The following is a 72,089-nucleotide window of genomic DNA, read 5'->3' on the forward strand; positions in this document are numbered from 1 at the left end:
AGTCCGTAGCTTACGGATTTGATGGTCAAGAATGGCAACAGGTATTTCTTCATATGACAAGTTCTCGGAAACTTCAATATCCTCGATAGGGCTGATGCAAGAAGGATCACCTAAGAATTTCCGAAGCATGTAAATGTGAAATACCGGATGGATTGCTTCTAATTCTGGTGGCAGGTCAAGTTTGTAGGCTACTCGCCCAATTCTCTGAACAATCTGATATGGCCCAACATATCTAGGACTGAGTTTTCCTTTCTTACCAAATCTCATTACACCCTTCATAGGCGACACTTTCAAGAATACCCAGTCTCCCACAGCAAATTCCAAATCTCGACGTCGGTTATCTGAATATGATTTCTGTCGACTTTGAGCTGTACGCAACCTTTCCTGGATCAACTTTACCTTTTCTACAGCTTGTTGTACCAATTCAGGTCCTAGCAACTTTGTCTCGCCAACATCAAACCAGCCAATAGGAGATCTGCATTTCTTCCCATATAGTGCCTCATAAGGTGCCATCTGAATACCGGCATGATAACTGTTATTGTAGGCAAACTCAATAAGCGGTAAATGATCTTCCCAACTTCCCTTGAAGTCTAAGACACAAGCTCGCAACATATCTTCGAGTGTCTGAATAGTGCGTTCGGCTTGTCCGTCGGTCTGCGGATGAAATGTTGTACTAAGGTTAACAAGAGTACCCAAACCTTCTTGAAAAGACCTCCAGAAATTAGCTGTAAATTGGGCACCTCTGTCAGATATAATAGAAAACGGAACTCCATGTAGCCGAACTATTTCCTTGATATACAGGCTCGCATAGTCTTCAGCTGAATAGGTGGTCCTAACTGGGAGAAAGTGAGCTGATTTCGTCAGCCTATCCACAATGACCCAAATAGAATTGAACTTACGGCGAGAATTGGGCAATCCTGTAATGAAATCCATATTAATCGATTCCCATTTCCAAGCTGGAATCTCAATATTTTGAAGTAGCCCTCCAGGTTTCTGGTGTTCAGCTTTAACCTGCTAGCAGTTGGGACACTGAGCCACAAATGTGGCTATATCTTTCTTCATGCCGTTCCACCAGTATAGCTGACGAAGATCATGATACATTTTGGTTGAACCAGGATGAACTGAGTACCGAGACTGGTGCATCTCTGTCATAATTTGCTTACGAAGCTCCCCAACATTAGGTACACACCATCGGCCTTTATATTTTAGAATTCCATCATCAGATTGCTCGAACAACTGCTTCTTCTGAAAAGGGATACTCTCTTTAATTTTGACTAACTCCGGATCCTCAAATTGACGCATTTCTACCTCAGCTACCAGTGATGACCCCGCAATATTTTGGACTACTACACCCTGGTCACCTGTATCATGTAGCCGTACACTCAGGTTAGCCAATTGATATATCTCCTGAGTCATTTCTAATTTCCCAGCTTCTACATGCTTCAAGCTGCCCATGGATTTGCGACTCAATGCATCAGCTACCACATTCGCTTTGCCCGGATGGTACAAAATATCCACATCATAGTCCTTCAGCAATTCAAGCCATCTTCTTTGTCTCAAGTTCAAGTTTTTATGCTTAAATATATATTGTAAACTTTTGTGATCTGTATAGATATCCACATGAACACCATAAAGATAATGACGCCATATTTTCAAGGCAAATATAACGGCTGCTAACTCAATATCGTGAGTCGGATAATTGTATTCGTGCTTCCGCAACTGCCTCGAAGCATATGCAATAACTTTTCCATGCTGCATTAGAACACATCCTAATCCAACTCCGGATGCATCACAATATACCACATAACCTTCAGATCCTTCAGGAAGTGCTAGAACAGGTGCTGATGTTAAGCGTTTCTTCAACTCATGAAAGCTCCTTTCACATGCATCAGACCATTGGAACTTAACGGCTTTGTGTGTCAATTTTGTCATGGGAGAAGCAATAGAAGAGAAGTTCTCAACAAATCTCCGATAATAACCAGCTAAGCCCAAGAAACTACGAACTTCCGTAGGAGTTGTGGGTCTAGGTCAGTTTTGTACTGCTTCAATTTTCTGACCATCTACCTTAATACCTTCATCGGAAACGATATGCCGAAGGAAAACCACTGAATTCAACCAAAATTCACATTTGGAGAATTTAGCATATAATTTCTGATTTTTCAAAGTCTGCAACACCACACGCAAATGATCCTCATGTTCTGCTTTTGATCGAGAATATACCAGAATATCATCAATGAAAACAATTACAAATATATCTAGAAATGGCTTGAAACCCCGATTCATTAAATCCATAAAAGTTGTTGGCGCATTAGTAAGACCGAAAGACATCACAAGAATTTCATAATGGCCATATCTAGTCCGGAAAGCCGTTTTCGGAATATCTCTCTCCTTAACTCGCAATTGGTGATAGCCGGATCGAAGGTCAATCTTTGAGAAATATTTGGCACCTTGCAACTGATCAAACAAATCATCAATTCTGGGTAAAGGGTACTTGTTTTTGATAGTCACTTTGTTGAGCTGGCGATAGTCAATACACATTCTTAACGAACCATCCTTCTTACGAACAAACAACACTGGTGCACCCCAGGGAGATGTGCTGGGCCTGATAAAGCCCTTATTCAAAAGATCCTTCAACTGGGCTTTCAATTCTTTTAACTCAGCAGGAGCCATTCTGTATGGAGGAATAGATATTGGTTGAGTATCTAGAAGCATATCAATAGCAAAGTCGATTTCTCTTTCTGGAGGAAGACCAGGAAGTTCATCAGGAAATACATCAGGAAATTCATTCACGACGGGAACCGATTGAAGGGTTGGAGATTTCACCTCCATATCATGCACTCGTACCAAATGATAGATGTACCCTTTCAAAATCATCCTTCGAGCTTTAAGGTAAGAAATAAACTTTCCCTTAGGCGCTGCAGCATCACCTTTCCATTCAATAATAGGCTCACTTGGAAAATTAAAACGAACAATCTTTGTCCAGCAATCTACATTGGCATAACAAGAAGCCAACCAATCCATACCCATAATGATATCAAAATCAACCATTTCTAGCTCATGCAAATCAGCTAACGTATGGCGGTCATGAATCTTCACGTCACAACTTCGATATACCCGTCTAACTACAACAGACTCAACCATTGGCGTAGATACCTCAAAGGACTTTTGCAACAATTCAGACTCTCTATCCCATTTACTAGAAACGAAGGGGGAAATATACGACAATGTAGAACCAGGATCTATCAAGGCATACATATCGATAGAAAATACGGATAGTATACCTGTAACCACGTTCGGAGATGACTCTAAATCCTGACGACTCGATAAAGCATATATGCTATTCTGCTGACCTCCTGAACCAGAAGCTCCAAATCTTCCCCTACCCCTGCCAGCTGATGTCTGCATACTCTGTCTAGGAGGACGTACCGAAGAAGAAGAAGCCCCTGCAGATGCCGTCGGCTGAGCCATACCCCCTCCACCTGTCATCGGACAATGTCTCATAATATGACCTGGCTGTCCACATGTATAACATGCATTAGAACCCTGGCGACATGGTCCAAAATGATTTCGGCCACATCGATCACATCTAGGAAACTGAGGCCTCATCTGACTGAACTCGCCTCTAAACTATGGACCTGGGGTCCGTGAACTCTGACCTGGACCAGAATAAGTGGTCCGATCCTGGCGCTATCCCTGAAACTGTGGCGGTGCACTGGCTGCCGGATAACACTGACGTCGGAGAAACTGTGGCCTAAATCCACCTCGAAACTCTCCTATGTTACCTGCGAACCGCGCTCTCTTCTGTTGCCCTCTATCATGCTCTCGATTGGCTCGTTGTTGACTCTTGCGATCCTCTAGACCCTGTACATATGCTTGAATACGGGCAATATTCATTCCTTGGTTTAGAGAAGCTGTAGTGCACTCATTTATCAAGTGTGCCCCCAAACCACTAACAAACTGGTGTACTCGATCACTCATATCAGCAACAATCGTAAGAGCATACCTAGCCAAAGAGTTGAACTGCATGCTATATTCCCGAACGCTCATATTACCCTGTTCTAAGTGTAAGAACCTATCTCGTCGGGCTCTTCGAAGCTCGATTGGCAAATATTGCTGTAAAAATGCCTCAGAGAACTCCTTCCATGTCACTGGTGGCACATTAGGCCCCCGAGTCTGCTTCCAAGTCTCATACCATGTCACAGCAACATCACGTAGTCTATAAGAAGTAAACTCCACTGACTCAACATCCGTGGCATGTATAATTTGTAAGGTCCATTGCATAAGATCCAGAAAATCCTGTGGGTCAGCATTAGGATCAACCCCTGTAAATACTGGAGGATCCAAGTTGATAAAGTCTCGAACTCTCGCACTCACGGACCTATCAGCAATACCGAAGGTCTGGTGTTGGGCCTGGGAGGCCACTATTCGAGTCAGCAATTGTACAACACTCTGCATATCTAGGTCCTGATCAGGAACAACTGGGAGAGGGACTGGAGGTATGTTAGCTCCTCTACGCCCTTCCGGGGGTGGTAGGGGTACTGCCCCGGAAGCTTGAGAATCAGCCTCATTCTGTGGCTCATGTTGATCTACATTAGCAGGTGGCACCTGACTTGTGCCCTCTCCCGCCTCCTCATCCAACCTCTGAATAAATTTCATAGCCACTTGTCGTCTCCTAGTGTTAGGCATCACTGAGAAGGTAAACAAAAAGAGAATTAGGAATGAACACTTATGATTAGGCTCTATTGCACGATCTAGATCAAGAAGAAAGTAATAATCCTAAATGCCCAATAGCCTCATGTTTATAAGTGTGGTGCACAACACACCATAAACAAGACTCTACTAGACACGGCTTGTAGACTCCCTAGGACTGACCTGCTCTGATACCAAGTTTGTCACACCCCAACCTTGGGAGGTGTGGCTGGCACCCGATGCCCGAAGGCCCGAGCGAACCAACCATGAGATATGATCTGAAATATAATAACCTGCAGGCAGAAGAGCCCAACACGACATATATATATATATATATATATATATAAACTAGGCCAACAAGGCTGTAACAACAGTATAACAGCTATCCAGAAGGCCGATAGGGCGATACGAAAAATATATATATACAATGACCGCTAGTCTGCAAGCCTCTAAGAGTGTAAGACAATCTCAACAGGGTGGGACAAAGCCCCCGGCATGCCCCAAACCACACATATACATCTGTAATAGTACCTATGGACTCAAAGTCAGCAACTCCGAAGAAGTGGAGTGCGAAACCCAATGCTGATCCTGGGGGTCCTACTGAGGAGGCACGCCGCTCTGTCTACTCGAACCTATGGGCATGAACACAACGCATAAAAATGCGTCAGTACGAAATATGTACTGAATATGTAGGGCGACAAGTGTAACATGAAAAATGTAATTAACAAGAGAAGAGACATAGAGATAATTTAAATTCTGAAACTAGCCTCGGTAGGAAACTAAAATTCAACATGGATATAAATGTATGCTCGTGACACCGTCGTTCACTATCGCTACTTATAATATATCACATTATATAATAATAAATCCCTCTGTGGGGCTATAATATCCATAACATACCCGGCCATAATAAAGGCTCGGTAGAATCGTACCCGGCCACGTGGAGCTCGGTAATCCCAACTGATCAGTGGTTACACAATATGTGTCATACCCGGCCGTCTATAGTGCGGCTCGGTAATGAAAGTAAATACATACATGTACTAAATCATGAATTATATAGGTGCAATGCGAAACCAACCTTAAAAGACGTATTCTAAGAAGAGTCGAAGTGGCCTATCATCATTATTCCTCAACTATCATGGTTGTTGCTAAAATATATAATTTTTCAACTACGAGCCAACAAGTTCTAAGAACATGAGAGTTATGTATTATGAATACCTTTGAAGTAAGTGTTCCTTATTCATGATTTATATGAATGTCGAAATGAGAACGAGTAAAAAGGCTCTAGTTCTTTTTAAGCAAGGAACAAGGAAATCCGAGAATTCATAGATATCCTCTAGAGTAAGCAATCTATGAGAAAAGATTAGGTCTAAGCATCTTTATAAGCTGAAGGTGAAATAACTCGAATCCGACGAGACAACTCGATAAACGTTTATTCGAATTCTAGTCATGCCGAAAAGTATAGCGAAAGCCCTACATACCTTGTCGATGGAGTTATATACTGTTTCCAAGACCTCAAAAGCCTTAGGAATGATTTCCTACATAATACAAACCATTCAAAATCAAATTCAAGCTCATAGCTTAAATAATTCTTCATTTAGACATTTACGCGAACAACTTGTGGCCATGAATTTGTAGACTCTTTTGTAGATTAATTTCCCCCCAACACACCACCAAATTTTACTTTACTACATCTCCTCATCAACAGAATTTCATCCATGTCTTCACAGATCAAAACAACACAATAAAACCATATAGAACAGCCCCAACAATCAAGCCATATTAAGAGAGGTTTCTTAAAAAAATCAAGAATATTTCTATAGAGGTTTCAACTATTTCTTAAGAATTCTTATGGTAGAAGTTTACAAAGATCAAAGAGAAGTTAAATCATACCTTATGTGACCAGAATTACTCAAAATTCGAAATTACTTCAAGGCGGAGTCTTGCTATGAAAAGTGAAACACCGAAGAATTCACGATTCCGAAGCTACTATGGTGTTCTCCATCTTGAGGATGACTAAATTGTTGTTATGCTTGGATAGATGGATGGGAGAAGTTTGAGAGGAAATCCCTAGGTTTTTGGTTCTGTTTTGGAGAGGATAAAACGCAGGGGTTCTATTTTAAAAATTGACTTAAATAAAGAAATTTTGACTAAACCCGACTAGGCACACTGTTCCCGTAACAGTGTGCACCCATGTGCGAAAATGTTAATATCTCTCTACTCCGAAGTCGTATTAACAAACGGTTTGTTGCGTTGGAAACTAGACTCATAGAACTTCGATTCGGTAGGTAGAACACACCATAACTCCCAGTATATTGAGAGAAACGCTCATCAACATTTTATCCAAATTCCAGTAAAATTTAAACTCGTAACTTGCGCGCGATCTTTGTCGAATTTTTAATCACAACTCAAATGACTTCCAATCTTAATGTATAACTATCGCATCATTTAAATATCTCATAGAAATTATCTTCCTATCGAATTAGCCCATTTACAGCATGATAACGCCGAATACACAAGGTGTAACAGATTATGTAGGGATTTAAACATGAAATTTTGTAGAAATTATGGGATTTTAGAAGAAAAACCTAGAATTTGATATTTGGATTTTGACCACGAAATTGGACATGCAATTAGGAACAAATTTTATATATTTGAGTTTATGGTGTTATAGGTAATGTTTATCTTCAAAAAATATCGGAATTCGTGCACGTGAGCCCGAGGATTGACTTTATTGACTTTTCGAGCGGAGTTGAGAATTTTTATAAATTGATTAATTAAGAGTATTCGAGTATATTTTTATTGGTTTGAATGTTGATTGACTAGTTTCGGATTGATGTGCATCGGTTTGCGGTGTTAGAGAGGCGTTGAAGCCGGTTATAGAATTTCAGAGCGAGGTAAGTCTCCTATCTAACCTTGTGAGGGGGAAACTATCCTGTATCCGTATGCATTAGATTGGTATGTGCTACTAATTGTGGGTGATACATACGCACAAGATGACAAGAGTCCGTACATAGCTAAAAGCATGTTTATGTCCGGGTAGGCTTAGAACTTTATCATATAATATTTGAATTATTTAAACTCAATTTGCTAGCTTAATTAATTTAATTTATAATTAAAATTTATTTGGAAATATATTAGGCCGAGCTTTATCATCTTGAGTTGTTTGAAAAGATATTTGATAAACGGTAAAAGTCATATTAACTTTATGCTCCTGTACTTGTGTTGTAAGCACGTGACTCGTAATTCGGTAAGTTTCTTCCTTTCCTGTGGAGCGGACGAATGCCTCGACAGTATATTGAGATGCATCTCTGGTTCACATTGGTTGACCCCCGATATTGTACACACCACTCTGAATCGTACCGTACGACCTCAGCATAATCGTGCATGATACCGCTAGGAGTCCAATTCGTGGGATTTCCCTTTGATTCAGACCCACATCTATATGGTATTCCTTATATGTTCGAGATTGCACTTAATATTTCTTATTCTTAGAGATAGCCTATGAGATTCGAGAGATTTATATTTTCAAAAGAAATGTTGGATAATTATGTGAGTTACAGTTTTTACCTCATGGTTGCTGTTGTTTTTTTATATCTGTTTATAATTTATTATATTATTTTATTGGACCACTAGTAAGTATCGATATCGACCCCTCATCTGTACTTCTCCGAGGTTAGGCTAGATACTTACTGGGTGCGCGATGATTTACGTACTCACGCTATACTTCTGCATTAAACGTGCAGGATTTGACAGGTTCATTGGGTGGTCATCCTGGCGTGTAGGCGCAACTGCTGAGGGGACTTTATAGTTAGTTGCTTTCTATGCTAGGCATTGTAGCCCTCAGAGTCTCCATCTTATTTATTTACTTTATCTTGTCTATTTTATATCTCAGACATATATTGTATTATTATTGTACTCGTTAGAAGACGCTCATGCACTTGTGACACCGAATTTTGAAAGATTCTAGAATTTTTTGTGGTTTTGCTTAGCATTGACACATTTTTATTAGTTATTCTATTTAAATTGTAGGTTCCCATAATGTTAATGTGTTAATTTCTTTATCTAATAAAATTTACGATTTCGAAAATAATAAAATAAATAATTAAGTTAGTAGTTCATCGTTGGCTTGCCTAACGGCGATGTTGGGCGCCATCACGACCTATAGTAAAAATTATATCGTGATACTTTAGTTGCTATTTTTCATTTTGAGCTTTAACTAATCCATTGTAAATAACCACATAATTTATCTCTCGTGCAGCTCATTAATCCCCTTGATCCGTCTTATTCTCCATTTTGAAGGGAATTTGATGACCTGATGCAATGTGAAAGTTTCCGCGTCCATGTCGTATATCCATTGTCTTCCCAAAACTATATTGTATGATATGTCTGTTATTACCACTTGGAATATCGTAGCTCTAACCACCCCTTCTGCAAATGTGGGTAGTGTAACTTTTTTTCGTCTAATAATATTATAATTATAAAAACTAGATAGAAACCAAGCCTTTGGAATGATCTATCTCGTGACTTGCATTTCTTCAACCACCCGTAACGAGATGATATTTGTTGAACTGCTTGGATCATCAAAACTCTTTTAACATCGATATCTAAAACACATAAAGTTATTAGTAAGGCATCATTATGGGAATGTTAATCCATCTACATCTTCATTATTGAATTCTCTTCATCTAGGGTTTGTCGGGTTCATTATTTGTGTGCCATAGAGACTTTGGTAAACCTTTTCACTATTGTGAATGTTATCCCATTAATTTCTTCTCCTCGGGTGATAACATTTACCGTCCGTTTTGGCAAAGAAGATGTAAGTGGCTCTTCATTCTTTCTATTCTTCAAGTACGTCTGTTTACCTTTTTCACTGAATAACTCAGTAAGATAACCCCTTTTCAAGAGATAATCAACCTCATTTTGCAAAAGACGACAATATGTTGTTCTATAAATATGATCATTATGGAACTTGCACCGAAATCCTGACTCAATTTGTTGGATCTGATCTCATTTCCTTGGGCCATCTTATCTTATCCTCCAAATCTCTTAACATCGCTACCAGTAATTCTAATTTAAATTATAATTACTGGGTGTACCTGAATCATCCGTTCTGAAAGTATTTGACAACTCCCTAATTTCGGAATTTCTGAGTCTCGAATAAGGGTTTCCATGACCAGATTAGCTCTTGGTTGCGGAGTTAGAGTTCTGATTGCTGCATTGTCAGTTAAAGCTCTCAACACTTCCTCAATTTGATTATTTCACTGCTTTTGCCGAGTGATGAAACTTCAGTTCATCCTCTAACCCTGGTTGTTCCTCATCCTTGCTAGTAGATCTCATTGGTGATTTCTCTTGTAAGTGACGAGGAGAGTTCATTGATGTAAGATCTTGCACAACATGTGGTGTTTCTCATGTCGTCGCACCTTGGCTTACCTGCTGATTAGTAGCATTAACTTGATCTATCTGTTGGTTAGTAGGGTTAACTCAAGACATAAATTTTTTGATAATTAAATTCAACAAATGTAAATCACAGATAATTTATTGGAATTGAAGCGAAATTGACAAAGATTTTTTAAGAGAAAATAAACGATTGTTAGGGCCACACGGAGGCCACCAGACTGTTTAACCTAAAATTAGCTAGTCTAATAGGTCAAATTAAATAAATTTATATTTTAAGGCACCAACAATCTATTTAACACACTTTCCTAACTATGATCAACACGAAATAATGGAAACGAATAAGGTAATAAAATAATAAAGTAAAAGAGAGAGAATTCTTATTGACCAAAATAACTCCTCCTTCCTTATCTTTTTAAGCTTCACTTGCTGGAGCTACAATGCTATGATTAGAGCGATTCTGGTACTAATTGTCACGGTATCAAATTTACCAGCACTGATTAACCTTCGACTTCAACTGATATCGGACTTTAACTTCTCTATAATCCTACAATATTCTTGACACATGTCAAGATCCAATTAGTCCAAGTGAAAAGTTTGTTTTTTACCAATACATCTCCCCCGATTCCACATTTTGGCACATTTATTATTTGAAGAGTCAAAGCCTCAAAGAAGTTCTTCTTTTACCATATTTCTCTTAAATATTTTTGTAATATTTTGAATCATTAACTATTTTGAGTTATATATATATATATATATATATATATATATATATATATATATATATATATATATATATATATATATATGTATAAAATTTGATTTCTATAAGTTTGTAAAGTATGTGTTCGAATTCACATAGAAAATTACTAAGTATTTTGATGATTCATATTTGGAGTCATGCCAAACAAAGTGAAATGGAGGGATTATGAAAATTTCCTTTAATTAGGAACCCTGACTTTTCTTAAGTCTCTTCTGGTAGAACCCCGAGGAATAACCTTTTGCTGACGAACTAAGCTGGAATTTGAACTTGTCTTTCTTGCAATGTGAACAAAGCCCTATGTATGTCCACTATTTCCCAATTTAGAGTATCGAAGTATTATTCAACAACTCCTTTTAACTATTCTACGCTCTCTTGCGCTCACCAACTCGGAGTTTTGGTAATATTTGAATGTTGAACCCTCAGCTGAATGACGAATATTGATGGCTACCTCATAAATATTCTGATGAACGCTACCTTTTGACTTTGTCTCTTGCAAAGTTCAATGGCCATCTCTAATATTTCCATCAATGTTATATCTTCTGACTTTTTGTTATATTATGTTAATTTTGTCACGACTCAAAACCTACTATAGCCCGTAATAGCGTCCAACAACGCCATTATCAAGTCATCGGTGAACTATCAAGTTAATTATTCATTTTGTTACTTCCGAAATCATGAATTTTACTAAGTAAGGAAATTTACGTCTTTAAAATTACGGGTAGATACATAACTAGTAATGCATAAAAAAGGAAGGTGATAATAATATGCCAATCCGTAAGCATCAACTGAAATATCCCAAGACTCGATGTCACAAGTGCATGAGCAAATACTAAGGAGTACAATAATAATACAACATCTATTTGGAATGTAAATAAGACAGGATAAAGTAATTAGTACGATGGAAACTCTGTGGCTACGATCCGTAGCCTGGAATACAGCTCACCATAAAGTCTCATCAGCAGCTGCGCCTACGCGCCAAGACGACCACCAAATGAACCTGTCAGATCCTGAACATTTAGTGCAGAAGTGCAGCATGAGTACGTAAATCAATGCGTACCCAGTAAGTATCGAGCCTAACCCCTGAGAAGTAGTGACTAGGGGTCGACATCGATACTTACTAAAGGTCCAATAAAGTACTATGATAAATCATAAATAGATATAAAGCACAACGGTAGCAGTGAAGTAAAAACTATAACTAACATAATCTTTCAAAATTTCTTTTAACAATATAAATTTCTCAATCTCGTATCCTATCTAAACAGCTCAGAAAATATTAAGTGCCAATATCAAATGGATAAGGAATACCATATAAAATACCAAGCATTAGTGGAAGGATAATCTCGTGAATATTCGGACTACTAGCGATATAACACACAATTATGCCGAGGTCGTATGGCCTGATCCAGAGTGGTGGTTACACTGCCAAGGGTCGACCGGCACGAACCAGAGATGCATCTCAATATACTACCTAGGCTTTCGACCCGCTCCACAAGAAAGGAAGAAACTTATCAAATTACGAGACATGTGCTTACAACCAAGATACGGGTGCATAATTGTAAATATAACCTTTACCGTTTATCAAATATCTTGGCGACAATTCAAGGTGATAAAGCTCGGCCTTATATATATATATATATATATATATATATATATATATATATTAGGCCGAGCTTTTGTGTGTGTGTGTGTGTATTTTTAAATCAGTTTCAATTATAAATTCAATTAATTAAGCTAGCAAATGGAATTCAAATATTACATGATAGAATCCTGAATCTACTCGGACATAAACATGCTTTAGCTACGTACGGACTCTCGTCACCTCGTGCGTACGTAGCACCCACAACTAGTAGCGCATAATATCACATCACCTAAGGGGTAGTTTCCCCCTCACAAGGTTAGACAGGAGACCTACCTCGCTCCGAAGTTTCATAACCGGCTCCAATGCCTCTCTAACTCTTTAATTCAAAGCCAAAGGATCCGAATCTAGTCAACCAAAGTGTGCAAATCAATCAAAACAAACTCCAAAATGCGTATAATTTATATAATAATCCCCAACTTCGTTCGAAAAGTCAACAAAGTCAACCCTCAGGTCCACGTGCCTGAATTCCGATAATTTTTGAAGATAATCATCACCAATAATACCACGAACTCAAATATATAATTTATTCCTAATTTCATATCTAATTTCGTTGTAAAAATCCAAAGATACCAAATTCTAGGTTTTCTTCAAAATCTCACAATTTCTATAAATTTCATGTTTAAATTCTTGTAGAATCCATGTAATTAACTAACATCATGATTAAATCGCCCACCCAAGTGAAAATGAGAGAGAAATGAATCAAATCCCGTATAAAAATTAAGTCTGCCCAGGGCCGCTCTCGTTCGCATTCGCGACCACCTAATCGCATTCACGATGCCCAGCTGCTCCTGCCCTTTGCGTCCGTGCTTCGCCCCTTGCGTTCGCGAAGGCCTTCTGCCTAATAGCCACCTAGCCTTCTTCATGTTCGCGAACTCCATGTCGTGTTCGCGTAGGTTGCCTCATCTCTTCTCCGCGTTCGCAATGAGAAAATCCCGGCGGCCCAAAAAAATTCTTCTTCGCGAATGCGCGAGACCCTTCGCGTTCGCGAAGAAAGAAACTTGACACCAACACCAGCAAAACAAGGAGAAATGGTCTGAAACCACTCCGAATCACACCCGAGGCCCTCGGGACCCCATCCAATCATACCAACCAGTTCTAAAATATAACACGAACCTGCTCGAGGCCTCAAATCATACCAAACAATATCAAAGCTATGAATCGACGATCGAAACCTACCTCTCAACTTTCAAAAATTCAAACTTCGACGGACGCGTCTGATTCTTACTTAAATATTTCGGAATGACACCAAACTTTACGCACAAGTCTTAAATCACAATACGAACTGATTTCAAGGCTCGGAATCCCAAACATAGATCAATAAAATCAAAATCCACTTCAAACCAAACTTATAAAATTCTAAAACTTTTAAAATGCCGACTTTCCAAAATAAGCGCTGAAATGCTCCCCGGATTGCCCGATACTTACCTCAGACATATGCCAAAGTCCGAAATCATCATACGATCCTATTGGAACCTTCAAATCCTGATTCCAATTTTGTTTACTCAAAAGCAAACCTTAGTCAACTCTTCCACCTTAAAGCTTCTTAATTGAGAATTTCCTTTCCAAATTAATTCCAAACTTCCCGAAATTCAATTCCGACCACACGTAGAAGTCATAAAACATGAAGTGAAGCTACTCACGGCCTCAAACCGCCGAACGATGCGCTAGAGTTCAAAATGACCAATCAGGTCGTTACAAATTTGTCTTCGATTCTTCGTTATTTAATTCAGCTTTTCTATTTAATTTCAGAATGGATAAGTTACTTCACTAATATTTGTTTTCTGAAGGATTAACAACTCATTGATGTGCACAACAATTAATAATAAATAGTACTACATATATATAGAGAGAGAGACGGATCTAGAATTTTCATTACATGGGTACACTTCTAAAAAACGAAGGAAAAAATATATTAACTGGGACTTAATCCCTATTCCTCTTAGTAAATAACTCAACCTTTAATCAAATGAATCATTCAACCTTTTTGGGACATAAATGTCAACAATTAGTATTATACAAATTTTAGAAAATAAATATAAAATATCTAATTTCGAGGAAAGATGATGGTTCACTTGTCCCATAATCTCCCCCATGATTATATATACTACTTAGTTCATTTATTGCTGTCGTACTCAACTTAGTCACAGTTTCAGAAGCGATGATATTGGAGCATGATGCAAACAATAGAAATTATTTTTCGTAACATGTGCTTTACGTTATTATCTCTCACATTTCTTAGTGTTTGGTGTCTTATTATTGGTAAATACCTTAATGCAAATACTATAATGCTGAGATGGATGCGTGGAGGTAGCATTTCGACGATCATTTTGAGTATTAAAGAAATTCTTAGATATTGATTAAAATTAAACAAGTAAAATCGAAAAAAGAGTCGGGATAATATTGGGAAAAAGTAACTTATTTTCATCAAGTTAATTTCTCCCATTTTGTATTGCTTTAATTATCCATTTAGGAAAATGTTTCTATCAAATATTTGACATATCTTATCAGAGAAATATTTAACAAAACCATTTTCCATTAAAAACCCGCACTCTTTTAGTAAATTTCTTGCTCAAATTATTACCTAATAAAATGATTTGAGAGATCATTATATACTCCTAATTAGCAGTTGGGAGAAACTTAATGTAATCGATCATAAGAATGTGAGAAGGTTCGGGTTAATGTGCTACTTCAATCGAAGTCTTACTTCGTCAGTTTAGGCCAATTGCCAAGTCGCCAAGCAGGAGTTGTAATTTCCATTATATTATTGAACACACTTGTATTTAGCGTGCCATTCTACTATCTAATAAGAGGGAGTTAGCATACAGCTGGACGACATGTCTACTTAGGATTCAAAGGACAATTTGGTCATTTCAGGATAAATGAGATAACATGATTGGCCAAAAAAATTATAGCGCTACAAATTTTGAACTGCCTTGACTAAATTGCCCAATTGATGTACTATTTTGAAAACGTATGGGTCCATTGAATACAGCTGTCTCTTAGTGTTGGAGCTTGTGGCCCCGTGGTTAATTTGACAGGTTTAACGTATCATGTATGGGACTCTTAAAGTACTCTTATATTTTTTTTTCACAGAGAATAATGTAAAAATTGCACGGGGCGCCCTATTTGGTCGCCTCCATTTAATCTATACCTATTTTTTAAAAAACTTTTAACTTGTACCCATTTTTTAAACAACTTCAGTCCCCTTTCTCCTTCTCTTTCTCCCAGTGATCTCCATATCTCTTCGGAACATAACACTGATGTAACAATACATAGACCGTTTATCAAACTGATCTGAGCTATATATGTGACATTATGTATAAGAAATGGAGTGAAACAAACGTCGTACCTTTGCAATAAATGACTTGCCCCACAATGATTGACATTTGTTTTCTTGATTTCCCATACTGATCACTGAAATATGAAAACTTTACGTTGAGTAGAAGTTTGGTTGTTTTCTGAATACCAAGTTGGATTTTCTTGAGGTGTGCTTAGTAGATACTAACATTTATGAAGATAAAATGATAAATCTGGGTTTTTTCCTTCTTTTGTGTGCGTATGTAGCAATTTTAAGTCCATAAAGTATGGTGTTGACGAGCTTACGAGGAGATGTACACGTACAAAAGCACATTGATCGAAGGTGTTGCCTTGTTAACAAACTTGAGCAAACAAATAAGACGTGAAATTTGAGAAGGTGCTCCTGAATCCTGAAGTAAGTGTCTTTTGAACTTTCAAACAGTAAAGCTTCAGCTTCTTTTCCTGTGGCATCAGGTAGTTCCACTTCCCCTTTCCCCAAAAATAGAAACTTCACCGGTACATACTTAAGGGTTTTAAAAACTTCAGCTGAAGTTCGCTAGTTATAAAATAAAAACTTCAGCTCTAGAGTTGAACTTCAGGCCCGGCTACTGGAATACTGAAGTTTTGCGTGATCGTCTTTGCTACTTCAGCCCGTATGATGAAGTTATGCGAAAAAGCAGGTACGCTTGCAATTTTTTTTGCAAAGCGGGCACAAGTTAAAACGTCACACAAAAAGCGGGTATAAATGCAAATGCCCCTATATTTAACTTTTAAAATTATATAAATTTCATATTTCATTAGTTATTGTTATTTTTGTTATAATTTTTATTTAAGTAAAACAAAATAAAACAGTTTATGTTACTAATATCTAATAGATTATTTAAACTGAATCAAAATCTAAATGCACAATTCGCTTAGCATGTAGTTCGAGATTTTACACAAACTTCTATTTTCATTTTTATTTGAGCAAAAAACTATGTTATACTACAGTAAAACTTATTTATAGCAACTTCGGTTGATCCTATATATTTTGACGGCTATAGTTAAGTGTTGTTATATAAAATATATGTTATAACATAATATGAAAAATTGAATCCCAATAAAACTTAACCATTATAGTAAATTATTGTTATAGAAAGGTCTGACTGTATTACAATACTTCAGTAACGAATGTACATAAATATTCATTAAACAAAATGTTTGTTAACATGGTATGAACTATTTTCATGTAAAATATATTTTCTATTGAGATGTTATAATGATAGAGTGCACACGAGAAGTGAGAATGGTCTCCACTAATGATATTGAGTATCAAAGAGAATAAAGTTTTTCAAATTTTATGAGAGATATAAGATTTTTCATTAAATAATTTTCGGATCTTAGACATGAGTATAGGAGTGTTATTAAGAATCAACATTCACTTTTATTCTTTCTTGTTGTGGTGTGCAATTCGATCCCAATCATATAGTACTATTGTGGCGTGCAACCCGATCCAAATCATATAGTGATGTTGCGGCGTGCAACCCGATCCAAATCATATAATATTGTTACGGCGTGCAACCCGATCCATATAATATTGTTGCGGCGTGCAACCCGATCCATATATATAAATCAACGCCAATCACGAAAGAATCCCGGCAAGGGAATAATAAGGAAATAACAATATCCCGGCAAGGGAGTCAACAACAAAAATAAATACGTCCCGATAAGGGAACCAACAGTAAGAATTAAATATGTTCCGGTAAGGGAATCAACTATAACCAAACTTGTACCAACAATTAATTTCACAACGAAACCTCAACTACACAACAAGACATAATAAGCACGTGATAACTACACCGGCAACCACAACAAGTGGACATGTAATCTATTTGCACGAAGTCATAGAGGAACTCACAATCAAGAAGTATCCAAATCATATAGTGATGTTGCGGCGTGCAACCCGATCCAAATCATATAATATTGTTACGGCGTGCAACCCGATCCATATAATATTGTTGCGGCGTGCAACCCGATCCATATATTATTGTTGCGGCATGCAACCCGATCCATATATATAAATCAACGCCAATCACGAAAGAATCCCGGCAAGGGAATAATAAGGAAATAACAATATCCCGGCAAGGGAGTCAACAACAAAAATAAATACGTCCCGATAAGGGAACCAACAGTAAGAATTAAATATGTTCCGATAAGGGAATCAACTATAACCAAACTTGTACCAACAATTAATTTCACAATGAAACCTCAACTACACAACAAGACATAATAAGCACGTGATAACTACACCGGCAACCACAACAAGTGGACATGTAATCTATTTGCACGAAGTCATAGAGGAACTCACAATCAAGAAGTATCAAAACAATAAGGAAGGAAATCACTTCAATTAAGGGTCAATGTAACGCGTACGAATTAGAGAAATGCTAACAACATCATATGGAGCATATAGAGGCAATTTAAGCAACTAGGAAACCCAATCATAACAGGATACTTTCCACATAAGGACCTAAGAACCCTAGAGTCAAATTTTCCACAAATAAGTCCGAGCACACACTCGTCACCTCGCATGTCTGGACTACAATTAACATAGAAGACTCAATTCCTAAGGGGAAGTCCCCAACACAAGGTTAGGCAAGATACTTACCTCAAAGACGGCAACTCGGTACTCTTAAATGGACTTCTCAGGCGAAAAGACCTTCGGACAGTTCAAATCCAACTATAACAACTCCAAAACACACATAAATCGAATAAGGAACTATTTCGAATAATAAAGTTTCAATCTTTACAAAAATATAAAAATCGACCCAAAAGTCGACCCCCGGGCTCGCACCTCGAAACCCGTCAAATTTTACAAAATCCGATCACCCATTCCAAAATGAGTTCAACCATACAAAATTTATCCAATTCCGATACCATTTGGTCCCTCAAATCATGATTTTTCATTTTAAAATTTTTCTTCAAAAACCAACTTTTTTCCCAACCCAAAACATAATTTAAATGATAAAAATAAAGACAAATTCATGGAATATATTTAATTCTAGTTGAAGAACACTTACCCAATCGAATTTCGTGAAAAACCTACCAAAATTCGCCAAGAACCGAGCTCTAGAAGTCAAAATATGATGAAAATGGTGTAACCCTCGATTTTGGAATATATTCTGTCTGCCCAGGTATTTGTTCATCGCGATCGCGGGAGAAGTGATGCGATCGCGTAGAAGAAAAATAGCTACTGGCCCAAAATGTTCTATGCGATAGCGTAAGGACTAATGCGATCGCATAGAAGGAAAATATTCACTGACCAAAAAATGTTCTATGCGATAGCGTAAGGAAGGATGCGATCACGAAGAGTAAAATTGATGGACACTATGCTATCGCGAACAAATCAATGCAATCGCATAGAAGGAAAATGATGTTGTCCAAATTTGTGTTATGCTATCGCGAACAAATCAATGCAATCGAATAAAAGGAAAATGTTGTTGTCCAAATTTGTGCTATGCTATCGCGGACAAATAAATGCAATCGTATAGAAGGAAAATATGGCAGATTAACATTGTACTACGTAATCGCGGCTACGCCTATGCGATCGCATGGAAGGAAATACCAGATAACAGAACATCAGTTCAAACATAGGAAAAAATGACTCGTAGCCCATCCGAAACACACCCGAGGCTCCCGGGACCCCGTCTAATCACACAAACAAGTCATATAACCTAACACGGACTCGCTCGAGGTTTCAAATCACATAAAACAACACCAAAACAATGAATCAAACAAAAAATCAAACTTACGAATTTTCAAATCTTCAAATATCAAATCTCATGCCAAAACATATCAATTCAACTCGAAATAACGCCAAATTTTGCAGACAAGTCCAAAATGACATAACGGAGCTGCTCCTACTCTCGGAATCACATTCCAACCCCGATATCACAAAAGTCAACTATGGGTCAAACTTCTCTGTTTCCCAAACTTCAACTTTTCCAACTTTCGCCGAAATGCCTCAATTTACCCTACAGACATTCAAATCTGAATCCGGATACGTGCCTAAGTCCAAAATTACCATACGAAGTTGTTGAGATAATCCACAACCCATTCCGGAGCCGTTTACCCAAAAGTCCAATTCCAGTCAAATTCTTACCGTTTAAACTTCCAAAACTAGTTTCCTTCTTCGAATTCAACTCCGATTCATTCGGAAAACTGAATCCAACCATGCACACAAGTCGATATACATAATGTGAAGCTGCTCGAGACCTCAAACTACCAAATCGGGCGCAATTGCTCAAAACGACCAGTCGGGTCGTTACATTAACAGATAGTAAGATAGTCAGAGATATAATATATACCTATTTTACTTATAAAAAAGGAGGATCCGTAGAGTAATTCTATAGGTGGAAAAAGTTTAATTGTAAACAACAAAAAAATACTCCTAATAAAAGGAGAAAAGTATGTAAAAATACCCAATATCTTCACCTAAAAATATAAAAATCATTTAACCAATTTTAGGTAGAATAAAATTTAAAATATTTTGTTTGACATGAATAAACTTGTCAAGTCAACAATTTAAACTTTCAAACGATTAGGATAAATAAGTTACAAACAATATTTAATATGAGTGATAAACCTTCAAGAAACAACTCCAAAGCAAAATTACATATAAAAGTGAGAACTTTAAATTCAGTATAAACTAGAATAATTTTATACAGGTGAAATTTTGTTTATAAATTGTTTGAACTTCCTATTATAAGAAGAGAGTCTACATTATATCTCATTACATTCACATTCTGAGATATAATACCGTAAAACGTTAAGTTTTTTTCCCTCTGGTTACACTAACCATTAATATTTTCAGAATTATGAAATTTATTTGATACAAATATCTTTTGCATGAGCTCAAATATTGGGCCTGTGCGTAGCACGGTCATCACCTCGCTAGTATTGACCCTAACAAAAGGCAACATTTCAAAGGCGCGTGGCACAGTTGCATGTAATATGACGACAACATAACATACGCATTGCCAAATAATTAAGCATTTCTAAGATGCAACTAAACCCTTATTCAAACATTTTAGCAACAGTTGTATTAGTTTAATATATATAACGGATTATATTGTTTGTTAATTCATTTTAGCAGTGGTGGACTGGTCTCTGTCTTTCCCTCTTTCATATTCCTACTAAATCCTTCTTTAATAATCTGTGGGAGAAGAAACAACTCAACAAGCTGAGATAAGGCAGAGATGAAGACGGCGGTGCCATGGACAATAAACGGAAGAGGATTTGGTTTAAGCTTCTACTCCTCCGCCGTCATCGTCATGTTTAGTCTACTCGTGGAGATAGCTGTAGCTCAAAGAAACACAACCAATGTTGCCACCACTAATCCTCCTGAAGGTTAGCTGCGGCTCCCACTCCCCTGTTTTTCTATATCAACTCTGCTTTGTCGTCCTTTGCAAATTTTCCTTTTTCTTTTTTATTTTGTTAATTCTCCCTCAAGTTCTTACAATCCACAGATTCAAAATCCACCGATAATCTTCTATTTGGTCCGGTAAGTTAGGATATAAAATCATCTCTTGACATATGCCAATTTGAATTTATGGTTAATCGTGTGTTGTAAGAGGTTGAAATTACAGAAAGTCTACTCCTAGCTCATCCACGTCAACCTAGCAAACGGAGGGAGAGCTATAATATAAGTATGGAAACAATCACTACTTAGATCCTGTTTTTGTATTAAAAACTTTGTTAAAAATATTACAAGTATTTATTTGTGAACCCATTTTCAGTTAAATTTTTGGACTTCAATTAGATTGAAGAATTCCCGGAAACAGCCTCTCTATCCCTGAAGGGATAAGGTCTGTGTATATTTTATCCTCCCCAAATTACACTAGTGGAATTCTACTGGATTGTTGTTGTAATTAGATTGAAGAAAATAAAGTCGATCGAGAACGTCATACGGTAGCTAGATCAAGCACCTAGTCGTCTTTAGACTTTTGAGAAGAGAACAACATATTGTATTGTGTGATATGCCAATTGGAGTTGGTCGTAGTAAGTAGTTTGTGTTTGGTGAAGCTTGGTAATCTAGACTGTTGTTGCAGTCGGTGCATGGGTGAAATGCCAAAATTTACCCCTCTTATATATAAAATTAAGTACAAATATATTGTTATATATTCATACGAAATTAAATCATTTATTTTTAAAAAGAAAGCTAATTAAAGTAACAGTGTAGATTAAAGTAATAAAGTTTTTAACATATGTCTTGTCGTGCATATATCACAAATATCAGCTGGAAGAAGTTTTGTTTCTCTTGATGCTGTGACCTGTTGGAAAGGGGGAGGACAGCGAAATTTAGCAGTATTTGTGAATTATTATTGTACGGGGTAATTAATACTCCCTCCGGTCCAAAATAAGTAATTTTTTGGTTGTTTTCACCTTTTAGTATTAATTAACAATGAAATTGACCATATTAACCTTTATTATCTTTTCATATACACACTTCTAATATATACTCCAATATTAATTACTCCAAGGGCAATATAGAAAAAAAATAATTAATTCATTCTTGAAATCTGAAAAAATTACTTATTTTGAACCACAAGAAAAAAGCAAAAAAATCAATTATTTTGGACAGGAGGAAGCAAGGGATGAGAGTGGATGGATAACGACAACTGTGTAGGTTGCCGGGTCAATGACTCCGTTTCCGTAAAGCTGGTCAACTTCTTAGAAAATCTAAAACTATATTTTTGTTATAATTTTTTTTTGTTATAATCATTTAGCTTGAATTCACTTGTAGCTTTTCTAGTAGAATTTTTGTTCATTCCCATACCCCCAACTCAAAACATCCCACCACAACCTTTTGGTTATTTTTGTTATACATGTTCCTTTGGATTATATCTTTGATTGTTCCTTAATTTTAATTCCAATATGTTTTTTTTAAATATTAACATTACTTCGCTAGTAATATTATTGTATTAATTTTCATAATTCTTTTAAAAAAATTAAATTCATTTAATCATTCACTTAATCTTAATTTCTCAAATCACTGCAGAGATTCACACGATTCACTTCCCATCATTTCTAAATCTTAAGTTTTAAATTTTGTTGCTTTAACAAACTAACTTTTTAAACTATATGTTGAATTTTTTCTTTTACTATAACCAATATATTTTTTAGTCAAATTAATAAGTATTTCTATACATTCTGTCTAGTCTACACACTGTCATATAAAATAGGATTAAGAGTAAATATTTTTGTTCAATGCTTTAAGCTAATACATACTAATACTTCTCCCTTTCAAATGGCAGGTTTTATTTGTTTTCAAATGGTAATTAAGAGTGAATGCTTAGTGTGTATTGTTGGGACCGAAAAAGTCAGGTGTCATGCGGAAGCTAGTAAAGCAAACCCTCAACGACGATGAATCAGATAACAAAAGAGAAATCTATCCAAAGAAACACAAACATTTAACGTGGTTCGGTCAACTGACCTACGTCCACGGCGGAGATGAGCAATCCACTATAATAAAAAAAGAGTACAAAATATCGAGAGAACAACCTCACGAAGAGGCAAACACAAGTGACACACTAACATTTGTCCCATAAAGTTCTCCCCCTAAACACTACTCTCAAGCCCCTATGGCTACATTGTGGATGCTCCTGAATGAGAAGGACGGATCTTCAATTTATAGAACTCCAAACCTTTTCCTCCAAGAAAAAGGACTAGCCAAGTATAGGAGAATTATAATTTCCTTCTACAAAAAAGGAAAACTCAATTAAGGTAATTATATTGCCCTTCCCTTCAACAAATAGGAAAACCAAATATGGTAAGAAAATTATGGCAAACACCTAACAATTCTCCCCCTTGGCCGGAATTTTCTGACAAAATAAACTTGATCCACCTTCTTCACATAGCCTTCAACAGGTTGCATCTCTAAATCTCTACCACAAAGTTTGCCTCAACGTGCGTAGCACACCGGTCAAATTTCTCAGACAAAAATCACGATTATCGTCAAATATGTTGCGGCTAGAACTGAACCCGCCAAGATGAACCTGTCTTGAACCTCGCTCTGATACCACTGTTATGACGAGGAAGAGGCAAACCCGAAAATAAAGAAGATAAAGAACACCAAATTTTAACGTGGTTTTTTACCTTCGATTTGAAGGGTTTTCCACGTTAAAATTTGGTGTTCTTTATCTTCTTTATTTTCGGGTTTGCCTCTTCCTCGTCATAACATGTATATTATATGCTCCCTCTATCAGTATACGGATAATTTTTTCATATATCTTTTAAATATTTTGAATTGTTAATTATTGTGAGTTATAGTACTTTTTACGTAGTTTCTAAATTTTTAAATTTTAATGCAAAAAGCTTAAATATTAATGTTCGAATTCATAGTCAACATTAAAAAGTTTAACTTTTGATTTCGAACTATGACCATACATTGGGACAAACGGAGTTACTTCTTTTTTGGTTTCCAACCTGGTGTCTATACTCACAATGCACCTCGACTAAATACAAATAAATGTGGGTCCATACCAGTGGTGTAGTCAGGAATTCCGTCAAGTGTGTTCAAACTTTAAACAAGTCAATAATATTTTTTTTAATAAATGGTATACCAAAGTTTTTAGATCAAACTATGCAACATTTAGCTAAACAATAAAAAAAATATCAATAAAACTATAATTTTATAAATCAAAATTAAAATAACAAAAAAGACAACAATAGAAATTTTACTAATAAAAGTAAGCATAAAACCAAAGGAACGAGAGAGTCGAGAGGATATGTAGTTTGTAGGGAGTTTTTGTTGAACAAATTTTATATAGCTTGACTTTTAAATTATAAAATTTATTTAAGAAATAACTTTTAGTTAAAATTTTACATTAGTTGTTTATTTTTACACAAATTTTAAGTTTAAAGAGTTATTTTATTAGAAAATTTTTTAGATTGAAAAAGAATCAAATATAGACCACGCATGGTGGGCTTCATTTAGTTTTGACAAAACTTTGAACCCATGAACAATACATCACTTTAAACACCCTGGAACCACTGGACTCCCTCACTCAACTATGTTAAAGGTGTTCAAAATATATTATATAACTATTTGAAATAGTATTTAACTTATATACGCGGTATAATTTTTAGGCGAAGAGTGTACGATTGACCACCCTTGGCATAGGGTGGCTACGCCACTGGTCCATACGTAGGATTCGAACTCAATACCTCTGGTAAAGAAGATGTGTTTATTATGTACATGCAGTGTCCACATGTGATATATTTTTGTATCATAATAATAAGAAAAAAGATGCATTTGAATCAGTGTCTCATCTGATTTTGCATTGTATACATATCATATGATGTGTATAGGAAGTTCCTCTTGAGACAATAGATACTATTTAAAGACTTTAAAGATGAGAACATTCAATTGAAATGGAAGTAGTAGTTCATATTGTATGAACTTTCTTATGTGGGATCTTTTCACCAATTTTAAATTTGTATTGGTACTGTAATTAAGCACCATAAGGAGCCTTTTCCCATTGTGACTACAAGATCACATTTGTGAATTGTTTTGTCTTGGCATTAATAGATTTCTCATAGTTGTGAGTACATGCTGATACTGCAGCCCGTGCTTTGAACTTCATCTTCCAAAAATGGGGAATTTCCGCGACAAATCGGTGGAACATTAGTGGTGAGTTATGCAGCGGAGCCGCCATTGATTCCACTGAAATCCAAGATTTTAATCCCGCCATCAAATGCGATTGTTCCGACAACAACCGCACTCTTTGTCATATCACTGGCTTGTAAGTCACTCGTCTTCCCTACTCAATCCTACTCCTAGTTTTAGCCTATGCCTTTTTGTCATTCCTTAGTTCTTTTTTGTCCGCATTATTCACTTTAATGACATTTGTCTAAGAGATGAATCTAAGATTCAAAGGTAATAAGTGCTTCTTTTAATATATGTAGCTTAGATGCCCAAGCAAATACTAGTTACATGTTGCATCCGTCTCTACGTTGTATTTGAATTTATTTTAATATTAACCTCAAATAATCTTAGTCTAAGATGCGGAATTTGAACTTAATGCTGGTGCGTCTTCTTCATATTCATCTGTAATTTACTACCAATGTGCATTCAGGAAATTACTGGAATCCGCAATAGGATGTAGTGTTTGGGATATTTACTTGCCATGTAACTCTCACAGCCTCTCTTTTCAATTATTCTGTACAGGAGAGTTTATGCAATGAACGTCGTCAGTGAAATTCCAGATGAATTATGGAGCCTTAACTTCCTCAATGATCTGTACTTGCTTCCTCTTAAGTGTAGTTTTATCCTATACTGTTCATGTTTTTTCTCCCAACTACTGATATTTTAGTTATAAATTGCAGGAATGTTGCCCAAAATTTCTTAACAGGCACACTGTCCCCATCCATTGCCAATCTGACTCGCATGCAATGGCTGTAAGTCTACTCTTTCAGTTATTTTTGCTTGATCATGATATTTTTGGAATAATTTTAAATGTTTGGTATCTCCAGAAGCATTGGCATTAATGCTTTGTCAGGGGAGCTCCCAAAGGAACTTGGGTTGTTGACTGAATTAAAATCATTGTATGTTCTCATTACGTTCTTTGGACCCTTGATTTTCATGATATATCATTGATGTATGAAGAGCATCTTCATCATTTCTTCTGCATTTATTCATCTAAAAGGATGTAGTTTCCCTGTGCTGCAGTGGTTTTGGCACAAACAATTTCTCTGGACCTCTGCCTTCAGAACTTGGAAACTTAACAAAAATGACACAAATGTAAGTTATGGTGCATTGTTTTGCATCTTAAAACTGCTATCATGTCAAATCTTAATTTTCAGAGTTTTGCATTTTACATGGGAAATATTTTATCTGTTTATGAACATCATAATGAATCTGGAGTGTATTGCATTGTTTTAATTTATACATCAAAGTCAAGGCCCTGAAATTGTATTAGTAGAAGCAGGAAGTTATCAACGATCTAATGCTATCTGTGTTGTGCTTGCTGTATTTTTCATGCAAGTGGAGGAGTATAGGAGTTAAATCTTTCTCCGATTTTCTGTATAAAGTAATCATTCCTTCTCTCAAGAGTATGATAAGCTATTTTAGGTTGTTAATATTTGTGGCATGTCGCATGAGTTACAAAAGATGCAGAATACAACACGGCCAAGACATATTACTCTCGTTCTATGTACCTTAGTATTCATCTTCCTTGCACCTCTTTCTTTTGCTTCTCATTACCATTCCATATGTTTGAAGCCTTAAAATTTTAATTTGAACTTGCAACATACAGAAACAAAAAGGAAAGATAGTATAACATGAAATATATAGCACAGAGTTGAGACATAGCAGATGCCAAACATAAAACATAACAAAGACATGAGAGTTTCCATCAAACATAGGATCAGTGGCGTGCTGGATTTGTCTCCAACAGGTCTCATGTCTCACAAAGTATCTAACATCGATATGATAACGACTTAGAAAAAGCATCATATGTAGACAATGAAAAGTAAAATTTTAGGTTTGAAGGTTATTTTCTCCTGAATAGGCCTTCTTTGATTGACGAGATCTCTGATGTTCATTGTTTTTTGAGAAGTATAAAACTACTTTTCCAATAACATGAATATGTTGCAGTTTTTGTAATTTTAGTTATTTGTTGTCCTTTCTGTAGCTTTATTTTTTTCCCTGAAAAGAATATTGTTTCCTTGCGTAGTTATTTCGATAGTGCTGGTGTTAGTGGTCCAATACCATTGACGTTTGCAAAACTGCAGAACTTGGATACAGTGTAAGATCTCTCTATCACATGCTCCTTCTCTAGCTTCCCAATATTTACTTGGACAAATTTGTCTTTTAAGAAATCCCACAGGAATATTAACTATTCCGGCTTTCAGGTGGGCTGCAGATAATAATCTTACAGGAAGGATTCCTGATTTCATTGGAAGTTGGTCAAAGCTTACTACACTGTGAGATCACAGTTACTTGCACTATGTCCAATTAGTGTATTACTTTTTCCGTTGCAGCATTGCTATAATGCTCATTACTGCATCTCCTCTCTAGCATAATATGTGATTGGTTTTTCTAATGCCACAGGAGGTTCCAAGGAAATTCTTTCGAGGGCCCAATACCTGCTTCCTTTTCCAACTTAACCTCTTTGACCGACCTGTGAGTCTTAACGACTGTCTTATATTCAGTTCATGGTTTAAAATCCATTTTTCTACATTTAGCATAATATGATATTTCCTTTTCTACATAACTAACAGGAGAATAAGTGATCTATCCAATGGGAGCTCTTCACTTGACTTCCTCAGGAATATGAAGTCTCTAAGCAAGCTGTAAGGAACATGACGTAGCACCAAATGCTACAAAGCTTGACATTGTATTTCTTTTCTTCTTCTCTTTGTGTTTTCAGAATCGACAGTCTGACAAACTAAATCTGGTATTTCCAGGGTTTTACGAAATAACAATATTTCAGGTTCCATCCCACCCAATATTGGAGAATATCAGAGCCTGTCACTACTGTAAGTTCTGAGCATGATAATGTTCTTATGAACATTTTAAGCCCTCGCTTGTGTGAATTGAACACTGATTATTTCACTTATATGGCCATGGCATGATATACTTCTAACAAGTGTCGTGCTACTATATTCAACTCGAATTTCAGTGGAAGACATTGAACTCTCATTGGTCATTTACTACTCCTTTGGACTAACTTTCATGTATCTTTTTCTCAGGGATTTGAGCTTCAACAATTTGAGTGGGCGTATTCCAGATGCACTTTTCAATCTAAGTTCGCTGACTCACTTGTAATAGATCATCTAATGTTTGCTTATTTTTTATACCACCTTAACGATGTTCTCATGTGGTAACTCCCTTTTAATCATCAGGTTTCTTGGTGATAACAAGCTAACAGGCGTCCTGCCAGCTCAGAAGAGCGGCCCCCTCCAGACTATGTGAGTAACTCTTGTTTTTATATGATTTCACTGTCAACTTTTCCCTTTTCTTTTGGAATGAATATGCTGAACTTTCAAACGTTCTTTCAATCTTATTAAGCAAAATGAAGGACTATTTCCCTTATTTTATTTCAGCATATTCCTTATTGAGACTTTGAAGCCTTATTGGGGGTGACATGGTCTGCGAGAAAAGCATACTAAAGTTTAATAATTATTTCTTGAATGAGATAAATGCTAGATATTTTCAATACTTTGCCTGCAGAAATATCTGATATGCTTAGTAGTTGTTGCCTAACATCTTCCATCTTTCACGTGTAGAGATTTATCATACAATGGGTTGTCTGGAAGCTTACCTTCTTGGATCAATGAGCAAACTCTGCAATTGTATGTATGAGAAAGCTGAAATTCATATAATGCTCACCTATTCGCTTTTCCTCCTATCTTTGGATATCATTATCCTAACGCCGAGACCTTTGTGGAACTCAACTTGCAGAAATTTAGTTGGCAACAACTTTACAATGGAACAATTAGACAGCAGGTAATGAGTACATTTCAGTTAGATTTGTATCATTGAGCCTGCGTGAACGCGGGATGCTTTGTGCACCGGGCTCCCAGGTCCCACTAATGGCTAACCAAGTTCATTCATTATTTGTATTAAGCTTTCCTTGTCTGAATTCTAAGATAAATCATGTTTGTATACATTGTTACCATTATAGTTGCATGTGTATTTGAAGAACTTAAATGGATGGATACCACTTTTTCTTTCAGTTCTCTGCCTTCCGGGTTAGATTGTCTTCAACGAAACTTCCCTTGCGATCGAGGATCTCCGAGATGTAAGTTCTTCATACAATTCGTTGACAAATATCCTAGTCCAGTTTTCTGGTTCTGCTAGCATGAATAAGTCTGAAAATCTTTGTCCTGCATTTTTTGTCTATAAACCACAATGTAAGAATTGTCAATGTCCATTTAGCTGAATTCGTCCATTTAAGGTAATATTTTTAAGGGTGGGGATAGTACTGTTGTCTCTAAAACATGATTATGCTTGCCCAAAATCTTCTCTGTTCTTATGAAACCTACTTCACCAAGAAACGAGAAAGGGGAAGGTGAAGTAGGACATGTGTTACTCTACTCTACTGCTAGTGTTCTGATATAAAGCTGTTTTTCTGGTTTCTTATCTTCTCATGGATGTGATTTTCATTATTCACAGGGTCCAGCTTTGCAATTAAATGTGGGGGACCTCCAATTACATCAAGCAATCAGATATCGTATGAGATGGAGAACCAGACTATGGGTCCAGCAACATATTTCATGACCAGGACAGGGAGGTGGGCTGTAAGTAATGTTGGTCTGCCTTCTGACAGTCCAGATCAGGACTTCACAAGCTTCTCCTCATCTCAGTTTACAAACACCTTGGACTCGGAGCTCTTCCAAACTGCACGAATTTCCGCAGGATCACTTAGATACTATGGCTTGGGCCTTGAGAATGGTAATTACACTGTAAACCTCCAATTTGCCGAGTCACAAATCTTAAATCCCCCAACTTGGCGTAGTCTTGGGAGGCGTGTATTTGACGTATATGTACAGGTATGCATTATTTTCTTTTATATTTATATCTATTTTTAGATAACCATCAGCTTGACCGGTTTACAATTGGGAGGGGAAAAGCAAATATCATCACTAAGATAATCATGAGTAGTTGCTTGGTGTTATCTTCTCAATCAGTAGGTTGCTTTCATTCTCTATTGTATTGAGCTATCAAAACTAAAGATTATGATGCTCCAATGCTAATCAGGTTTTGTTTCTGACTTGCGCTGCTAAAGACCTAAGGTTTCAGTTCTAACCATGTCCTTCTCCTCTATAGTTCTCAACTGTGTCATATTTTAAGGCTATAGAGAAACCTTTATTTGCCTTAAAGACATATTATTCATAAACTAAACAATATTGGAATTATTTGGGTCCGAAACGAGCAACACTTTGATTGTGAGGATTCATATGGCCGACCCCAACTTTGAGGAACAGTAGATTAATTGAATGATGTGGATATATTGTCATCTACGTTTACCATCCCTCCAAAAGAAAATCTCCACTTTATTTCACTGCTTTGAGCTATTTAATACTGCTCACAAAAAATGCAAGTTTAGTAGAAAGAACTTTTTCCCCCCTTCCTTTCATACCTTCAAATCATAATTGACTTTTTTTTTAAATAAAGCTTTCCCAGCATGAATCTGGGCTGTGATATATTGCTGCGTTACAAAATGAGGGGGGCTATGCCTTACCTCAGAGTACAACAAGATAGACTGCTATTGCACCATCGCAACAATATGTAGAGAAGGGATCGTATGGACATCTCCCTTCTCTTTCCAATACAACTTAACTAACAAAAAAATTAGCTTTGTCATACCTAATCCTAATACTAGGCATTTGCCACTTATCTAGTAGAAAAGGGCCTTTTGCAATAATTTTATGGTAATCTTTTTCCAGGGAATTCGGGAGTTGAAAGATTTTGACATACGGAAGGAGGCTGATGGAAGATCCCTTAGAGCTGTTCAAAAGCAATTTAAAGTTCAGGTTTCTGAAAATCATCTAGAGATACATCTCTTCTGGGCTGGAAAAGGGACTTGCTGTGTACCTAGACAAGGCACATATGGACCTTCTATATCAGCAATTAGTGCAACCCCAGGTATCCATAAATTACAGACATTCAGATTCTGAAAAGTAGGCACTCAAAAACTGTATTGAGACTCCTAAGCTTTTCTACAGATTTTATTCCCACTGTTAGCAACCAGCCTCCTACTACAAAAAAGAATCAGACTGGTCTTATTGTGGGCGTTGTTGTTGGTGTTGGAGTCATAAGCTTCATTTCTGTATTTGCTGTCTATTACCTAATTCAGAAAAGAAAACAGCAACAAGCTCTTGAGGATGAAGGTAAGAAACAAAAGCTGATCTAGAATGGTTCTTCTGTTTTATGACTTTTAAGTGATTCATCTTCGTTAGTTCTAACTGGAAGCTGTCTAAGACCGGATCCTACAGGAAAGTCGGTTTAGCAACACTTTCATTCAAGATTCTTTTTTGTAAAAGGTTTCTGGACATGTTTGTGGTTCATTTCTTGTTTTTCACACTTCGGTTTAGACAAAAGTTAAGAGTAATAAGCATGAATTGCGAGCAAGAGTTAATAAGAGGATTCAGCACAGGCATTCCTTCAGTTTATTCAGCTTATGAAATAGTGTATATGTCTAGTGAGTGAGCTCCACAAATTGATTCATTTGACTTATTTAATGACAAGTTTCCCTTCAAATCCGCAGAGTTCCTGGGGATAGATGCTAGACCCTATACTTTCAGCTATTCAGAACTTCGAGCCGCAACTGCTGACTTCAATCCTTCTAATAAGCTTGGAGAGGGAGGTTTTGGACCAGTTTACAAGGTAATCTATTCGTCCATATGAAGTCCTGAAGTAAATAGTGTTTCCTTTTTTGCTATGTTTGGTGCACCTGTAGCTCACAGGTTTCTCAAATAGGCCTTGTTCTTTTCAATGCCTTTCTCTTGACTGATTTCAGTACTTCCATTGTAGACATTGTGGCCTAACATAACTTATATTCCAAAAACACATGAAACATTGTATAAAACAGCAAATAAATAATCTGCATCTTTGCCGTCAAGAAATGTTTTGTGGCTAAATACTTGTGCATTCTTGTTTGCTTTACTTTTGTTATGAATTACGGAAAACACGAAATGATTATTGAAATTGTCTGAACGTTGAACCTACTTTTATGGTCCATAGGGTACACTTGAGGATGGGAGGGTTGTCGCCGTTAAACAACTGTCTGTGGCATCACATCAAGGGAAGAGTCAGTTTGTGGCAGAGATTGCCACTATATCAGCTGTACAGCACCGTAATCTTGTGAAACTCTATGGTTGCTGCATCGAGGGAGATAAACGGTCACTTGTTTATGAGTATCTTGAAAACAAGAGTCTTGATCAAGCACTATTTGGTACTAATCAATACAATATCTTAGAAATTCTGACTTTCCTCATATAAGAGAAGAAGAGGCACTTTTTTAACTTTACTAATATTGAAATTTTGGCTTCAATTGGGCAGAGAGTGGATCTTTATATCTTGACTGGCCAATACGCTTCCAGATATGCTTGGGAGTGGCAAAGGGTCTGGCGTATCTTCACGAGGAATCTCGGGTTCGTGTTGTCCATCGAGATGTCAAGGCCAGTAATATTCTGCTTGATTCAGACCTAAACCCAAAAATTTCAGATTTCGGGTTGGCAAAACTTTATGATGACAAAAAGACTCATATAAACACTCGTGTTGCAGGCACAATGTAAGATCCTCAAAATTGAGGATGTGTCATACTGTTTCACTCCTTTCCTATAGTTTTGTTTCATGAATCTAGTGAATATTTTCTTGTAGAGGGTATCTTGCACCAGAATATGCCATGCGCGGACATCTGACAGAAAAGGCTGATGTGTTTGGCTTCGGAGTTGTAGCTCTAGAGATTGTCAGCGGTAGACCTAACTCTGACTCGAGCTTGGAAGAAGAGAGGATCTACCTTCTTGAGTGGGTAAAGTCCCTTCCTTCTTTGCTTGTATTAAGGCATTAGAACAATGAAACATATGCATTTTATCCTTAGTTGCCGCTATAACTGGGGATGCAACTTCTAGCTTGTCAGCGATTTACTTCAATGGAAAGAAAGGAAGATTTACCACTTAGATTAACCAAACGGAAAAAATTTATCCTCTCCATTCATACTTCTTTTTCTCTATTATTTCTCAAAAGTTAGACTTATCGCATTGTCCTGAGATTCCTATACGCACCATTTCGTTCTAACCATATTCAACTGCTGTGCTTCTAGGCTTGGCAGCTTCATGAGAACAACTGCGAAACTGAACTGGTGGATGCAAATTTATCTGAATTTGATGAAAACGAAGTGAGAAAAGTAATAGGGATAGCTCTACTATGCACTCAAACATCCCCAGCACTACGACCCTCAATGTCCCGTGTAATAGCAATGCTTACAGGAGACGCTGAGGTTGCGACTGTAACTTCCAGACCTGGATACTTGACTGACTGGAAGTTTACTGATACAACGACCTTCATGAGTGATCATCATTCTTCTCAAATGCCCAATTCATCAGTGAGTACAAGTACAGCCGCTGATACAAATTATTCGCCATCAGGTGCTGACAGACCGATGCTCCATGACATCCTCGGAGAGGGTAGATGAAATTTTTTGTTTCTCTGTCAGAGATCCATGAATAATCTATTTTTGTCCCTTATATTTTCTTTGAAGATTTTACCTATCTGTATATTCTTTCTGCATGTATTTTACGTTAACTGTTTGTGTATAGATAGATTTTCATCGAAGTAAGGAATCCTAACCCTATCGTTTGAAAGGGGGACGATTCTTCAAGGACTCAAAAACTGCAATGACTAAAAGATACATACTGAAAATAGTTAACCACTCATATTATCCACTGAAAAATGGGTTAGATAATGAACTTTTTAAAAACGGGTCAAATATGGATAAGAACCATAATAATCAATGGGTAACCAATGGATAACCAATAGTTCTAACTTTTACATTTGTAAAGTCTCAAATTGCGGGTTCATCAAGTTAGGGAGACTAAGAATTTTCTCAAAAGTGATCATATGCAAGAAGTCGTGAATAATATGTAACCATATTATCCACCGGCTAACCTGTTTTTTATTCGTATTAAATATGAGTCGGGTCGGATAATTTATCAATTTTTTCATTATTCGTTTTCGACCCGAGTCATATCCGACCCGAGATCAAGGTGATGGTGGTGTTGAGAAATGCATATTGCCACCAAAAGTCAAAGGCTTGGCATCCGATGGATAAAAAAAGCACAGTAGCTTTTTTGCAAAAAAGCAAACCAATGAGGGTGAGCGGAGTTGCAGGGACATTCCTAAAAAAACTCCATTTGCAGTGTTCCATAACCCGGGACGACAAATTGGCAGAAATAATCAAGCACTCGAGGGAAGTAGAAAGTACTACTAATACACAGTTCTACATTTCTATCTATCCACTATTAACTGTTGTTCCTCTGTACTTGTAAATAATGATTCTGGAAATTAGAACGTTAGCTTATAAATATAAACAGAAATTAATTCGAGCCCACTGAATTCACAGTGTTTCCTTAAGGAATTTAATCCCCTCCTAGTACCCAAGGTTATAGATTATTTCCTCCCAGGATAGAACGAATTACACACTGGTGTAGCGGTACTTCAAACCCCAGTGTTTCAGCGAACACAAAGTTCGGCAACAAATCACACTTATGGATGCTTTGTTTGTAGTTAAAAACAATGCAGAATAAGGAGGACAACTCAGAAGTCGAATGGAAATTCTGAGAGGAAGGAATGCAAAGTATAGCCAATGTTGAATTCTTACTGAAGAGAATATCAAATTGCAATTCGTTTTTCCAGTGTATACGCAGTGTATACAGAGTGTATATCCAGTATATGCAGAGTGTATATCCAGTGTATACAGAGTGTATATTAAGTGTATACAGAGTGTTTCAAGTGTTTTTTCCGATGTGTTCTTCTTTCTCTCCAACTTATGCTCTATTTATAGCAGTTATTTGAGAGAAATCCGCCCCTTCCATGGTGCAACAAGCACTAGATCATGGAGAAAGCACTTACATGGTGGTATATACACTTGCTTGGTGGGAGGAACACTTGCACCATTGTGGGAGGTGCACTAGGCTGCATTGTTGCTTAGTGTTGCAACACAATACACGGATTGGAAAACATCCATTACAAACACAGATTATATCACGTTAATATTCACTATTAACAAATAAATTTGGTCCAAAAAATTAATCAATCGATCGATCATTTGACCAAATCCAAATCCAAATCCAAATCCAAATCCCATTTCCCATTCACTCTAATTTTAAGACTATTTCATCTTAAATAAAAACTCAACAATCCCCCACATGAATGGGGAATGGCTATATCACGGAAGTATGCATGAAAAACTTGTGTGATTTGCAAACAAGAATTAATTGCATCTGGATAAGTAGGTTTCCCTTTGAACTTTCCGTAGTGAACTTATGTCGGATATACTCGGTCAATCGGTAGATTTGATATCTTTGAACCGTCGAACTTTAGTGTATACCTAGACAACCATAAGTCACACAATCAATCCCTTAACCGTCTTTGGTTCTCATTGTTGTGTTCGTTTCAGCCATGAACACTGCCTGGTTTCATAAGTGCGTAGAGAATTGGCCTTGCAAAATTCTCCTTGAAGCGGCTAACACTTCACACTTACATAGGTGATTCCTAAACGTGTCATCCCGTAGATACACTATTTGATATACCATGTATCAAATTTAGAAATCATTAAAAAGCCTTAATGTTTTATCCTTGGTACTGAACATTGTCTCATCACGAGAATGGACTAAAACAAATTTTGTTGACAATGTTGAACCGTCATTAATGACTTTGTTTGATCTCCTTGAACCTAGATCTTGGGATCTCCAGTCTTCTAGGTAGAGTTACCGCCACAATGACTTGTTCTCGGCCATAGTCTCATTCCCCTCGATGATTTCTCAACTACCTCTCTAGTTAGGCCTTTTGTAAGTGGATCTGACACATTATCACTTGACTTTATATAGTCAATCGTGATAATTCCTCTAGAGAGAAGTTGCCTAACGGTTTTATGTCTTCGTCGTATATGACGAGATTTACCGTTATACATAACGCTCCCAGCCCTTCCAATTGCTGCTTGGCTATCACAGTGTATGCATATTGGTGCCAACGGTTTGGGCCAAAATGGAATATCTTCCAAGAAATTCCGGAGCCATTCAGCTTCTTCACCGGCTTTATCTAAGGCTATGAACTCAGCCTCCATTGTAGAGCGGGCAATACATGTTTGTTTGGACGACTTCCAAGATACCGCTCCTCCACCAATAGTGAATACATATCCACTTGTGGACTTCGAATCAGTTGAACCGGTGATCCAATTTGCATCACAATATCCTTCAATCACCGCAGGATATTTACTGTAGTGCAAATCAAAGTTTTGGGTATGTTCTAAGTATCCCAAAACTCGTTTCATTGCCATCCAGTGAGATTGGCCTGGATTGCTCGTGTATCGACTTAGTTTACTTATAGCACAAGCTATATCTGGTCGTGTACAATTCATGATGTACATTAAGCATCCCAACACACGAGCATAATCCAATTGTGATATGCTTTGGCCTTTGTTCTTTGCTAGTGCAAGATTCACGTCAATTGGAGTCTTTGCAACTTTAAAGCCCAAGTGCTTGAATTTTTCAAGTACTGTCTTAATATAATGAGATTGTGACAATGCCAGACTTTGAGGAGTCTTTTGGATCTTAATCCCCAGAATTAAATCCGCGATTCCCAAGTCCTTCATATCAAACTTGCTAGTTAGCATACGCTTAGTAGCATTTATGTTGGCAATGTTATTACTCATTATCAGCATATCATCCACATATATGCAAACAATGACTATGTGATTTGGAACATTTTTAATGTACACACATTTATCACATTCATTTATCTTAAAACCATTTGACAACATTGTTTGGTCAAATTTCGCATGCCATTGTTTGGGTGCTTGTTTTAGTCCGTAAAGGGACTTAACAAGTCTACATACCTTATTTTCTTTACCTGGAACCACAAACCCTTCAGGTTGTTCCATGTAAATTTCTTCCTCCAACTCTCCATTTAAGAAGGCCGTTTTAACATCCATTTGATGAATTTCAAGACCATACACTGCAGCTAATGCTACTAACATCCGTATGGACGTAATCCTTGTAACTGGGGAGTATGTATCAAAGTAGTCAAGACCTTCTCGTTGTCTATACCCTTTGACAACAAGTCTTGCCTTGAATTTATCAATAGTGCCATCATCTTTCATTTTTCTCTTAAAAATCCATTTAGAACCCAAAGGTTTATTTCCAGGAGGAAGATCAACCAATTCCCATGTATGGTTGTTCAATATGGATTCTATTTCACTATTGACTGCCTCTTTCCAGAACAATGATTCCGAAGAAGACATAGCTTCTTTAAATGTTCGAGGCTCATTTTCCAATAAGAAAGTCACAAAATCTGGTCCAAACGAAGTAGACGTTCTTTGACGTTTACTACGTCTTGGATCCCCCTGAATTAAATGTACTTTCTTTTGTTTCTTCCCGAGGTCGTTTAGATCCTTCACTAATCGACTCGCATTCCTTTTTATACGGATATATATTTTCAAAGAACTCAGCATTATCTGATTCTATAACCGTATTATTATGAATGTCGGGATTTTCTGATTTATGAACCAGAAATCGATATGCTTTACTATTAGTTGCATATCCTATGAAAACACAATCAACTGTTTTCGGTCCTATTTTTACCCTTTTGGGTTTAGGAACTTGCACCTTTGCCAAACACCCCCACACTTTAAAATAATTCAAGTTGGGCTTCCTTCTTTTCCATTTTTCATATGGAATGGATTGTGTTTTACTATGGGGTACTCGATTTAGTATTCGGCTGGCCGTAAGAACGGCTTCCCCCCACAAGTTCTGTGGCAAACCAGAACTTATCAATAATGCGTTCATCATCTCCTTTAATGAACGATTCTTTCTTTCCGCAATCCCATTGGATTGGGGCGTGTAAGGGGCTGTTGTTTGATGAATAATTCCATATTCTAAACATATTTGTTCAAAAGGAGATTCATATTCACCACCCCTATCACTTCTTATCATTTTGATTTTCTTGTTAAGTTGCGTTTCAACTTCATTTTTGTATTGCTTGAATGCGTCTATTGCTTCATCTTTACTATTAAGTAAGTAAACATAGCAATATCGAGTACTATCGTCAATAAAAGTTATGAAATACTTCTTTCCACCGCGAGATGGTATTGACTTCATGTCACAAATATCTGTGTGAATTAAGTCTAAAGGATTTGAATTCCTTTCAACCGACTTATAAGGATGTTTAACATACTTAGATTCCACACATATTTGACATTTTGATTTTTCGCATTCAAACTTAGGCAATACTTCCAAGTTTATCATTTTTCGCAAGGTTTTATAATTGACATGACCTAAACGTACATGCCATAAATCATTTGACTCAAGTAAGTAAGAAGAAGCTGAAGTTTTATTATTAGTTTCAACAACTATTACATTCAGCTTGAAAAGGCCCTCAGTAAGGTAACCTTTTCCTACAAACATTTCATTCTTACTAATCACTACCTTGTCAGATACAAAAACGCACTTGAAACCGTGCTTTACAAGAAGTCCAGTAGAGACTAAGTTCTTCCTAATCTCGGGAACATGAAGGACGTTGTTCAAAGTCATGACCTTGCCAGAAGTCATCTTGAGAAATATCTTACTGTATCCTTCAATTTTTGTTGTAGCAGCATTTCCCATAGAGAGCGTCTCTTCGGGTCCAACAGAAGCATATGTAGAAAATGCTTCCCTCACAGCACAAACATGGCGAGTGGCTCCAGAATCAATCCACCACTCCTTTGGGTTTCCTACTAGGTTGCATTCAGAAAGCATGGCGCACAAGTCATCAACATCATCATGCTTTTCTACCATGTTTGCTTGACCCTTTTGCTTGTCTTTCTTCCGAGCACGACACTCCGTAGATTTGTGTCCGGTTTTCCCACAGTTGTAGCAGTTTCCACTAAACCGCTTCTTGCTTGGGTTGTATTTCGGACCAGAAGCCTTCTTTCTCTTTTTGTTATCTTCAACAATATTTGCTCCCATTATTGTTGAATTTCCACGGCCTCTTCTCTCAGCAGCTTTGTTGTCCTCTTCGATTCTCAATCGAACAATGAGATCTTCAAGGGACATCTCCTTTCGTTTGTGTTTCAAATAATTTTTGAAGTCCTTCCACAATGGAGGCAACTTCTCAATTATTGCTGCTACTTGGAATGCTTCATTGATGACAAGACCTTCAATGAAAATTCCGTTAGTAAAATTACTAAAAAATTTACTTTCAATATCAATATTTATTTGAAACATACCTTCAGCAAGTAGATCATGAATAATCACTTGCAATTCCTGGACTTGGGTAATAACAGACTTGCTATCTACCATTTTGTAGTCCAAAAATTTTGCGGCGACGAATTTCTTCATCCCGGCATCTTCAGTTTTGTACTTCTTTTCAAGTGCATTCCACAATTCTTTTGACGTCTCCACGCCACTGTATACATTATACAGATTATCCTCCAGTCCGCTAAGAATATAATTCATGCACAAGAAGTCAGAATACTTCCACGCCTCAATCACGAGAAAGCTATCATTCTCTGGAGTTTCATCTGGAAGATCATGAACATCTTCCTTGATGAACTTCTGTAGACATAACGTAGTCAAGTAGAAGAACATCTTTTGCTGCCAGCGCTTGAAATCCATCCCGAAAATTTTTCCGGGTTTCTCTGCCGGTGCCAACACTGGAGTTCGACTTGTCGATGCGTTGGCAGTCATCATCGGAACATCTTGATTTCCGTCATTCGCCATTTTTACTGTAAAAATGACACAATCAAACGTTTAAAACTGGAGTGAAAAATCACGTAGATTTTAATCTCCAACAAAATGTCACGAAGGCTTTAAAACTGGAGTAAAAATCACGTAGATTTTAATCTCCAACAAACCGCCACGAAGGCTTTACTCTCCAAACGGGAGTACACAAAAAACCACAAAGGTTATAGTTTCCAGAAATAATAAAAGTAACACAAATACAGAAATTAAATTATTAAATTATTAAATTCCTTAAGATTGTTGTTCCTCTGTACTTGTAAATAATGATTCTGGAAATTAGAACGTTAGCTTATAAACGTAAATATAAATAAAAAACAGAAATTAATTCGAGCCCACTGAATTCACAGTGTTAAGGAATTTAATCCCCTCCTAGTACTCAAGGTTATAGATTATTTTCTCCCAGGATAGAACGAATTACACACTGGTGTAGCGGTACTTCAAACCCCAGTGTTTCAGCGAACACAAAGTTCGGCAACAAATCACACTTATGGATGCTTTGTTTGTAGTTAAAAACAATGCAGAATAAGGAGGACAACTCAGAAGTCGAATGGAAATTCTGAGAGGAAGGAATGCAAAGTATAGCCAATGTTGAATTCTTACTGAAGAGAATATCAAATTGCAATTCGTTTTTCCAGTGTATACGCAGTGTATACAGAGTGTATATCCAGTATATGCAGAGTGTATATCCAGTGTATACAGAGTGTATATTAAGTGTATACAGAGTGTTTCAAGTGTTTTTTCCGATGTGTTCTTCTTTCTCTCCAACTTATGCTCTATTTATAGCAGTTATTTGAGAGAAATCCGCCCCTTCCATGGTGCAACAAGCACTAGATCATGGAGAAAGCACTTACATGGTGGTATATACACTTGCTTGGTGGGAGGAACACTTGCACCATTGTGGGAGGTGCACTAGGTTGCTTATTGTATTGTGTTGCAACACAATACACGGATTGGAAAACATCCATTACAAACACGGATTATATCACGTTAATATTCACTATTAACAAATAAATTTGGTCCAAAAAATTAATCAATCGAGGATCATTTGACCAAATCCGAATCCAAATCCAAATCCAAATCTCATTTCCCATTCACTCTAATTTTAAGACTATTTCATCTTAAATAAAAACTCAACATTAACACCATGAAAATGTTAAAAACATTTATTGCCAAATAAGATTCTGTTAACTGCAAAGATACAAAAAGAATAGTCACCAAAATAACCAAAAGCAGAACAGTATATTCTGCAACTTCCCTTCACCTCCTATTAATCAATTTTCTTCTACTACTACATGATTAGAAGCCAAAAGCTTCATACTTTTCAGTTTACAACTTCACAAAAAAGAAGGGTACAAATGTTGTAGAGCATAAAAGAGAAGATGCAGCAGCCAATCTAGTATTCTCGTCACCCTGTGAGTTTCAACCACACAAAATGAACCTAGTTACGGCGAGTACGAGGCAAGAAACAGAGAAGAAAAATAGAGACACAAAGTCTCTAGCAGACCATTTTTTAACAACCTTAGTTTCAACCCTCAAACTCTTAGCCCTCCTAAGAGCATCAACCTCTTTCAACAAATCAAACTCCACCCCTTTTCTCTTCAATTCCTCCACACACCTCGCCAATAGTTTCCCGTCCTCTTTCTCTCTCTCCAACAGTTTCTCTAAGTGACTCTCCGTATCCGTCTTGTACCGAACAGCCCAAATGATACCCAGAGAACAGAGCAGAGAACACAGAGATGGGATCCAAGAACGGTGGCAGAGCCCACTTTTAGAAGCCCATTTCGAGGAGGCACTAAATAAAAGCATAAGTGAAATGGAGTGGAAGAGAAAAAAGATGCAGTAGAGCTGGGTGATTTCGTTGCGGACCGAGTCGATTTGGGTTTCTTTGGCGGCGATTCTATTGAGGATGAGTTCTTCTTCTTTAAGCCATTGCTTAAGTAGCAACTTGTGAGTTGGGGTTTCTGCGATTTGGTGAAGTGGGTGTAAAGGCTTCGATTCCATTATTGAAGTGTTGTTGCTATTCTGATCGGCCATTGAGGATTGAGAGATTGCGACAAATTGCTTTTGGGGTCAGGGGAGAAAGAAGGGTGGAGAGCGGAAAAACAATAAAGGCGAGGCTCCTTTTTAACGGTCCTCTCGGTTTGAAATATTGTAACGGTCGACTTTGTGGAGTTTGTCAAATGACTGTATTTCTAGATCTACGGCTCCTAGATGGATCCGGATTCGTTCAATTTAGAAGGAATATTTTATAGTATAGAGGTCCTAGAATTATTTTTACAAAGGTACTTACTAGTTTATTTTTCGATTCTTTTCTTTTCTTTTGAGGTTTTGGAAGGCCACACTATAAGATATCGCGTGCAACTTTCCATAGAAGTTCAAGATGCTAAAGCTAGTTTATTAGAGACAAAAATACTTACTCACATTTGATGTTTACACCAAATTGCACTTATTTATTATAGTTAAGTGATAAATTAATATGGTGTTATACATGTTTGACTAAAAAAGTGTAAACCCCTTTTTTCGAACTAATTATTAATAATAAAGAAGGTAAATAACATAATTAATTCCAAAGCCAAACATACAGAGTGCAAAATAGAAAAAGAATAAGAACGTGTAAGATTTCTTAATGTAATAATCTTGCATCAAACATGAGAGATGAGCTTAAGGCAGATATGCATCATAATCATGGGAGCAAGGAAGGGGAAGAGAGGTAACTGTTGATGATGAGGAGATTCCTCTTGTTTGCTCTATATCGTAGCTATCTTTCCGACCCCCCCCCTTATTTGGGCTTTCCCCCCATATATATAGTTCCTTTCCCTTTTATCCAATGGTTTTTGACCGGCGTACTTTCTAACGAATGTACTTTCATCGTCTGCTCAAACACAACGCTTGTTCTGTGACGTACGCTTTCCGACGATTTGACCCTGGCGATGGCCGAGGTGTCCTTTGCTATCTCGCCTCGTGGGCATGATTTTAGCTTGGTCGACCCTTAATTATTTCTCTTAAGGACGATCATTCTAGTTAGATTTTGACCCATACAGTTAGTCCCTCCGTCCGTCGAGGTCGCCTTTTAGCGGGCTCAACGGACGAACTCTGTCGATTTGAAAGTTAGGAGAAATAGGAATGGTACGCATTGAGCAAGATCCTTAGGTTGAGGTGGCGACGTGACGCTTCAATGGTACCATCGGACCATTACATCTATTCGGAGTTGAATCGTTGTATTGATTCGATGCATCATGAATAGCCATTATCATTATGGTGCACGTTTCTCAAGCACCGTATCATTTCTTGTGCCCTATCAGTTTTGATTGGTGGCTCTTGGGTTTCCCGCTCAAGACATTTGTGTTCCTATAAATAGGGGAAAACCACCATTCGATTGCTACACTTTTCGATTTATCTGAAGAATTTTGCAAATCTTTAACTTCTTCAATATTTCAAACTTTTGATTTCATTCTCCTGTTAGTCAGAACTTGACGCTACCATCTTATCTTTTTCTTCATCATACTCATTTATTCTGATAAATCCAAACAAATGGCCGGTACTTCTTCCCATACTGACAGGCTCGTCGAAGCTCCGGTGCTGAAAAATGACGCATATGTTCTCGGAGAAGAGCAAAGGCAGCGGAAAATGAGGGAGTTCCAACAGTGGCTGAAATATTGCCTCGTTCGGAGAAATTATGGACCGATTTCAATAGCCCCGCTGGAGAAGAACTGGATCATGCATCCTCTACCATAGATGAAGTAGCGATTGCGGTGCTCAAGACCAAGTGGGGAATTCCAAACCATATTGAAATGGTGACGGCGACAGGGACGGACATCATACATCTGCACCGCCCAGGGTACTGTGCATTCTACGCGTACTCTTTTATTGTCAGGTATACGCTTCCTCTCCCCTCCCTAGTGATAGACTTCTGCCGCTTCTATGAAGTGTGCCCGGCTCAGCTCTCATCGTACGTGTACAAACTCTTCCCCATGTTGCTCAAGTACGCAGAGCTCGCCGGTCGAGGGGTCACTTTGGGGCATATGCTTAAAAAAAATTCCCCTCAACTTATTCGAGGCACGATGATCCACATGTGCCACCGAGGAACAAAGATTTTGGTGGTGAAGATGGACAACAAGGCTAATTACTGTTTTTGGGAAAGATATTTCTACGTACGGACCGAGCACCTTGTGGCGGACCCGACAGAGTTTCCCAAGACGTGGAACTTTTCCCCTAAGTTTTCCTTCATTTATTTTGTGACTCTTATCGAGGTGGTGGTCAACCATTCCTTTTTAGGTGGCATTGCTAATTTGTTTTTTGCTTTCGCAACTGAGAGATTGCCTCCCCCGCCAGTTGATGACATCCGCGAGTGGGTAAATGTTATTTTTCCCCATATAGTGGGGGTTCGAGAGTGGGCGTCCTTCTACGAGAGATACGGTCATAAGCCTCTCACTGGTGAGTCGGCCCGTTATAGTTTCCTTGTTTTTTGCCTTGTAATTTGATCTTGTCGCTATATGATTGTTTTTCTTTGTTGGCAGGGAGAGTGCGAAGGGAGAGGGCTCCTTCGCTTGCGTTCCATCAACCGGCGCCTTCTACCTGGCCCGCATCAAGGTTTGTTGTGCGGCCTACATCGAGAGCTACTCAATATGCACCTGTGACCGGGGCCGTGTGCATGGAAATTACTCCTCGACCTGAGACTCCAACTCCTGCCGTCCGCTCAACGGGCGAATCTTCCCGTACTGGTAGCGGAGAGGGTCCGTCGAAGAGACGACGAGTGGAGCCTGAATTGGCTCATTCAGTCGAAGCATCTTCGGGGGGCGACCCTTCCTTGGCGGTGTCTGAAATTGGCAGTGGTGCTAACCCAACCATAGAGGCAAACCCGGTAGTAGAGGCAAACCTGATGGCATAGGCTTCGGCCATTGTGAATGATTAAATGGCCATTGCAACGAACAGACGGGGTCCCGAGGCTGCTGCTGCCGTTTTGGGCGGCCCTTAGTCATCCAGACCGAATCGCGCCTCTTCTTCAGCCGTAGATAGGGGAAAGGGTGTCGTGGTCGATGACTTCGAGTCTGACTCCAACCTCGATCCTGATGATGTCAGGATGTTCGAGGAGGGCTTTACCCGTACTGTGGTAAGAGCGGGAGGTCCTTCCTATATACTTGAGATTCCATTGGATCTCAATCTTCTACAGGACACGGAGGGTTTGGTGCCACAGTTCGACCTTCTATGCTCTGCCGCAGAATGTGAGGCTCTTCGGGACGTTAGCAACGTCGAATTAATGCATGAAGTGGCCGCTATGGGCTTGAGGGTACGTTTCTCCTCTTTCTTTTTTTGTCCCCCTTTTGTTTTTGGCGGCCTTGGCCTTCACCGACTTTTTTCTTTGCTTTCAGTCTTACATGCTGGAGATCAAGAGTGCTCGCAGGGCCGAAACTCGGGCCAAGATTTTTCCAATGATGCTGGAAAGGTATCGGCGCTACCGTAACAAATGTCGCGAGATACATAAGCGGCTCAGTGCGAGCACATGCAATCACTCTCTTGGGGAGGAGCTATAGAAGAGGGATCAGGAGTTGATGCAGTCTATTCGCAAGAGTAGTGAGCTCAAGGAGCTACTTCGTGCAAAGGACGAAGAACTTGATTGGGAAAGGGGGTCGCTGCAGAGTGTGAGCATCTTCAAGCGAAGGTGCTGTCGTTGCAATCTGAACTTGATCAAAATGCCGCCAGAGTGGAAGCTTTGAGTGCTAAGTGGGTGGGAAAGTTGGTTGATCTGGAGAGGAAAGTGTCCGAGTGGGAGAATGCCGAGAATACTCGGGCATCGGCTTCGGCAAGGGCGGCAGTATTGGAGGACATTATCCGTGTCCTCCAATTCGAGCAAGAATTTGAGAGGGCAACGACCACGCTAAGGGAGGTAAGGCTCAAAGAGCGCATTGGCAAAATTGACCGGGAAACTTTGAACTTGGGAGATCAGGTCGCTGTCCTTGAGGCTGAAAAGGCGCAATTGTTGGCCCAAGTTGAGTCTGCCTCTGCCCAAGTTGAGTCGGCATGAGCTTTGGGTTCATGCCGAGGCCCAAAGAGACATATACAAGTGTTTGTGGGAGGCGGGCAATGTTTTTGAGGTTGCTTATGAAGGAGCCCGGGCGAAGGCACGAGAGGCTCGTGTCAACTGTGGCTACGACCCTACGACACCGGAGGCCGGTGAAGATGTTGATGCTGAGGAGGAATTTCCTAAAAACCATGATTGGGAGAATGGTGGTGATGACGCCGAGTGAAAAGCTGCTATTGCTTTAGTATATTTATTATTTTTTTGTTCATTTTCGTCTCTTTTTTTTATTAGGCCTGTTTTGTCCTTGTGTAAGGTGCAGTCGTGCGCACGTGTATATAAATAAAAGAGTTGTTTCGCCTTTGTTTATCCTTTGATTTTATTTCCCTTCCCCTTGCTCGTTACATCTTTTTGTTTTGGCGTAGACCTTCGGTTTTTTGTATGGCGAGCCCATAGTTTTTTCAATTTTGGGAATCCGAACTTAACCATATCGAGTAGGGTCTTGTCGAGCGAGTCTGAATGGAGTTGCTTCGGACTTACTCATTCGGGCGAGATTGGATTTTGGTTCATCGCTTTAGGCGAAATCATTTTTTATTCGACCGAGGTCGGATTCAGATTTGCCATTTCGGTTGAAGTCAGTTTCGATTTGAATATCCAAGTGGGATTGAGTCGACTTACCGATTTAGGCAAAGTCAACTTTTGTTAGTTTATATGAGTCCACCAAACTATAGAGTACTTGGTCCTATATGAGATGATGCTTAGAATGCTGTAAAGACTGAAAGTAAAGAAGGCAAAGGATTTTTACGTGGAAAAATCCCACACAAGGGGATCAAAAAACCACGACCTACTCTTGTAGGCTTTTAACTTCACTAACTTGCAATCTCCCTATTACAAGTCACTTCGAAAAAACCCTATTGCAAAGACTTCAACTAACTTGTGATGCACCCACCACAAGCCACTCTATAACTATCCTAGTTACAAAGGCTTTAAACTTATGACTATCCCTAGTCACAACATATACTCAGAAGTTTACGAATTTTGGTTTGTTCCTAAGACAACGCTTCTAAGAAAGAAAACTAGGAATTACAATGACGAACAAACAACAAGACTACAACTCAACTACGGATGTACATAAACTCATTAAGAAACTGATCCTTAGTGGAGTTGTCTGCTTGTTCTTGACACACTAGTGACTCCAATGCCAGATGACTACTGTTGTTGCTTGAGAGAATATCACTGAATGCACAAAAAATGGTGTGTCTTGCACCAGGTTGTTTTATCACAAAAGATATCATAATAGATAGTGATGCCAACTCTTGGTGCACGCTTCTTCCCAATGAGAAGTGACTGTTGTACTCTCTGCACAACCACTTTTGGGTAGTTGCGTTTCAGCTGGCTAGTCGACTTTGTACTTCTGCCAGGACATACCAACGGACCAGGTCCTAGTTGTGTTCCTCTTCTGTGACAGTTGCTAGATGGTCTCTTTCTTCTACTACATTCCAGTTGTTCATTTGACTTGTACTTCTGTCAGAGAACCCTAAGAGACCAAGTCCCTATTGTGTTTCTCTTTATAATGTTTGTGTACAGTCACTGTCTTGTGCTTGTGTCAGAGAACCTTGATGAACCAAATCACCAGGTCCATGTTGTGTTCCTCCCTGTGGTCGTTCATCCATTTGCTGATTTCAGACTTCGACCAGGTCATATGAAATGTATACCCTGTGGGCTAGGTTCTTTATGTGGTTCTTCACAACAAGTTTGTTAGATCATCAAAATATAATAAACATAAGGTCAAGACATTAAAAACCCATCAATTTCCCTCTTTTTGATGATGACAAACTTAAGCATGGATAGTATTAGTTTAGAGCAGAAATAATCAGATAAGATACCAGAACTACACATAGTTCCCCCTTAATCTCAGATCTCTTTTTCGTTAAGATTTCCCCTTAATATCACATTTTCCAGGAACTGGTTCCCCCTTAATCTCAGAGCTCCTCCACTCACCTGAAATCTCATATCCTAACAATATTCTTCCCCCTTTTGGCATCACTAAAAAGAGCACAAGCAAGTAATTAGCATAAAGAAGTCTAACACAGTTAGCTCATGCCACATATGTGCACGCAACATGACAGAAAATAAAAGCCAGAGGAACACAGCATTGTACACGCAAAAAGGGGAGCTATTTTGTTAATGTTTACATTGGACTGAGCAAGTCAGGAGCAGTAATGGAAAATATCAACATGCCACCACACAAAAAGCAAACAAAAATAAAACAGCAACCACAAAAGTTTGGAGCAAAAGTAGCTGGACACTAAGAGGATCCTAGGGGACACTAGAATAAGAAGTCTTGAAGGAAGAGACAACAATGTTTTCGAGAACCAGGTCCAGTCGAGCATTTGCAGACAGTTGTTCTTCAAGTAATTGTGCCCGAAGTTTATCATTTTCCTTTGTCAGTCGTGCAACTTCCTCATTGACAGACTCAGGTCCTTTAGCTGCTTGACTGAGCTGAGTTTCTAGTATGGCATTTCGAGCCCTCAAACTTCTGATCTCTTCAAAAGCTACATTTTGAGATGCTTCCACCAACTCTTTCTACACATTCACATTCTTCTAAAGTGGTCTTATAGAAGGTCTGCTTGCGGGTGCCTACTCTGGGATTACCCAAGGGGACCTTGTAGAATCTGAACACTTGAGTGAGGAGAAAGCTATATGGTAGCCCATAATTCCCACCTTTGAAGTTTGCCACCTTTTGCATATGATCTATCATGATCGCTGGCAAATTGATTGGAACAAACTCATCAAGTGCTTCCATTATGACCATATCCAATTTTGTAGCAATACATCGCCTCTCAAAATGAGGTAAGAGCACTTTATTGACCAGTTCAAAGAGAAGCTGATACTCAGGAAGCAATACCTTCTTATGCACATGTTCCCTCTGCTGTCGCGCCCCTTTTTTCTCGTGAAATCGGGTTTATGACATTTGGGAGGACAACTCATTCCCTTTTGGGAATTGGGTTTAAATCGAAGAGTCGCCACCTAATGATTAAAGTGCATTAGGACACTAGGAAGAAATTGATTTAGAAAATCAGAGATTGGGTAAGAGCTCGAAATTATCTCGAGGGGAAGGTGTTAGGCACCCCTCAGGATCCACTAGTGTGGTTCTCGGCCATACTAAAATTGTGACCTTAAGTGCAAATAACAAGTAGGCAAGTAAAAAGTTTCAAATATGAGGGGGTTTTCACATAATGGTTGCAAATAGATTAAAGTTTAAAGAAATAAAAGAAAGCTGAATTTTTTGAGAAAATAGTTTAGAAATTCTGAAAGTAATAAAATAAACAAGTAAAAGGAGGGTGTCCTAGGTTTACAAATAATATGGATCACCCCACACAACATCCGGTAATCACTCCTCAAAGAGGGGCTACACGAGATGTTATCGCATGGTCATCATATCCATATCTACCCATTCCCACCCTGTTAAGGTATTAAAGCGCGGAATGGTTTCGTTACTTATTGCATGCTATTACCCGCGCCAATCCTATCAGTCCCGGAGGTACTTGGGACTACTAATCCTAAAAGGGAAGGGGTATGGGGTTTCATAGTTTTAAAAGGACAAAATTCTAAGGCGGCAATCAAAACATATATGTAGCAAGTATTAGGAAAGCACATAAATAGATAGAAAGGCTCAAATAGACCTCCTTAAATCAAAGAAAAGCATATAGTTTAGCATGTCTTGCATGTACTGATTAAGGTCTAATCAAACTTAATAAGTTAAAGCAGGCTGATTTATCACATATTTTCAGATAAGAAGTCCGAATTTGGCCTGCCCGCTGGTTGTAATTAACAAAACCTGGTACAGTTATAGCTTTTATCCTAAGGCTTGCCTAGGTGTTAGACGAAACCTATAGGCATAATATCTACTGGTTTCAGAAATAAAGAAGTAAACTGATTACAGAAAGGTTGCCAGTTTTTAATAGAATAATACAAGTTCTGCAGTTAGTAATGCGTTACTACTGACAGATTAAACTTAAAACGAGTGAGGCGGTTCAGATTTAGTTGATAGTTCTTATAGGAAGAGTGCAAAAATCCTATGGGCATGATATCTAAATGATGTTAGTTATTTAAATTCTATAGACAGGTTTGTCTAGTGACGGATGCATATGCAGGATTTGAATTTCTAGTTAACTACGAGCATGGTATCTATATGAGAGATGCAGAACTTTCTTATAGACATGGTATCTATAAAGTGCAGAAGTGCAGAAAACCTTAATGACATGGTATCTATATGAATGCATAAACCTATAGACATGGTGTCTATATAATGCAGGAATTCTTATAGCCATAGTGTCTATATGCAAGTGCATAATTCTGTAAGTAAACCTATAAGCAGGATATTTACGTGGATGCAGAAGTTAATAAACCTATAGGCATGTTATCTAAAGATGAGAATGCAGAAATAAGCATGGTATCTGCAGAAATTAATAAGCCTATAGGCATGATATCTTACCCTTTTGCATACAGTCATTCCTATCCCTTTTCACTAGCCACCCACAATAGTTATTACAAATTATTACAGCCCAGAATGAATAAGAAAAACAAAATTACATCAGAAATTAACAGTACAACCAAGGGGAGCCTAATTCAGACTCCATGTCTGAAATATGTGATGAACAAACTCCAAAGATCAGGATCCAAAGCCTTTCTCTCATTTGGATGTGTCAGAGTTCCCTAAGAGCCTCAAATGGACTCCGAGCAGTGCTCAGTGCAGGATTAAGTCATAGTACAGTGTGGAAGGGTCAGCCCTCAAGTGTCCAAGTTCAGAGGTAACTCAAGGTCTCAAGGCAAGGCTCACAGGAGGGGGCAGAACTTAGAAGCTAAGAGTGAGTGTAAGTGCAAAGTTTGAAAAAAGGGAAAATGGAAGTGGTAAAGAAACAAGGACAGGCTAGTGGGCATACCTAGCAATGAGAAGTGTTGGCACACCCTACAAGCCTGTCAAAACACATTGTTTTGAGAGTCAGGATCCCCTAAGGGATCAAGTCCAAACGTGAAAAATAACTTGCATATTGCCATGTCCTGAACTACAACTCAAAGCACATAGAAGGAAACAGGGGTGCAGGGATTTACAGCAGAAACAAGTAAAAAGAAATTAACATGCGAGTTAAACATTTAACTCCACATAGATAGTAAAGTAGACATGGATGTAAAGGCTGTAAGTAAACACATTGGGATGATGCTGAAGCTAAAACTAGAACATACCAGTCTTAAAGAAACAAGTACGAAGAAAGCAGTAGTCTTGTAAAGCCAAAGTGCAAATAGGCAATCAGAATACGATGAGTTTAGAAGAGAATTGAGAATGTGGGTGGGAAGTCTGAAGTGTAAAAGTGTTGAGTTGAACGTGTGTTTGGTGAGAAAGGGGTCGTGCCCTTTTATGGTATAGAAGGCAAGCAGAAATAAGGTAAGAGAATAGTTTGAAAATCAATTGTCAATCAATTACACAAGTTTTTCCTTTAATTAAGGGATTCAGATTACAAACGGGTACAAACCCATTAAGGAAAAAAATTAATCAAACACTTTGTGCAAAGTAGTATAGTAGGGGTAAATACATAAAGTTCTATTTAAGGACAAGGTATTGAAAGTACACGATTTGTGCAAATAACCCAAGGGAATCAGTTAACAGCCAAGAAATCAGAAGTCCAAAGATTTGTAGGAATGAACCCAATCAGAAAAGGTGAAGAAAGGTTTTACTTAAGTAAAATCAGCAACAATCAATTAGATCTATTAAAAGGAATTCTGAATCAATCACAAGTTGGAAAACCCTTTTGAAGAAAGATTCATCACATATAAAAGCAAACAGACACATTAAACATGAGATAAACTTATCATGCCAATCAGTAGTAGGGTCTAGTGTAGAAGAATTGAAAAAAAAGCTCAGAATTGTGTGCAAACAAAGAAGTTCAAACTTAGTTCATAGACTCAGAGATTAGTCTGAAAGAGTCAAGGGTTCTCAAACAGAACCCTAGTTAAATCACATGACCAAACCTTGGCAGAATCCCCAAATTCTAGGGTTTCCACCTCGAGTCAAGTACAGAGATGAGGAAGCAAGTAGTCAAAACAGGCTTAGAGATTTCTTTTAGAAACTCATGAGAAAACAAGCAACTTCAATAGAAAGTTCAAAGCAAACAGAGTGAAGAAATTCGAAGCATAATGAGAGTAGAAGAAACAGTAGAGGAAAACTTGCTTAAACGGGTCTTTTAGAAGAAACTTAAAAACAAGGTTCAGTAGAAAGCAAACAAAGAGACTTAAGAACTTAGTAGAGAAATACAGTAGAAGAACACAAGAACACCCGAAAAGTATAGCAAAAGAACATATAGAAAAACACAGTGAGATAAACATGTGAGAGCATGGTATAGAAACATAGTAGGAAAACGAAAGATAGAATGCACAGAAGAACATGTGTGGTAAAAAGGAAACATATGAGTACAGTAGAGACAAATACACACAAAGAAAAGGAAAAGAAAAGTCAGAGAAACATTTTAAGCATTTCAGAAAACCCTAAATCGAAAAAGAAGCGATTTTGAAAGTAATTTTTGAAAATTGGGGAAATCATTTAAAAACTCAAATAGAGCATAAACATATAACAGATCTAAGAAAAAAAATCGGAGAAAAACCTCGAACAGTTAGGGTTTCAGAGGAACCCTAAAATGATAAAGGCTTTGAAAAGGTCCGATCTGAGTCGGAGAAGTCAGAACCAGGCTCAAAACACCATTGTATGTCGGAGCAAGGCAGGAGATGGTCGTAGAACCTTGGATCGGTGAAGATCTAAGAGAAAACCTTCAAGGTCAGACCTCGAACCTCCAAGTATCAGGCGTATAAGAGCAAGGAGGGGCGAGTGTAGGGCTTCCATGGCCTGAGAAGTCATGGATTCCGGTGGTTTTGAGGTTGAAGACGGTAGGAGGCGGTTAGGGTTTTCAGAACATTCAAGAGAGTTTGAGGGAGTGGAGCATTTAGAGGCGGTTGATAGAAGAGAAATGAGGGGATTAGGGTAGTCATTTGGATTTTAAAAAGGCAAGAATGGGTAGGGGCTGTTGATCTCAGAGATCACCGGCTAGGATAAGAGGGGGTCTGGGTCGGGTAGATTTTAGTTGGGTCAGGGGCGGGTTAAATTGAATTGGGCTGGTCCGTTTGAAAATTAAATTGGGGTTTAATTGTGGGCTGATTTTAGGCCAAAATTGAAATAGCTAGGGCTAGATTTTAAATAGCCACTTTTTCTCTTTTTATTTTATAAAAATAGGTAAAATGATTTCTGAAACAAATTAAAAGTACTAAATTAATTAATAATACCCAAATATTAAATTTAAAAACACTTGAACCAATTTTTGTAATCATAAATGCAATTAAATCTTAAAATACGCTAAAATTGCAATTATATGCAATTTAGCTTTTAAAATACCAAATAAATTTGTAAAAAAATGTGTAAAAATTACCCTAACTATATTTTGGTATAAATATGAGGATAAAATAAGTTATTCACCAAAATGATAATTTGAGGAACAATTATTGGCTTTTGTATTGCATATATATGCTATTTTGAAAGTATTTTGCATGTAAAAAATACAGGGAAAAATTGGGTATCAACACCTGCTGAATAGCTTGATCTTTCATGATAGCTCTCCTAAAGTTCACACCACAGACACCCTTAACTGAGGACATACCTTCACACGGAATTCTGAGAACCTTTCCCAGTGTTGAAGCGTTAAGTACAATGTCTACTCTATTTACGAGCACACAAATGTGATCCCTCTTAACAGTGAAAGAGATGCATAAAAAGTTTGTACTGCATATTCGTACACCAGAGGCATGCTCCCTTCAAACAAGTGTTCCCATTGTTGAAATTCCATAATCTTCAGAATTTGTCTCATGCCTGCCATCTCCAAAATTGCTGGATCAAATGTATGAACCCACAACGCTTTCTGAGTTCTTAATCTCTGCTGCCAAAGACTACTATCACAGGGCATGGGCCTCAGTGAACCAGTTTCTTTCACAGTTTCTCGTTTTCGTTTGCTAGACCCTTCAGCAGACTTTCCTTTCTAGCTTGCTATCCCCACAGTATTGTCCTTAGACACGGGTAGCTCAGTTTGACTCCGTTTAGACTTGTTGTTGTCCTTCACAGATGACCCTTTCCGTTCCTTAATAGTTTCATCAGAGGCCTTTTCCATAGACTTTTGAGCTTTTATAGATTTTTGTACTAAGGAACCAGGTTCCCTTGGAGCTGTTTGTCAATCCGGTTTACTAACATACTCTTATTAGTGACAAAATCCCTTGGATTCATTTTTCTCTTTTTCCTTATCTTGACACTCCTCTTAATTTTCTGCAATGTGGATTCAAAACTCTCTTGCTATTGTGACCTGATAGTGGGAGATTTGGAGGAAGACTCTACGAGCTTGGAGTAATCAGGAGGTGCAGGAGTGAGTTTGCATAGAAGAGAATCAGGTTCATCAGAAGGTTTTTCTTAGAGTATCTCATGAGCCAAAGACTCGAGAAGTTCTGTGGTTCTTACATCTCCTAGGAATGGAATTTCTTCCCCCGGTACTCAGACGAGAGATATGCCCCTTCATTCATCAGACTCTCAGCAGCTATAGCCATGTGTTATGCGTTGCTTCTTTTTCTGGTGACTATTTGAGAGTCACAAAGTCCAATATGGAGGAGTTCAGATACTGATCAGGATCATCCTCAGGGGCTTCTACTCTTGAGGAGTAAAACCTCCTTAGTGTTCTTTGATAAGATCATAGGAGTGGCTAGACATAGGGTTTTTAAAATGATGGTAAACAGGATTTATCAGAAAAGGGAAAACTGTAGGAACTGAGGAGGAGCAAGGAGTGGGTAAGGTAGTAGAAGACGCGAAATAGTGACACTCTAGGGATGATTTCAAAGATAAAGGAAGTGGAAGCGGTGTTAATGGTGGGAGAAGGAGACGAGTGTTCGATTGCCATTAGAGGAGTTCTTGGTAGATGAGTAGAGTGAGAGAGAGAGAGAGATGAAGAAAAGATCCCCAACTATACAAAGGAGATGAAGGTTCATGACTTGTCGTGAGAGAGAGAAAGTTTTATTGGAAGAAGGCCGAATGATGAGAAAGAGAGAGAAACAGGTTATGAATAGTTCTAAAAATGGCGGTAGGTTTGTGGGAGAGTGTTACCGCGTAGAGGGGATGAAGGGATTTGAAAGACAAGACATGTCATGCAGACTTTGAAAAGTCGGACGATGTGGCAGTTGAGTTAATTTTGTTAAACACATTTTTTTTGAGAAGGCATGCAGAATAAGCACATTACTACTAACCTGAGGTACAGGAACCTGATTCCAGAATAATATTTTGAAAAAGGTTTTAGAAGGTCCTCTCTCGTAGTTCATAATTGTACCTCTAGCTTTTATGATCGTCATGCGTGTTTACCTACAACAGTATTGATGTGAGTTAGGCTTGGTCTGAAAACACTTGAACTAACTGTACTTGATGGTGTCTTGCATATCCAGCTGATGGAGGATCAGGTTCTTCATTAGACTCTTTATGACCCCCTTTTCACCTTGTTTGATCTAGAATGTTCTCTACTCAAGGCTTTGATACAGATATCTGGAATTTGGTCTTCTATTCTGAAGACTTTCCACAGATCGACCCTTTCTTTATTTTGACCCTCAGAAGATAATCTCACCCTCAATGTGCTTGGTCCTCTTTTGAGATTCTTCTTGAGTTGTTTACGAGGCCATTGAGTTCTGCTTCCTTGTTTCCCAAAGGATGAGGCATGAATCATGACAAAAAAATCGTTCCAAAAGTTCTTTTCCTTTCCACAAAAAAACCTGCATAGTTAACATCATCATACCCAACAGGATTAAAAACACTATCACGTGAGGGGTAACACAGGACCAGGTCCTGAGTTCCCTTAAGGTATCTCAAACTTCTGTAGGCAGCCTTCAAGTAGGATTCCTATGGACTTACACTTTGGATTCTATTCAGGAGAGGAGATACAGAAGGAACTAAAGAATTTTTTTTTTTTGAATACTCATCTAACTCTAGAAATAAAGGAAGGTGATTGACTTGTCACGTAGATGTAGGGGTGGGCATTCAGTATTTCGGTTCGGTATTTAAGAATTTCGGTTCGGTATTTCGGTATTCGGTTTATCAATTATGTATACCAAATACCATACCAAAATATTTTGGTACGGTTCAGTATTTCTTATTTTGGTTTGGTACGGTTTTGGTTTAATAATCACTGAATAATCTATGCTAACAGTGCACATACACAATTAAAACTTTCACTGTGAAAGAATCTGTTCTTATATATAACAGTGCACATGCATAACTGAATAAGTGAAAAGCAAAAGCTGAACAAGTTCTTTACAATCTGCACGCCAGTATATCATATGAGAAATAACTGAAAAGCAAAAGCTGAAAGAATCAAATTGAATCTGTACACAACTACACATTAAACAACTTAAGCATAGTGCAATCAACTAGCCAACTGCACATTACACAACTTAACACTTAACACAGTACACAATTGAATCTGTACACAACTACATATTACGCAACTTAACACTTAAACACAGTGCAACAAAAATAGTCTTAACACTTAAACACAGTGCAACTGGCCAACTGCAACAGTCGTAACACTTAAACATAGTGCAACAAAAATAGAGATCCCTCAACAAACAGTCTTAATTCTTAAATACGAATTCCAGGAAGACGCGCAAGACAACGCTTAATATGCCTCCTTAAACCAATTGTTCCATTCCTCTTTAGATTAATATTATAGACTTGACCACAATGCTTGCACTCTACTTTGCGAACTTGTCCGTTATCTTCTTTCACCTCAAAGTGTTCTCAAATATCGGAGCATACTTTAGGAGCACGGAACATGATTGCACTTGAACCTAAAAAAAAATATAAATCATAAGTTAGAATATTATATTTTGATGATAATAAAATAAAACTGCAAAAGTATTAAGTATATCACCAAACAAATAGAGTATTAAACTTATCACTCAAGATGCAAGTTGCAACTATACATCAAACAACGCTAGTAGTGCTTCCATTATTTTCCATATCTAAAGATAATACGACCAAATATGTCATACAAATGAAAAGGCATGATATATTATTTTGAACTAAAATATACACAAAATATTAAAGCTTACCAAGCTCGAGTTCCTCAAGATACTTCAAGTCTTCTTCAACACTAATATGATTCTTCTCTTCTCTAAGCCAATCTTGAACAAAAATAAGAGCTTGCACACATTTAGGAGTCAATGAACTCCTAAATGAATCAAGAATACGGCCACCAGTGCTAAATGCGCATTCTGACGCCACACTAGAAATTGGAGTGGCCAACACATCACGAGCCAACTCCGAAAGAATAGGAAATCTAGGAGCATGTGTTTTCCACCAACTCAAGATATCAAATTCTTCACTAAAAGGCTCTTGTTCTTCACTAATGTATTTATCCAACTCCGATTTAGCACCCCCACTTCCATTGTCTTCCTTTTGTTTCTTCAAGCTAAGCTTAGTCCTTATTTTTGATGCACTTATAACACTCCCACTAGATGTATTAGATGTGTTGTTAGATGAAGTAGAACTAGATGGAGATTGAGGACAAGATTCGGTTGAATACTTTTTTAGCTACTCTCCAAACAAAGAATTCATATAATCATACACCTCAACATTTATTTTCTTCCCTTTTTTCTCCCCAAAAAGTTCTTCAAGTGCTCCCTCAACATATTCAAATTTGTTGCGTGGATCCAAGACGGAAGAAATAAAAATCATTTTATTCATCTTTTCAGGCTCACCCCAATACTTCTTGAACTTTTCTTGCATTTGCTCAGCCATTTTTCTCAAATGCTCATCCTCACTAGCTAAACACATATTCAAATGACAATAAAGTTCAGATACATCCTCAAAATGAGAATTACAAGTGACATAATGTGAACCTGAAACTTTTTTAGTTAGCTCGGGAAATCTTGCAAGAAACTCTATCACATTCCTCACACTCACCCAATCATCAGATTCAAGAGGACCTGCACTACTACCATCTTTACAAAGATGAGAACATTGATAAGCAAAAAATCCATCATCAAAAAGATGCAACTTGTCAAAGGCCTTTTCAAAGTGTTGTGCCGTATCCAACATCAAATAGGTGGAATTCCACCTAGTAAGAACATCCAAACATAACGTTTTGGTACATTCTACCTTTATATGTGCACAACACTGTTTAAACTTTAAGGTCCTTGCAGGCAAAGATCTCACATACCTCACAATATTTCTAACACGTGTCACAGAAGCATCAAGTTCTTTCAAACCATCTTGCACAATTAGATTTAGTATATGAGCCATGCATCTCACATGAAGATGTTTACCACTCATCATATTAGTTTTCCACATATCTAACTGTTTAGATAATTCTTTGACTGTGACATCATTTGAAGAAGCATTGTCCATGGTAATAGTGAAAACCTTGTCTAATTTCCATTCAAGCAAACAATACCTAATAGCTTTAGCCATCTCTTCACCCTTATGACTAGTGATAGGGCAAAAATTTAGTATTCTTTTATGCAACTTCCAATCCCTATTAATGAAGTGGGCTGTCAAACACATATAATTTATTCTTCGTAATGAAGTCCATGTGTCTGTTGTGAGGTAAATTTTTCATTGTGCTTCTCTAAAAGAACTTCTTAGATTTTGCCTCAATTCACCGTAAACTTCATAACAATCCCTTGTTATTGTTCTACGAGAAGGAAGATGAAATAGTGGTTGAGTTTTTCTTATAAACTTCATAAAGCCTTCATTTTCTACAATGCTAAATGGTAGTTTATCAATAAATATCATCTCAATTAAGGCCCTCCTAACCACTTTTTGATCAAGTTTCCAAATTGATCCTTCATCATTTTGGCAATATTGAAAATTTATCTTTGTTTGACTATTATCTTTAGCAATGTTAAGTGGGTATTCTTTGCATCTAAGCAAATGATTTTTCAATCTTGTTGTTCCATTCTTAGATGAATTAGCAGCATAAACTTGTTTACAATATCGACATCGTGCTTTCTCAACCCCATTAATCTCAAATTTATCAAAATGGTTCCAAACGTCAGACCTAGGTTGCATGGCTTTCCTTTTCTTGGAATCTTGAGTATCAATGATGTTGGTGTTACTATCTACCGTAATAGGTAAACTTTCACTTGAACCAACATCACTTACTTTACTTGTATTTTCCATCTATACAAAATTAAACAAATATAAACATAAATTAACAATCAACAAATTAACTACCTTGCTATCAGTAATGCTAAGAGAATGTAAATATGAGAGTGCACTTTTAGTTATTTCAAACTAACTATGAGTAGCTTCAACTACCATGTTTCTGCTTCTCCCTAGTCCCTACAAGTGCTACCAAAGTTTCTAAAATAATGAACCCCAAAAAGTCTTGAACGTGCAAGTCAATTAGAGCTCATATTCTGACTATAAGGTACAGAAAAGACTAGGATTTCTCTTCAAAACACCAAGGAAGGAAGGATCTTTATTCCTTCCATTTTCGCTAGCAACTTTCTTTAAAATATTTGAAACACGATTTCAAAACACACACTCTCTGTTTTTTTGGGTTTTTACTCTTTCGACACACTGATAAGAACTAGCATACTCAATGGAGTTACCAAGTATACCTTGCACTAATCAATAAGTTAGATTTTGTACTTCTTTTGCCACATATAGAAAAAGACATTAATTTCAGAAAGAAAAATGAATAACAAAATAAGGGATCCTCTTCACCTCTAACTCATCTGCTAAAGCAAGTCAACAACCAAAAAAAAGCAAGTAGAAGCATACCTTCAAAAATTGAAACTATCGCAAGTTCGCAATATTAGCGTCTTCGTTTGCCCGGAATTTGTGAGAGTGAGGAGTGAGAACTAAGGAATCAAATCGAGCTCAGAAATTGCATAATGCCCTAATCGCCTACTCAGTCAACTGTATCTGAGACTCTGAGTATCTGCCTATCAGTACTGCTCGACCCCAATACCTAATGAATTAGCCCTAATCTTTAGAGAGGGCTGGGGCGCAGGGTAGTTGGAATTAAAATTATTAGAGTGGGCAGGGGCGATGGACTGGGTTGGGGCAGTGGACTGGGCAATAAGAAAATGTATTTAAAAATCTTGGTATTTCGGTATACCGAAATTTCAAATTTCTAATACCGAGGACCGTACCGAAATACCAAAATTGCAATACCGAATTAGACCGAAATAGCGAAAAAAAACCGAAACCAAAATACCGAATTAATTCGGTTCGGAATTCGATTTTTCGGATTTTATGCCTACCCCTACGTAGATGGGAGCCTTTGTGTTTCCAATTTGAGACTAAAGTTTGATTGGTAGGGGAAATTTGGAGGTTAATTTGATTCCATAACACTCTGTGTTCTGTTGCTTGTGGAATGCCATGAGTTGCATCTCTACTCTTCCTTTAGCTTCAATGGTAGTATGTGAAGTACCAGGTTCCTTGTGAGACATGGAGGATGATGTTGCATTGTCTTTCGTCAGTCTCCTTCATCTTACTCATATTATTAGCCTCCCTATTTGAAGCCTCAGTCATTTCCCAGGAACCAGAGTTGGTTCATCATATTGATCATCACCGTTTCTTCCTTGGCTAGAGAAGGTATCTTGTTGAATACCCCATGAGCACGTCCTTCCATTTAGTGTGCCCTTTGTTGGAGACTTTGAGGCCTTGCTTTGTAGAGAGTACCCCAAAAGGATTCCTTCGTTCGTCCTTTGCATTGAACTTCTCAAGCTGATCATTCCTGTTGTCGAGAGCATGTCATTTTCAGTCAAGATGGTTCTCAAATGGGTTGTCTTTTAGTCAAGAGGGAATTTTCTTCCATTTGGCAGCTAATAGTGGGTTTTGATTCAGGAGGAACCTGATCCAACACATGTTCACCAAGTAGAAACATTATTTACTGCCTTTGCCCAGAATTTCTTGGCGATTTCATAGTCGATGAGCACCGTCCATGCCGTATTTTCCAGTTCCGTTCTTTCTTTCAGCAATACCATTTTGCTGTGAAATCCTTGGTGTTGAGAAATTGTGCATGATCCCTTCCCCTCCCCCCTTTTTGTTTGAATCCCTCTGGCAAGAACCATTAACACCTCGAGAGTCTTCTCCTTTGTTTTGTGAACCCGTGTCCAGGTGACTCTTGAGTTTGGCAGACCACAGACCAGGTCCTGCTGAGTTAATTTATTTGGAGGTGAGAAGCTTGCATGTACCAATCCTTCATGCAATTTCACCCATCTTATACCACCAGCTTATGGAGATTCATAATTAATCGGAGTGGATGTTCTTGTTTCCTTTGTCCACTAAAACCACTTTGCTAGTTATCAGATTGGTGACTGTACTTTTCAGGCCATTCACATAGTACACGTTCCCACCAGAGTGCCAAAAGAACCTTTCCAACTTTTCTTTCACTGAGAATGTACCCTCTTCTTCCTTTTTAAGGATGCATTCCCTTCCTGCAAGGCTTTCAGTGAGAAGAGATTCATGATATTTTTTAGTTGTGTGCTTTTATGCATCCACAAACCATAGTTCATCGCAGTCTGCTTCCTCTCACTGTTCCTTGCACATACAAATCAAGGGTTAGATTTAGGAACCCAAACTAGTCTGGGTCCCTTGTTATGATAGAAAGGATGAATGAGGGCTTTCCTAGTCCATGCAGGCAACATCCGCTTCTTGCGAGTGATACCTGGTCCTTTGTTAGTAGTCACTTTATCAGTAAACACTTTGTTTTTCTGAGCAGACTGAACCTTGGCCTGGCAATTTTCTTTAAAATGCCCATTGTTCCCACATTGGGTACATAGCCAGTTATCAAGTACAGTGACATACTTGCTGTGAGGGTTGTAAGGAGTTTTCCCTTTGGAACCCGATGCCTTGCTTGTTCCCACTATTGTTAAGATACATGGTAGTGACACCATCTGAGGACCAGGTCCACTTCAGAGATTTCTCAAGATTAATTCTTACTTTCTCCAATTCAGCTTGAAGTTGTTGCTTCTTCTCGAGTTCACTGCAGAGACTGGTTTTTCACAATAGTTAACTCCTTTTCAAGCATGATGTGAGTCTCACTGGATACTTCCTTCCCTTTCCCAAGACTTACATTGCTATGTTCTCTATTGAGTCCCTCAATGGCTTCCTCTAGATCAGTGCATATTACTAACAGGTCATCCCTTTCTTCTTCAGTAGATGCAATTTTTTCTTCTAAGGTGTGTTTCTCATTGTTAAGGCCTTCTATTGTTTCTTTTAGATCAACAACTACTACCATCATATCATCTCTCTCAATTTGCCACACTAGTTATTCTTTCATTCAAGGCTCCCTTTTCTTTTTCAAGATTAGCTACGATCTCATTTAAGTCCACTACACAAACCACTAGATCATCTCTAGATTGCTCGGCCTCTCCTAGTTCTATGGTCAAGATCTCCTTATCATTTATAAGGCTATAATAGGCATAAATTAGGACATTAGATAAACACCTTAGCTTCTTAGAAGAGTAGGATTTCAGATTTCTCTGAACATCCCTGAAGTTTACCTCAACATCTTCATCATCATCATCTGACTGAGCCATCAGCGCGAATAGTGAATCGTACTTTGTTGCTTCAGTTTCCACTGCCATCATGGAACTGTTTTCTGCATCTGATTCCCTTTCAGATTCACTCGAAGAGTCTCCCCAAGCAGCAAGAGCATGCTTAACAATATTGTCAGTAACACTTTTTTGATTGAATCGTTTACCTGGAACCAGGTTCCTTTTTCCTGCTTTGTCAGGATTTTGCTTGTATTGCTCCTGTTTTGCGAGTGGGCAGTCTTTGATGAAATGTACTAACTTTCCACATTTGTGACAGAGTTTGTTGTTCCTTGTTTTACTTGAACTACCCCACTTTGGTATACTTCCATTTCTTCGAACCATCTTTTGAAATCTCTTAGTAAGATAGGCCATGTCACTATCTTCATCACTTGAATCGCTGCTTTCAGCCTTAAGTACCAGGTTCTTTTCCTTCTTGGGCTCTCTTCTTTCACTGTCTTTCTTTATTTTCATCTCGTATCTCTTCAGATTACCAATCAACTCATCCATGGTCAGAGTTTGTAAATCTTTAGCTTCAGTGATGGCATTTACCTTACTTTCCCAAGACCCAAGCTTGTTTCTGGGAATGACATCTCCAAGTGAGTGAAGCTCATTATGATGGAGGTGAATCTGGTGTGCATATCTTGTATGAACTCATCATCCTTAATCCTTCATCCTAAAGAGCTCATATTCAGTGGTGAGCATGTCGATCTTGGATTGTTTGACCTGAGTAGTTCCTTCGTGTGCGGTTTGTAAAGCTTTCCATATTTCTTTGGTAGTATCACAAGCTGAGACTCTGTTGTACTCATCAGGTCCTATGCCACACATCAAGATTTTCTTGGCACGATAGTTCTTTTCTACAACTTATCTGTCAATGTCGTTGTACTCTTTTCTCCCTTTCGGCACCATTGGTCCTGTTTCTTCAAGGTTCATCATGGGAACATGTGGACCATCACAAATGATGTCCCACAGTTCTGAATCTTCTGCCATCATAAAATCATGCATGCGGGTCTTCCACCAGTCATAGTATTGACCATTGAATCTGGAAGGTCTATAGGTTGATTGTCCTTTTCAAAATTTGGTGGAGCAGCCATTGAGGATCCTTCCTAGGTGTTAGCCTGATAGGAGAAACCTTGCTCTAATACCAATTATTAGTTTATATGAGTCCACCAAACTATAGAGTACCTGGTCCTATATGAGATGATGCTTAGAATGCTGTAAAGACTGAAAGTAAAGAAGGCAAGGGATTTTTACCCACACAAGGGGATCAAAAAATCATGCCCTACTCTTGTAGGCTTTTAACTTCACTAACTTGTAATCTACCTATTACAAGACACTTTGCAAAAACCCTATTGCAAAGACTTCAACTAACTTGTGATGCACCCACCACAAGCCACTCTATAACTATCCTAGTTACAAAGGCTTTAAACTTATGACTATCCCTAGTCATAACATAAACTCAGAATTTTACGAATTTTGGTTTGTTCCTAAGACAACGCTTCTAAGAAAGCAAACTAGGAATTACAATGACGAATAAACAACAAGATTACAACTCAACTACGGATGTACATAAACTCATTAAGAAACTGATCCTTAGTGGAGTTGTCTTCTTGTTCTTGACACACCAGTGACTTCAATGCCAGATGAATACTGTCGTTGCTTGAGAGGATATCACTGAATGCACAAAAAATGGTGTGACTTGCACCAGGTTGTTTTATCACAAAAGATATCACAATAGATAGTGATGTCAACTCTTGGTGTACGCTTATTCCCAATGAGAAGTGATTGTTGTACTGTCTGCATAGCCACTTCTAGGCAGTTGTGTTCCAACTGGCTAGTCGACTTTGTACTTCTGTCAGGACACACCAACGAACCAGATCCTAGTTATGTTCCTCTTCTGTGACAGTTTCTAAATGGTCACTTTCTTCTGCTACGTTCTAGCTGTTCATTTGACTTGTACTTCTGTCAGAGAACCCTAAGAGACCAGGTCCCTGTTGTGTTTCTCTTTATAATGTTTGCGTACAGTCACTGTCTTGGGCTTATGTCAGAGAACCCTGAGGAACCAAATCACCAGGTCCCTGTTGTGTTTCTCCCTGTGGTCATTCATCTATTTGCTGATTTCAGAGTTCGACTAGGTCACATGAAATGTATACCCTGTGGGCCAGGTTCTTTATCTGGTTCTTCACAACAAGTTTGTTAGATCATCAAAACATAAGAAACATAAGGCCAAGACATTGAAAACCCATCAACTTTTTCGTATGTGTTCGAGCAAGGTCGAATTTTCCTTTTGGCGATGGCCTTTAGCCGTAGGGGTGTTATTTCGAACTAAGGTCGAAATGTTAACCCGTTGTAATTCGAGCAAGGTCGAATTCCTTTGTTTTGGTGATGGCCTTTGGCCGTAGAGGTGTCATTTCGAACTAAGGTCAAAATGTTAACCCGTTGTGATTCGAACGAGGTCGAATTCTTCTTCTTCTTTTTTTAGTGATGGCCTTTGGCCGTAGGGGTGTTATTTCGAACTAAGGTCAAAATGTTTAATCCGTTATATTTCGAGCGAGGTTGAATTCTTCTTTTTTGGGTGATGGCCTTTGGCCGTAGGGGTGTTATTTCGAACTAAGGTCGAAATGTTAACCCATTGTAATTCGAGCAAGGTCGAATTCTTTTTTTTTTGGTGATGGCCTTTGGTCGTAGGGGTATCATTTCGAACTAAGGTCGAAATATTAACCCGTTGTAATTCGAGCGAGGTCAAATTCTTCTTTTTTTGGCGATGGCCTTTGGCCATAAGAGTGTTTTTTCGAACTAAGATCAAAATGTTAATACATTGTAATTCGAGCAAGGTCGGATTCTTCTTTTTTTGGGTGGAGGGGGAGGGGGAGGGGGGATGGCCTTTGGCCGTAGGGGTGTCATTTCGAACTAAGGTCAAAATGTTAACCCTTTGTAATTCGAGCGAGGTCGAATTTTTCTTACCATTTTTTTGGCGATGGCTTTTGACCGTAGGGGTGTCATTTTGAACTGAGGTTGAAATGTTAACCCGTTGTTTCATTGTCGAATTTTGGAGAATCACAAGTCACCATACTGTTTGTGCATACGTCGGGGTGAATCCTGCCGTACTCGGTTTTTTTTTACTGGAGAATATTGGGTGTTCCCTGGGGGAGTCCCAGTTTTGCTTAGCTTCTGCGTTTCCTGGGTGAGTCCCAATTTTGCTTAGATTTGCCTTCATTGAAGAATATGATGCGTTCTCTGGGTGAGTCCCAGTTTGCTTAATATTGCTTGCATTGGAGAACACGATGCATTTCCTGGGTGAGTCCCAGTTTGCTTAATTTTGATTGCATTGGAGAATACCTCAATGGGGAGTATAAAATGTTGTTGTTTCACTCACTGGAGAATGCTATTAATGTTTTTTTCATACATATATTGGAGAAGTTTCCATGTATCTAGTCCCTTCATCGCCCGGTCTAGGGAAGTAGTCGACAGGCAGGGTGATGAATCATACTTGAACTTTGAGACGTCCCATTCATCACCTCATTAAAAACCTCCCCGAGAAAACCCAATTGGGACAAAACCCGGGTGAGGGAAAAAGAGTACGACTTGAGGGGTGTCCTTTTTCAGAAGTTAAAGTATTTGAGGTGTGCGACATTCCAATTGTTTTGTAGTAGTTTTCCTTCCATTGTTTCTAGTTGGAATGCTCCTTTTCTCGCTTGCCCGTGCGAGCGCTCGCATTCCTTTTCAAACCAACAATAGAGGATAAACCAAAATGAAATTTTCCATACCTCGATCCAACGGGTCAGCGAAAAGAGCAGAGTTGTAGCATTACTCGCTCTGCCTGGTGTTCGAATGGTGGTTTTAGACTTGGAAACCATGTTTAGCTCCATTTTTAATAGCGTCTAGGCTTCGCGGGGTTGGGCCCACCTCACTTGCTGAAGTGTTGAAATCGAGTCCCGGTCCGATCTCGTTCGATTTGTACCAACAACAAGGGAAACATGTCACACTTCGTTCATGGACTATCCAATGCGTGGGGGAATGTGAAAGTAAGGAAGGATGTGCCCATTCTTTCAAAGCACCGCGCAGCAAGCTATCATCCCCTCATGAAGGCTGGGAATGTAGGTCAATATATAAGGTAAATGCGTCAAATGGGGGTGCGGTCATGCCAGATGACCATGATACTATTTTAAATGTATGTACGTCGCGCTAACCCTATAGTTACTGGCGAGATGTGGGTTTTGCATAGATATTGGTTATAACTTCTACTTTTATGCAGTAGCATTACCTAGATTAGTACGGTTGTCTCGAAGGTTTATTTACCACTCTTTCGAGGGGTGGTGATATTTCACCGGTTCTAGATCTAAAGGAAACTAAAAAATTTGGCTAAGAAATCCCCACAAACGGCGCCAAATTATTTGACTAAAAAAGTGTAAACCCCTTTTGTCGAACTAATTATTGATAATAAAGAAGGTAAATCTTAGCCAAACATAATTAATTCCAGATCCAAACATACAGAGTGCGAAATAGAAGAAGAATAAGAACGTGTAAGATTTCTTAATGTAATAATCGTACATCAAACATGAGAGATGAGCTTACATCTAAGGCAGATATGCATCATAATAATGGGAGCAAGGAAGGGTAAGAGAGGTAATTGTTGATGATGAGGAGACTCCTCTTGTTTACTCTACATCGTAGCTATCTTTCCGAAACCCCCCCCCCCTTTATCTGGGATTTCCCCCCATATATATAACTCTTTTCCCTTTTATCCGATGGTCTTTGACTGGCGTACTTTCTAACGACTGTATCTTTCATCGTCTGCTCGAACACAATACTTGTTCTGTGACGTACGCTTTTCGACGATTTGACCCCGGCGATGGCCGAGGTGCTCTTTGCTATCTCGCCCCGTGGGCATGATTACAGCTTGGTCGACCACTTATTATTTCTCTTAAGGACGATCATTCTAGTCAGATTTTGACCAATACAATACATTAATGTAACGACTGGCCGTTTTGAGTTCTAGCTTTCATTTTATGATTTGAGACTTTTTATAGGTTCATTCATTTGATGATTTATGGCTTGCGGATATGGTTGGTTCAGGTCTTGAGAGATTCGGAAAGGATTTGAAACACTTAGTTCTTAACTAAAAGCCTCAAGTCAAGATAGTTGACAAAAGTTAATATTTTGGATAAACAGACTCAGAATCATGATTTAAAAGTTTCTATAGTTATGTAAGATAATATTGGACGTGTACGTATGTTTGCATTAGGAGTCGGGGTGCTCGGGTTCAATTGAGCACTATTGTATGAAAATTGCAGTTTAAAGTTTATAAAATTGACTTGAAAGTTGACTTTGCATTTTAACCCTTATATTAATGTTTTGAGCCTTTGAAAAAGTTTATATCGGGTATTTGGACTTGTTGGGATGATTAGACGGTTTGGGTAAATTTCGGCGCATTTGGAACAAGTTTTGAAAGAATTGAATTGCTGAAACAAGGCCTTTTTGCATTTGGCCTCACTTCATACGTGTATTTCTCCAATCTATAGATAATTTGAGGATGATCTAAAAAAAAGGTGTAGCATTTTGAATCTAATTTTCAGAAAGTTAAACCATTTGTCATTCTGATAAAGTTATAATGATTTTAGTAAAGGAGTGCCAATGCTTTCATTTCTGGAAAAAATTTAGTACTTGGACTTTATTTTTATTATTGTGGGAGGTAGAGATATCGGATTGAGGTAATATTTTAAGAAACAATTTATTTAATTTATTGGGGTAAGTAATCCTAACTTGAATTCATGGTTTATACATGAATATATCACTAGATCAATATTAAAAAATAAATTTAAAAAATTTAAGAAAGTGTATTTTATGATTTTAAATACCGACTTGGACTCGAGTTTGAAAAAAATTATATATTTGGACTCATGAGATTATGGGTCATTGAGATTTGGTCTTAGTTTTGGGTTTTGATCCTGTGGGCTCGAGTTGGCTTTTTGTTAATTTTTGAGATTTTGATAAAGATTAAATTATTTTTATGTGGGATTAATTCCACAGCATATTTGACCTTGTTGAATATTCTTTAGCTAGATTTTGGGCATTTAGAGGTAGGGAATAGAGGAAAAGGTAATTTTAAAGAATAAATTTAGCCCAGATGAATGTAAGTCTTGCTTAACTTCAACTTGAGGAAATATTTTTTAAAATTGCTTATGTGATACATGCTACGTATGCTTCACTTCGAGGTGATGTATATACAAGGTGACGAACATATATGTGAATGCCAAGGTTGTACCATGCCCTAGGTATATTTTAGGCTACTTTGTATCTTATATAGTATAAGCTTCACTTCGTATGCTTTAGTTAAACTATTTGTGTCATGACTATATGCATCTTCACATGCTAGTATTATACTATAAGCATATATTTTATGCTAGTGTAACATGATGGGATATTATATGTCATGACTTGTTATTGTATGACTAGTGAGCATCTTATTCATGCTAGAATAATGTTCTAGGCATCTTTTACATGCTAGTGTAACATCATGGATTTCATGTACATGTGTTACATATAGTAGAATACATAGTTATACCTTTCTACTTATATGCACTATATTAGCATATGATCTAGTTCCCATCATTCTTCTGAGAATGTTTGGTGATGGTAGGCTAGTAACTCATATTTTAGCTATATTTTGCACTCTAATTATTGCACTTTATTTATATTGACCCTAATTGCTAGTGCATTGTACTTATTATGTGTGTTATGCTGTGTAGAATATGATTCCGCGTTAAAAAGGAATTTATGAGCAAAAATGAATGAACTAGAGCTTTGAAGTCTAAGTAGAAGCCCAAGAAATTAAATCGGGATCGTGTTAAGGGGTTAAGGACCAAGTGTGAAAGTTAAAAAGTGAAGAAAAAATTGGAGCAAAGAAAAATGCACTACCGCGCTGCGCGATAGTGCATTTCGGGACGCCTGTCTGACAAAGTATGCTCTCTGAACTTCTCCATATGCGCGATGCATGGGGCGCCGCATGGCGCGTCGTGCTAGTGCATTCCTATAGTTCAATTGTTTTACTTCGACTTGGGACAGGTAGTTTTGCCTGGACACATTCTTATAGGATATAAATATACTAAAAGCATAAATTTTTAGGGTTTTTTTTGGACCGACCGAGGAATTGAAGAGAAACTGAGGCAAGCAGACAATAGATTTCATAAGAATTCAACCAATAAGCAGTGCAATACGGGAGTTTGTATCGAATTGTTATTGTTGATGTTATCTATGTCTTCGAACCTCTTTGAAATGACTTTCTCTATATCTATGGAGTCATTTTGTAACGACCTTATAGGTCATTTTCAGCACTAGCTCCCTTTTCTGTATTTCGAGACTTTTCATAGCTCAGTTTGATGATTTATGACTCGAGTGCATGTTCTATGTTGATTTCTAAAAAGTTTATATGTGAAATTATAAAAAGAAAATGTGATTTTTTACTTTAACGTGGCTAGAGTTGACCACAATCAATATTTTTGGTAAATGATCGCAGATTTGTATTTTGAAAATTTCGGTAGGTTGATACAATGGTTTTGGACTTGTACGCATATTTAGTTAGGGCCCCTGGTGATCAGAGGTTGTTTCAGTGATTATGTGAAAAATAAAAAAAATTGAGTTTAAACTTGAAAATCTTAAGTTATAATGATCGATTCTTGAATCTTGATGTTATTTTGATGATTTGAGCTAGCGAGCAAGTTTGTATGATGTTATACACTTGATGTCCGGATTAGAGATCAGGGTCTCGAGTGAGTTTCGGATGCGTTGCAGGTAGTTATGGTTAGTTGATGCAACATCTAGTGTGGTTATTCTGCAGGTCTTGCAAATGCGAAGGCCTGTTCACAAATGCATGCTTCGCTTTTGCAAAGTCAGGCTCACATTTACGAGGGGGAATTGGTAACTGAGAGCTTCGCATTTGCGAAGTAGTGGTCGCATTTGTGAGCTGGAGGGCATTGCATCTGCGATCATAGCATCGCATTTGCAACTCAAGGCTGGGCTAGACTGCTTTTGCGACGGTGGGCATACCGCAAATGCAAAGTTTGAGTTGCAATTGCAACACTTGAATGGCTCGGAAGATGTTTGTTTTTGCGAGTTGTGTTTCACTTTTGCGAACATAAGATTTTGCAATTGTGATATCTGCTGCTAGGTAAAATGTAGCGATTTCAGAACTTAGCTTATTTTACACTATTTGTTTAACCCTAGACTCCATAGAGGCGATTTTAGATAGAAATTTCTTCCTAAATTCATAGGTTAGTAAATTTAACTTATTTTAAATCAATTTTCATTATTTTTTCATGAATTTCATCATCAAATCTAAGAATTTCAAAATAGATATTGGGGTTTTGGGTAGAATTTAGGAATTTTGTAAAAGAAAGATTTAGACCTCAAATTTGAGGTTGGATTTTAAAACAAATCACATATCCTGGCTCGGGGTGAATGAGTAATCGAAATGTGGTCTTAATTCGAATTTCGACCACGTGGGCTCGAGTCGAAGTTTTGTTGACTTTTAATTTATGTTATAGATTAACCTTTTTTCATTCGTGGGTAGTTTTTAAAGCTTGTTTTGATTTGTTTAAACAATATTTGGCTACATTCGATTAGTTTGGAGGCTTATTTTAAAGAAAACGTCATGTTGGTTGTTGATTGTGTTTCGGAAGAGGTAAGTGCTTGGTTAACCTTGATTTAAGGGAAATAGGGTAGAATCGAGTCTATTTGCTATGTGATCTATGTTTTGGGGCATCGTATATGCAAGGTGACAGGTGTATATGCGTTGTCTATGGAATAAGCATGCAGGTAAAATTAATCTTATTTGTGCCATGTTATTTGTGTATTGTATCTTCCATGCTTTAGATAGATTGTTTAATTCGTTAATTACTCATACTCATATTATTTCTTGTTTTGAGATTATTGTGATATTGGGTTGCAATTGTGGAGTTGTTGATTGGTTGTTGGTGCTAAAGATTTTCATATGACGAGTTGTGTTCAAATTCTATTATTGATGTTGAACTTGCTTCCCACCTTGCTTGGTATTGTATAGTTTGTGATTGCTTGGTGAGGAAGAGTGAAATGCACGAATGGTGTTGTTATGCTTGTGAGGAGGAGTGATTGTGCACGAAGGATATTTCCATGCCTTATTTACATATTGATATCGTTGCTTGAGTGAACAT

The 72,089-nt window shown here is 37.9% G+C and overlaps 2 protein-coding genes across 2 annotated transcripts; one reads left to right on the forward strand and one right to left on the reverse strand.

Annotated features, from left to right (window-relative positions):
• Positions 1–16,003: 16,003 nt before the first annotated feature.
• LOC104222281 (probable LRR receptor-like serine/threonine-protein kinase At1g56140) lies at positions 16,004–34,052 on the forward strand. Its single transcript, XM_009773500.2, has 25 exons — positions 16,004–16,200; positions 20,992–21,173; positions 25,393–25,570; positions 25,996–26,067; positions 26,154–26,225; positions 26,301–26,372; positions 26,497–26,568; positions 27,503–27,574; positions 27,681–27,752; positions 27,880–27,951; positions 28,050–28,121; positions 28,236–28,307; positions 28,521–28,592; positions 28,674–28,739; positions 29,058–29,123; positions 29,233–29,277; positions 29,508–29,572; positions 29,947–30,323; positions 31,221–31,419; positions 31,500–31,664; positions 32,042–32,160; positions 32,518–32,728; positions 32,836–33,067; positions 33,157–33,307; positions 33,599–34,052. Exons 2-25 carry the CDS (start codon positions 21,023–21,025, stop codon positions 33,968–33,970), a joined length of 3,117 nt encoding a protein of 1,038 aa, XP_009771802.1. The 5' UTR covers positions 16,004–16,200; positions 20,992–21,022; the 3' UTR covers positions 33,971–34,052.
• A 7,370-nt stretch (positions 34,053–41,422) lies between these two features.
• LOC104246391 (uncharacterized) lies at positions 41,423–42,397 on the reverse strand. Its single transcript, XM_009802201.2, has one exon. The coding sequence runs from the start codon at positions 42,303–42,305 to the stop codon at positions 41,691–41,693; it is 615 nt and encodes a 204-aa protein (XP_009800503.1). The 5' UTR covers positions 42,306–42,397; the 3' UTR covers positions 41,423–41,690.
• Between the last annotated feature and the right edge of the window lie 29,692 nt (positions 42,398–72,089).

Source organism: Nicotiana sylvestris, chromosome 11, assembly GCF_000393655.2.
Source record: "Nicotiana sylvestris chromosome 11, ASM39365v2, whole genome shotgun sequence".
NCBI classification, from domain to species: domain Eukaryota; kingdom Viridiplantae; phylum Streptophyta; class Magnoliopsida; order Solanales; family Solanaceae; genus Nicotiana; species Nicotiana sylvestris.

Excerpts from the sequence above, each read along its gene's own strand:
- LOC104222281 (XM_009773500.2), top strand. The coding sequence starts at position 21,023 with ATGAAGACGGCGGTGCCATGGACAATAAACGGAAGAGGATTTGGTTTA. Across the intron at positions 28,593-28,673 it reads CTAAGTTCGCTGACTCACTT|GTTTCTTGGTGATAACAAGC; the intron begins GTAATAGATCAT and ends TTTAATCATCAG. Across the intron at positions 33,068-33,156 it reads ACTCGTGTTGCAGGCACAAT|AGGGTATCTTGCACCAGAAT; the intron begins GTAAGATCCTCA and ends ATTTTCTTGTAG.
- LOC104246391 (XM_009802201.2), bottom strand. The coding sequence starts at position 42,305 with ATGGCCGATCAGAATAGCAACAACACTTCAATAATGGAATCGAAGCCT.